The 72,089-nt window shown below is 36.7% G+C and overlaps 2 protein-coding genes and 1 long non-coding RNA gene across 5 annotated transcripts in view; all 3 read right to left on the reverse strand.

The window, feature by feature from the left end:
- LOC113353671 overlaps positions 1 to 564 on the reverse strand; it is a 1,206-nt gene extending 642 nt beyond the window's left edge. Inside the window, exons 1-2 of the long non-coding RNA XR_003361455.1 lie at positions 455 to 564; positions 311 to 351 (exon numbers count right to left, since the gene is read on the reverse strand). This is a non-coding gene — a long non-coding RNA (uncharacterized LOC113353671). The remainder of the gene's footprint in view (positions 1 to 310; positions 352 to 454) is intronic.
- Positions 565 to 31,167: 30,603 nt separating this feature from the next.
- On the reverse strand, positions 31,168 to 36,436 carry LOC113348298 (ATP-dependent DNA helicase DDX11-like). 3 transcript variants are annotated; one of them, XM_026592013.1, is made up of 9 exons: positions 36,147 to 36,436; positions 35,457 to 36,062; positions 35,298 to 35,380; positions 34,152 to 34,505; positions 33,578 to 33,868; positions 33,205 to 33,453; positions 32,901 to 33,122; positions 31,742 to 32,318; positions 31,168 to 31,501 (listed from the first exon to the last, which is right to left on the reverse strand). In XM_026592013.1, the coding sequence occupies exons 1-9, from the start codon at positions 36,271 to 36,273 to the stop codon at positions 31,287 to 31,289; spliced, it is 2,724 nt and encodes a 907-aa protein (XP_026447798.1). In that variant the 5' UTR covers positions 36,274 to 36,436; the 3' UTR covers positions 31,168 to 31,286. The 3 variants fall into 3 exon arrangements, with proteins under 3 accessions (XP_026447798.1, XP_026447797.1, XP_026447796.1); XM_026592012.1 differs by having other exon boundaries at positions 34,152 to 34,499; positions 35,292 to 35,380; XM_026592011.1 differs by having other exon boundaries at positions 35,292 to 35,380.
- A 29,651-nt stretch (positions 36,437 to 66,087) lies between these two features.
- On the reverse strand, positions 66,088 to 70,027 carry LOC113348299 (peptidyl-prolyl cis-trans isomerase FKBP65-like). The gene is made up of 12 exons (XM_026592014.1): positions 69,714 to 70,027; positions 69,178 to 69,261; positions 68,559 to 68,819; positions 68,376 to 68,456; positions 68,212 to 68,292; positions 67,921 to 68,115; positions 67,731 to 67,820; positions 67,484 to 67,659; positions 67,196 to 67,318; positions 66,678 to 66,824; positions 66,465 to 66,592; positions 66,088 to 66,373 (listed from the first exon to the last, which is right to left on the reverse strand). Exons 1-12 carry the CDS (start codon positions 69,901 to 69,903, stop codon positions 66,277 to 66,279), a joined length of 1,653 nt encoding a protein of 550 aa, XP_026447799.1. The 5' UTR covers positions 69,904 to 70,027; the 3' UTR covers positions 66,088 to 66,276.
- Positions 70,028 to 72,089: the final 2,062 nt, after the last annotated feature.

The following is a 72,089-nucleotide window of genomic DNA, read 5'->3' on the forward strand; positions in this document are numbered from 1 at the left end:
CTACTTCTATTACAATGTAGAAGAATGCCAATCAGATTGACTAAAACATTAAGAGGTTAATTATCAGCATTAAAACTTGCGAAATTACAGCTCTAAGCATCAACTAGTATAAATTTCATTGTAAGCAACATTATGATTCCTCAACACAAATTCCTAACTGAATCACTGCTAAGGCGAGAACTGATATGCGAACTGAATTACCGAAGTTCGACAAAAATAAAAACTTAAGTACTCAAATGTTTTCATATCTTGAGATCAGAAGACAACTACATGTAGGTATAGAATAATATAGAATAAGTCGATAGAATACCTTCACTTGCTTTCTTGTTCTTAGTTTGTTGAACAACTAACCTGCACATGGATAGAAAGCAGCTTCTAACCATTAGATTGAGTCTAAACTACATCTTAAGGAAAAAAAGGTTGAAATTCAGATTGAAAGAAGAGAGTGACAAACCTGCAGGGAGATCATTACAAGCTGTTCGTCTTCTAGTTGCGACATCCCATTTAATTAAGTATTTGTCCAACAGCTTCACACGATCGGTTAGCATGGAGTTGAACTGCCACCTGAAAAAGGAAAGAAAATAACAGGAATATATACACCAACCTTAGAATTAGCACATATCATTCAATGTGTATAAAACTTATTTACTGATACAAGGCAAGTAAGATGAGAACACTTACAGTTTGAATTGTGTTCATTTTTTACTCATTCTGGGATTGTCTTGTTTGAAGAGCAGAATACGCAACCGCTGCCACCTGAGCCTGCTTCTTCGACACACTGGATGAGTAGCCACGAACACCATCTTTTCGGTTTGCTCCAAACACATCTTCTAGTTCTTCTGAAACCACAGTGCTTTTGCTACCACTTGTTCCTGCTTCTTGACGCTTTGCTTTAGCTTCTAATACTTTCTTCTGTAATTTCATAATTGAAACTTGGTGGTTAGCATCAACAACTAAGAGATACTAGCAGTCAAATAAGTGTTTTTATGCACCTTACTTAAGAGTGAGAAACAGATAATACGTACATGTGGCTCAGTCGCACTAGGATGCACACTCCCATCACGCCGCTGGTGTCCCAGCAACCACTTGTCTGTAGTGTCTTTTGGTATTTGCAGAATGCCCGAATCATCCTACAAAAATGGTTTATCATGTTAGCACAGAACCTTTATCATTGTACTAACCATTAGTTATAGATCGAATAAACTTACCAGTTTATATTTCTTGATGGTGTATGAGCATCGCCCAAGTGTATGGCAGACAGTGGCTTGTTTTCTGCGTTTTGAATTGGCAGCATTCTTTGCAATTGTCTCAGGTTTCTTCTCATGATCAACAAACTCATGCCAAACATTTCGATTAATCCCAGGTGGAACTTTGTCTCTCCAAGATTCCCAAAGTTCAGGAGTGAGTTCTGGTGGTTCCGGTACTTCAGCGCCTTCCTCCGGTATAACAGACCCATCCTCAGATAATGCAGGCCTCTTCTTTGATCTTTTCTTACGTACTCCTCTGACCATATCCCTCAAGTCATTCTTAAGTCTCTGGTTCAATGATGGAAATCCTGGTACTATAATAGGGCAGCAAAGAACTGGGTCGACAGGAAATTCAAACTCCCCCTGAAATACAATTTATGTTGATAAACACCAACTACAATAACATCAATGATAGTTGAAATAAAAATGTCAGCAATTCCAGGAACAGAAGAGATACCAATAAAGCTTCCCAAACATCATCTATGAAATTATGAGGCACGAGCCTCCAGTCAGTGAAGTTAACAGGAATATGACATCTTATGATCTCTCCTGCTCTAGTAGATAATTTGGTAGCACTATCTCCCACAGGCTTCAAACCTTCGCCAAATTCGATGCAATACTTCGGTTTAACTGAAGAAGAGCTGGACTTGTTTTGCTGTGATGCTGTATTTCTAGAAGAGCTGGACATGTTGTACTGCAAATAGAAATATGAAGGATTAGTAATCTGCAAATAGAAATAAGAAGTATTAGTAACTGAAGAAGAGCAATATTCAGACCTAATAAAAATCAAACTACAAAGAGCAGAAAGCATATCATGATATCATTGTACGCCGAAAATCACAGTAAACACAAAATTGTTGGGATTGAAAGCAAAGATACATTCTGACCCAATAACAAAAATACGATTAAGACAGAATCAGCATTTAACTACTGCGTGTTACTAGCAAAGATCTCAAATGGGGTTCATCTTGTAATATCGACTGGAATTCTCCGAATTCGGGCTTCAATAAGTCATCTGCTAGTCTAGTTATCTTCCTTGGAGATTGAATTACAACAGACCATTCAGGGTCCTCCAAATCTGTCGAATAAAACACTTGAGAAGCCTCAAAGTCGAGTACCTTATAAGTAAAAAGCCAACAAATAAGAAAAGTAAGAAGTTGAACAATTCGATACAAAATAAACAAAAATCATACAACAGTTTGAGTGTGACTATGACAAGTAGAAACAATATATTCAAATTTATGTAGTCAAAAAACTCTATCTATGATGAACAGCCAACAAACTCAATACGTCAACAACCCTGCATCAATACACAAACACCATACTTTAGAAATAAAGCTTAATCATAATTTAGAAATAACTCTTAAGCTTAATCATTTCTCACTCATCCAAAGTCATTTGGAGCCTGATTAAGTAAAAATTTAACACAACTAGTCTAAAGCAAGCAGTAAGCAAACTAGTCTAAAGCAAGCATAAGCAAGCTAGTCTAAAGCAAGCAATAAACCATGACAATTAAGGCAAGTCAGAAGATATTGTTTTACCGTCCGTATTCGGTAACCCGGCAATATATCAAAATAGCATACTTTCCAGTTATAAAAATGACCATTAAGATTCTTTGATCATAAATAGCAAACTCAACCGTATAGCTATCGTCCACAAGTCGTGATTCGATTTAGATGTTTGTCTAGCACAGATAATTGTTCTCTTGATTGTTCACTATCTACATATCTAACTTAAATGGAAATCCTTGGCCAAAATCATTGCTTCTCATGCCTATGATGTCAACAACCGTTCTACTAATGAAACTAATTTTCCGAATATTTTCATTTAAAAATAAGGAAAACAATTACTCTCCACAAGAACACATAGTTAGCAACCAGTACCTATTTTAGATAGCTAGCACAGGATACGTTAACATATTCTATTTTAACATTCACCACAATTCAACCAAATTTAGAGTTTTATAAAAATATAATTAATGGTGTAAGCAGTGACTTTCATTTGCTAGAAGACAATACCCATGTATTAGTTTCTTCAAATCACAAGGTATTTAGTTGAGACAATTCGTCAAACACACTATGTACGTCCCATTATTTCTCAATTTCAACAAATGATAGCATTTCGAGTTGATACTGCATTCAACAGAAATACTGCAGGCAATGATAGGATCAAAAACTATTAATCTAACTTTATAATGTTCTCATCCTTATCAAGTGGCAAGCAATTTAAATCAACAAGTATAGCTACCAGTAGATAAATCATCAATAAATTAAGTCATTTGTTGTAAGCATGATAAGTACCATAAACTGCATGTGTAAAATCTCAAGAAATCTACACACAAAATAAGTCATGAAATCATCATCGTATATACTGGATTGCAATTTAATTTCCATGAATTTCAAACCCATTATTAGAACATTATTGTATACGCTAGCTAGTTAATATTAACATAAGATTCCAAAGAACTTTAGTATCAGAATTTCACCTTCGAGTATGATTACAAAACAAATTCTACTTCCTTTCTCTATTTACATTTATTTTTCAAACTTCACCAAATCAGCCTTATCATTTTCCTCATTAAAGGACAGAAGAATTTTTCCAGATCGTCTTACAAAACAGCAAAGCATCAGTGACTCAATGCAATCCATATATCACAGATCTCTCTTTCGAGCACAATTTCAGTTCAATTTTACCATGACAGAGTACAACTGGTCTAAAGCAAGCAATAAGCGAACCATGGCAGAGTTGGTACCAATTAAACAAGGATAAGTAACATGAATATGCACAATCAGGATGGCATACTTCTCACCTAGACACAATACAATAATGCAGGCAGGCAGGCAGGACATGTTACAGCAATGCCTGAAAACAAATTGATAAGTGAACGCAATTATGTAACACCGTAGTAGACAATTCATGATAAGTTACAGCATAGAAGTACATATTTACAAAACCTCTACCAAGTGAAGTAAAATCAGCAATAATCACACACACCCAATATTAATTGCTAAGAATCTTAAGCTTAATCATTTTGCTTAGGTCAACTTCATCTTCAACTGAATCAAATAATACTCAAATAATAAATACCAATACTTCAAATCTACATACTACAAAAAAACGAACACCAAAATCAAAAACCGTAACTATTTCAGATACTAGTTAGGTCAAAATCAAAAACCGTAACTATTTCAGATACTAGTTAGGTCAAAATCAAAAACCCTAACTATTTCTGATGCTGGTTAGGTCAAAGCCCTAACTGTATCAAAAGATTTCTGAGTGAAAAAAAATCAACCACAAACTATTTTATACCTGATGATTTACAGATTTCAGGGAAACAATTTGCAAATCGAGATATCTTGGTGATGGGTTTTGATAAGATATGTTGAAACCTAAGATCTATTGAAGATGGGGTTTAATTTGCATATGATTAAACCTAAAATCTATCGAAGAAAGAAGAAGAAAAGAGAAGAGAACTTTTCTCTTCGCTCTCTGGTGCTGTCGATGAAAATAAGAGAAAGAGTGAGAGGAAGGTGAAATAAATGTGGTGAGTTTCTAAAAGATATTTAGTATTTCTGGAAAAAAATGCAAAAAAATTATTAAATGTGTCGGAAATTTTTTTCCACTCCCACCAAATGTGCTTACATGATGAAATTAGAGGGAAAAATGGTGGGAGATTTTTTTTTAATTTTAAGTTTGGGAAGGGAGATTAAATTGGGTGAAAATTTGAGAGGGAAAAAATGGAGGAACTAATTTTAACCATTTTAAAAAAACTTTAAGAAAAAAAAAACAAAAAATTAATAAATAAAAAATGTATATTACAAAAAAACCAAAGAATGTACAACGGATGTATGTGTTTACAACGTTGCACCACTATTTTGTTACAATAAATAAAATTAAAAAAACTTGTGCAACGAATAAACTGGTGCGCAACGTATATTAAAGTTGTTTAATGTGCAACGTTAATATCCGTTGCACACCTTCGAAAATGAAACATTGCTAAAACCAGGATTTGGTGTAATGTTTTTCTTTGTATTCACTTCTGGGAATAAATAAATTAAATTTGTTTTTCTTTAGTTTCAATTTCTTAGGATTTACTGGAAAATTTATTTTTCTTTAATTTTTGAGGGTTTGTGTTCTATTTTTTTTTTTTTTAATTTCTTAGGGTTTGCGTTATGGATTTGTGGTCTAGAAACGAAATCTGGATATGGGTTTCTGTTTATGGAACTTGATATTGTGCTTTGAGCTTTGAATTTCTTAGACTTGAGCATAGAATTTCTGATTGGGGTTTGAGTTTTATCTGTTTTGTACAAATATTGGGGTTTTGTGACATTTCTTAATTTCTGATTGTGTTTGTGTTGTTGTCTCTAATTTTTGTTGAATGAGAAAGCATGAGAAAAGGCTGAGCCTTGAAATGAAGAACCCCTTACCGTTTTTTTGCTCATTCTTAGCTATGACTGATTGGGTCTCCCTTATATCAACTTATTGGATTATACAGATATTATGATGTTGGAAATGAAATTTCAGTTCTTAGAGAGGTATGATAGGAAACTATAAGATGTTCTGGCTATTTATGGTGTATGCTATCTAGTCCATTGGAATTGTTCTGTAGGAGAGGTTGTTAATAGGCGAGATGGTTTACTGTGTCTGGACATGCAATATATATACTTATGAGATGCTCAGTTCACTACCAGGCTTACTTTGTTAACTTGTTGTGTGAATTTTGTGACGAAAAAATCCCGTTTGAATCGCCTTATGAAATTTATGTTTTTACCCCAAAATTTTGTTTTGAATTTGGTATTATTGGTCTATAGATTTAAAGAGTCAGCAAGGGTTATGGTTTTGGTCATTTGCTGCTTATCTCAAAATTGGTGTCTTCTAGTTTGTGGGGGGCATATGATGAATAGATTCTCCGAACGCGATTTGTTTCCTAGAAAATCCAATGCTAAATTAACTGGGTTATTTCTTTGGTACTCAAATAAAGTGTTGATTAATCAATTACACTTTATTAAATTGCATTATGAGGTCTTGGTTTCAATCAGTTCCATGCTAGTGGAAAGATTGATGAACCTTCCTTTTTACAAAGTCTGTAGAATCAGTTGGAATTTCTAGCACTGGTCATGTGAACTTTGTATGCAATTCTTGGACCAAATTCTATGGAATATACAAGAGATCAGTTATAGCCTTAAATGCTTTGTTTGCAAAAAAAATTGTGTTAATAAGGAATGGTAAGAGGGGCTTCCATTGTTCTATCTGTATCAATCGATTAAGTTAGATCTTATTGGGTGCAAATACTGTATTTGTCGAATGTTTCCTACTGTTCTTTTCTGTTAAAATTATTGAAATCATTGTGTTTGTTGAATTTCATTAGGTTTTGGCCATTTATAATTGTTATCTTTCTTTATTGTATGGTATCAATCGTTTAGGCTTACAAAATTTCGATACAATTGTGGTGTTTTAATGCTTATGTTGATTCAATTGCTTCCGGTTGAGGTGAATAATTATGCAAGTACATTTACTTTTGTTTGTATGAATTATTTATGGCTTAACGAAAGAAAAGGTTTACGGGATGAGTTGTTTAGTCCAATTCGATTCCGTATAGGAGAAACTAAGTTTATCTTAGTTAGACTTATCAAAGTGGAGGTTTCGGTTATTCAAGTCTAAACGAATGCCTTAACAAGAAATGCTATTTAACTAACCTAGTACTTGTCTTGTTTAAAATTGAAAGGTCTAAGTTATATGGATAATTAGAACCTGATGAGAAAAATAGAGTTATCTTTATTTTGGTCTTATCGAATGAAGCGATTGTTTTTGTACAATCGGTTCAGCAAAGGGACTAAGTTGCTTAGTTGATTTTTGGTTTGCTAAACTAAATTGGGAAAATTTCTTTGAGCAATTGTTTCCTTGATAACATATCAAAACAAATTACTTTTTAGTTTCGGTTTTGATATTGGTTATCAAGAATGGTGTGTGGAATCCTCGTGCTTAACTTTATAGGTTTGCAAGTCTATTTTGAGATTTGTAAGATTCTATTCGTGTTGTCCTTTATTTTTTCGTTTCTTTATCATTTTGTGAAAAAAGGGGGAGAAATATATGGAGTAAACAAGTGATACTGGTATTGGTTTTATATTGATTGGTATCACTAAGGAAAAGACTATTGGTGCTTAAACGTTTATCTAATGAAAGAGTGAAAGCATAGACTAAGGGAGAGTATCATATCATATTGATTGGTATAAAAAAGATGTGCGGATTGATGAAATCTACCTATCTCACCTTTAGGGGGAGTATTAGCTTTGTTATTATAATGTCAACAGCGACATTTAAGGATTGAATGAATGTAGGTTATTGTGATGTTGAATTCGGGAATCAATCGTATGTGTAATGAATTCTTGTAATTTGTCTATCCATATGATTGTAAGAGTTTTTCACTAAAATTGACAAAGGGGGGGATTGTTAGACCATAGCTCGGTTGAACCCACCAAGCGTTGGTATGTCAAGTTTGGTTGTCATATTTTAGTGAATCAAAACTTATTTTAAGAGTCGCTTGATTATGTACTAGAGTCAACTTCGTATAGGTTAGCTTGAAAGTATTAGGATATGAGACATTACAAGTATTACGAAGACTTGAAGAAGTGAAGAAGTAAGAATCTACAACGACAACATCATCCTTCCACTTGAGGTTTGTGATATTTGACTTGAACTGTTTCATTCCCCAACGTATCTTTCAAGTCGTGCATATTGAAAACAAAACTGCGAAGCATGTTTGAACTCTAGATAGACATAGTATTAAGGAACACAATATGAAGTTTATTTCTTAACATCGACATAATCGTTTAAATTCTATTGTGATTATGTATGGGTATGAGGTGAGGATTTCATCCTAGGAAACAATGTTCTACATGTTTTTTAAGGAAGTAAGTTCATAATCTTGTTTATGAATCGAAAACGAAATTACCAGGCGTTATTAGGATTGTTATTCATTGCATAGCTTGTGAATATCCAATATTTGTGATTTAGTATAATCGCTCACGACTTGTTTGTGTTCTTGGTAAAACTATTCACAAAGGCCTGACTTATGTATTGGTATGACTTTTATTAGTGAAACCGATCTTAAGTAATCACCTGTGAGGTATGATCGACTTTGTGTTTTATTGAACCGAATCTGGGTAAAGGGGAACCGATTCTATGAAGAGGTGCAACACATCACAAAGGGGAATTGATCCTTGTATGAGGTGCATCAAGGTTTATAGCAGAAAGGGGAACTGATCCTATGACAATGTGCAACACGTTTTTAGGAAAAGGGGAACCGATCCTATGAACATGTGCAACACATATAAGTTAGATACCGTATATATGTGGGGAACCGATCCTAGTACCTAGTCAACCGAATTTTGGAAAGCTAGTGTGACTATGCACAGTACTCACACGGAGGTAGAACCGAAACTTGTTTTGGTAGAACCGTGAAACCCATGATTTGTGATTGAGTGTTTCTTAATCAATTGCATAGTTCTTGAAAGTGAGATGAACCAATTCTAAACTTGTTTGGAAGTGTGGCAAATCGGTTTCAAGGGTGTAAGTATAAAAGAGGACTTACAAAGTAAGGATGTCGACATACTTTGAACACGTACAGTAATGTTTATATTTTATTGTTCAAAGTTATTCTTTAATATCTACAGGAAGAAAATCCCAGGATCGAAATATAAATAAGTTAAGAATCTTTTAATTAAGGTTGTTAATTTTATTTTAGGAAAATGAGAATTAGTAATGTGCATTTACTAGTTGAGATATTCCAGAGAAATTTCGATCATTATTTTGGACAAAGCATTTCCAGGAATTATGGAAACTGAATTAGGAATGTATTGAATATCTTTGAGAATATTTTCGGTTTTGGAAATTCCTTGGTTTCCAAACTTCCTTGTCTATTAATACTTGAAGTTTCCATTTCTAGCAAACTAATCCTTCGTGACAGTAAACTTCCTCGGTTGTGTTGTTACTGGTGTAGCCGCCTATTTGGAGAGGAGAGTAACCTAATTAGGCGAAATCTCTTACGACTTCTCAGTTTAAAGTCTTCTTTTGGATTGAGAATCTCTACGAGTACCGTTGGTGGGAAACTAGATAATTGCGGTTTATCTTGTGTTTTCGATTGATTTGATTGACTAACGGTGGTTGAACTTTGATTGCACCAAGTTTGTTTATTCTTGAGAATCTTCTCTTCTGATATAAGATTCACTCAAACTAGGTCGAAGTTTCTACATGGATCTTTAGACCGTTGTTAGTGCTAAAGACGATCTTGTGATAATCCATTGTTAACAGACTCCGTTCTGTGCATGATTGATCACAAGAGATTCAAGTTGTTGTGTGCAGGTGTTTATTGAAGATCTAAGAAGCTTTGAAGACAAAGAAGATATTGAAGATTTATAATCTGGAGTTCATAATCTTTGGTGTGCACAATACTTATTTCGGTATAAGAGGACCCAACTATAACCGGTGTATCCTTGTGGTAGATTGGATTGATTAGTCGTGTAGATCGGCATCAATACAATTCTTGTGATTAAAAGTATTGATTGCAAAATATTAACGATTACCTTTGGTAATTGAACATAAGATAGGTCTAAGAACCTGACGAATGAGTTTATGTTAAGATAAACATAAGAGCCTTTGTCCGACTCATATCACTTGGTTGAATAGAGTTGGTACCAAACTGATTTGTTGTTCCTTTACTGTTTGGAATACGAACCAAAGGAATTGTTCCAAGTATGTGACTTATTTATAAGTTGGAGGCGTGGGAATACAGAAGGAACTAGGTGAACTATATGGTTAGTTGCTTGGTCTCAACTATATGAAGTTAGGTTTAATTTTGTGTAGCGGCTTAATCCTGAGAGTATTCAATTCTGGACAAGGTCCCTGGGTTTTTCTACATTTGCGGTTTCCTCGTTAACAAAGTCTTGCTGTGTCATTTACTTTATATTTCCGCATAATAATTGTTTTACTATAATTAAAGTAAATTACAGAAACGTTAATTCATATTTACTTGATAAGCAATCCTATTGTGTTTGGTTAAGTCCGAACCTTTATATCAAGTAAACATACTTCATTGTTGTATTGTCTCGGTCACGTATCCATAGACGATCACATGAAGTGTGAACCGATTAGTTGTATTGTCTCGACTCAATCCATGGACAATCACTTTCGGAGAAAGGACTTATAGGTAGGAAAAGTTTTAGCTTGAGGTATATTTGGGTACCCTCGCTTTTTCAATTGGTATCAGAGCAGGCAAACTCCAAAAGATATAACAATCTGTGTCTGGTGCGATCCAAATTATAAGAATTTGAATCCAATGGATGATTCAGTTAACATAGAGCAAGAAAGTGATATACTTCAGAAAGGATGTTTGTTTTCAAAACCTGATAAACATATCAACACTGTTAGTTCTCTGATGAAACACATCTCAGGAAATATTAATCATGATGAGTTAATACGAAAACAAATAGTTGTGACAAACAAGTCAGATTCAGAAGACAGTAATAAGATTAATTTTTCATAAAGCTTGCTGAAAAATATAATGTAAAGGATAATGTATTTTATCCATCTGCCGAGAAGCTCGTCAGAGAATCATTGATTCATGAAGATGCTGAATCTAAAGGACTTGATGTAGTTCAATCCAAAAAGAGTATATTAGTTAAAACAAGGATATGTGATTATAATCTCCAGAATCTCTTAACTAATACACTCCATCGTGATTCTAATAGCCTAACCACCTATAAGAATCAAGATAGATGTGTCTTAAGGGATAATTTTTTGACTAGTATCCGGTCAACATCATCCAATGATGATTATCTCTTAAACAGAGAAAAAGATCAACTCATGAATACAAAAATAGATGATTTCATATCATGCTGCTTTGTCGTTGATCAAGTGTCCAAAATAGAATCCAGGAAACAATCTCATCACATGATTATGTCATATTCCACGGAATTCCTGGGTCGATATAAGAGTTCTGGTTTCGCAACTCAAAAAACTTCAAGTCACGCTTATGATTTTGATCATCGATCCGATCATTCTAATAAATCAGATCACTCCAGCTGTGACATAGTGAAAGAAGTTTACTCTTGGAAGAATCCCACATAGACAGATATTCAAAAATATGATGATGGATCATGTTCCATAAATTCTGAGCTATCACTAGCTCACACCAACAACTGATGTTGGTCTTTGGAATTTCCCAAGATATGATCAATTCAAATAAAAGGGAAGTTCTTTAAAAAAGCACAAGAACATGAAGATCGTATAACTCTATGATGTTTCCGAAAGTTTATATTTTCACAAATAAAAATTACCGTGAATAGGTATTTCAAACTTGGTAACCAAGTATGGGTTATTATATAAATCCTCTATAGGACCGATGCTTCTTTCGTCCGCTGTAAAAGATGGATGAAAATACTATTGACATTGAATCTCAACTTCGAAAACATGAGACCTTTCCAGTTGAGTTCAAATGCTACTTCTCAAACGAACATAAAAAGAATCATATTTCTTTTGAGCTTATGCTTATGCTAATATGAGATTTTGAAGTAGCTCGTGATCTTTTGGAAACTGCAATGGTAAATGAAAAACTGCTTGAGTCAAACCTCTTGAAGTCGATTGTGGAATTGAATCTTCTGAAACAAAGACGCAATCATCTGAAAGAGAGAAGAAGGCTCAAGATTTAAAACATCGAGGAATCGTCAGTAAACAATGAGAGCACCACCAGAGATTAAGTTATTTGTTGTAATACTTAATCTAGGAAAATAGACATCAATTTTTGATTTCTTTCAATGATTGTATTAAGTCTATTATGAATAAAACTATTATGAATAAAATTATTTGATTTATAATTTTTCTTGTGATGGTTTTTGATTTACATAGCCTGTGCTTGAATGCTTTATTATTGCTATGGATGTTTATGAGATGTTTTATTTCGATTTTATTACCTTGATATTCGATCTCATAATGTTGTGAACCCTTATGGTTTGGGTGACTTTTTGATTTAGCAGGATTAAGTTCTGGCCCATGTTGGTAGGCTTTATCAAAGAATCATGAGGGGTTCTGGTAGAAACAATATGTGAAAAAGTCACAATATGTTGAATGGGTTTTGGTTTAGCATAAAAGCATATGTGTTTCGACGGTTTTCAACTTTTTCTTGCAATTGTTAAAACCGGTTTTCAACCTTTCTCTGGTAAAGGTTGGTTGTTTTTATTCTTTTGTTTTGCATAAGGATGACAACATGATGATATTTCGATATCAATTCTCCCTGGAAGAAGATGCAAACATATTGAAGAAGTGGATGCGAAATTTTTGAGGTAACAATGTTGTTAGTTAATTGTTTTCCTGTTTAAGAAAAGCCTGATTTTGTTTCATATATATTTTGCTTTTGCTTAACAAACTTTCGGTACAATTGATGTTTTATTCCATGATGTGTGTATGGATGTGCGTGTGACTCAATTGGTTCCGGTTAAGAAAAACTATTGTTATCTTGCTTTATTTTATGGTATCAATCGTATAGGCTTACAAATTTTCGGTGCAATTGTGGTGTTTTAACGCTTATGTTGATTCAATTGCTTCCGGTTGAGGTGAATACTTATACAAGTTGATTTACTTTGGTTTGTATGAATTATTTATGGCTTAACGAAAGAAAAGGTTTATGGGATGAGTTGTTTAGTCCAATTCGATTCCAGATAAGAGAAAATAAGTTTATCTTTGTTAGACTTATCAAAGTGGAGGTTTTTGTTATTCAAGTCTAATCGAATGCCTTAACAAGAAATGCTAGTTGACTAACCTAGTACTTATCTTGTTTAAAATTAAAAGGTCTAAGTTATATGGATAATTAGAACCTTATGAGAAAAATAGAGTTATCTTTATTTTGGTCTTATCGAATGAAGCGATTGTTTTTGTACAATCGGTTTAGCAAAGGGACTAAGTTGCTTAGTTTATTTTTGGTTTGCTAAACTAAATTGGGAAAATTGCTCCGGGAAATTGTTTCCTTGATAACATATTGTTGGTGGTGTTTTTTAGTTCAGGTCTAAATTTGTAATAGTCTATCTACCTGACCCGGCATCAGATGTAGTAGACATTGATATGTCTATATTCCGCAGGGAATTTGGAGAATATATCAAAATCTGATGAGTTCCTATGTCTCTCTTCATATTATATTGAAACTCAAGTTCCTAGATGAATTGTCCACTAGTATAGAGCCTAATGAGTGTATAAGCTCCTAGCTGCATTACTCACAGATGCCAGAGCCTTCTGAGTACTTTTATTGTGCTTATGTTCCCCGGCAGAATCCTTAATATTGGTATGGCATGACGGATTGGTGTTCACTCGCAGCAGAGTAGCACGGACCTCCAAGTACCAAGGTTAAGACCCTTGCACAAAATACTCAGTCAGAAAGCAAAGAATAAACAGAGCCGCGGAGTAGGAGCAACAACGAGGGAAGCGTGGCCATGCCACAGGCTAGCCGGCGCCACTTGGACACGCCCCATGCTACCCAACCGTCCCTTATTACTTTGTCGACAAATCAGGTCGCTTTAAACATGCCACACTCCCACTGAGTTGTGGCTGTCCCATACTTGCCGGCCCTATTCCTCATCAACCAATCAGGTCGTATTAAATCTTCCACGCGCACCAAAAGGGTAGCCACGCCCATGCTTGGCCGGATCCCTACTTTCATTGACCAATCAGGTTGCTCTAAACCTGCCACATCCTTAAAAGAGGTGGAAATTGTGTCAAGAGGTCGCCATACGAAGTTGGCTTCCCAAAACCATGCCAACATGCAAACGGCATGCCAAACATGACAGGCACACATGCCAAACGGCATGCCAAAAGCATGCCAATCGCACACGCCAAACAAGCATGCCAAGTGCGCATGCCAAACGTGCCACTTACCGCGATAGCATGCCAAAACTTGCCAACCCACTCTCCGTGCGTGACCAGCTTCACAAAGGACTTCAATTTGGCTAGCCTGAACCCTAGGGGCGGCCATGCTCTAATGGCGGTGGATGAAACCCTAATTTCTAATTATGGCCCAAAACTATGTCACCTTGAGCCCGCAACATGCCGCAAGACTTAGGAAACCCTAAAAAAGGCGCCACACCATGGCCACTCGTGGAAATATTTGTTCCTGTGGCCGTTTCAACATGGTGTCCTGCCTGTGGCTCCTCCGGCATGACTCTGGCATCGTTTGTATAAAATGCCATGCCTCGGCCACCAACCGCATGCTACATGCCATATATGCTAATTAGGGTTTCGACATGCCAAACCCTAATTTAGGCAAAATTATCGCGCCAACCGAGCCAAACAATGTTCCACAGAACATGGGGATCAATGTGGCCATTAAAACTGATGTTGCAACACCATGTTTGAGTCTAACACCAACGTGCCAAAATTTCAGTGGCCATGGATACGCCAGGTGCCACTTACTCCATCGTGTAGCTGGCATGCACAAACTATGCCAGCCACTCCACCATGCCACTGGCATGCACAAACTATGCCATCCATGCCGCAATACCACTGGCGTGAGCTAAAGGAGACACTGTACCATTAATCAGGCGCCAACAGAAGGTAGCCATAATCAATGGCTACCCTTACCCATGAGATGCAATCTCAGCCATCCAAGTCCGCCACCGAGCTGGCAGGCTTGTGGAAAGTTTTAGGCGACCAGCCGCCTAAATCTAGTGGCTATAGCTACGCCAGGCACCACTTGCACAACCGTGCCACTGGCATGCACGAGACATGCCACATGCCACTGGCGTACAACGCCACTGCGCCATTATCATGCGCCAACACAAGGTATCCATAATCAATGGCTACCCTTCCTCATGAGATGCGATCTCAGCCATCGAAGTTCGCCACCGAACTGACAGACTTGTGGCAAGTTTTAGGCGACCATCCAAGACGATCCTAATAGCATCACATGCTATTTTTCTATGACAAACCTCTTGATTTTAACTTTCCACACGTAGAAAAGTGCTACATGTTTTCCACGAAAACACTCGAGACATCAAACATGTCACAAACTGGGGGATGCTCATCAGGATATTGGTCTGGAGGTTTACAACGTGCGGCGTGCAATACGCCCATTACAAGAAAGTTTCATAAAGCGGGGCAGTTAGTCATGGTAAGAAGTAATGGTGTAAACGGATCCACCTCCTTCATTGTGGAAGCATAATTCCTGACGTTACACGTTACTCTTCCACCAGTCAATCGTTTCCACTTTCTACGAGACCGGGTACATTTTATTACTTGTATAAATAAGTTTCACCTATTTCCACCAAAAAAAAAGTTTTGGTCAGAGAACAACACAGTATCCAGAAATCACCTGCTAGCTTTCCATTCTGCTAGCCAGTTATACTTTCTGATACAAGTCGTAAACAACCACACCTTCAGAATCAACTATTCTGGTCTCAACACTTTCTTCGCTTCCCTCTCTAAGACCAACCCTTCTCATTCACTTTGTGACCGAAGCAAGCCTGGAACGGCCATTTCTTAGTTTAGGCTAGGATTGCATAGATTGATCTCTCGAATCAAAAGTACTCCCGTGCAGTGCATTGTTTAGGGTCTAGACTCGTTTCTCATTCACACACACGAATTTACCAAAATCGGCAGAAACATTTTTCAACCACAAACAATTGGCGACCACAGTGGGAGATTAAATCTCTCGGTTGCATATTCAATTCGCAATTTCATTTCATCCCAATTGGTCTTAGGCCAAATTCAAACCCATTTTCAATTTCCTAAATTTCTCAAGATGGTTGATCTTAGGAATGCTTCAGAAACCCTCAATCCCAATTTTAATTCTCCTAGCACCGAAGATACTCCATATGTTATCCCTGAATCCGTTCTTTCATTCAAAACCATTGTCGAGGCTATGAAGTCTCGATATTTAATAACTATTCATGATTTAAAGAAAATCCTGAATGATATTGTCGAGAATCAAGCTACTATTGCCAAGACACAGGACGGAGTATTTACGCTTTTGAAAGCGCTCACGGATCAACTGTCAAAGGAACCAACGCGTATTCATTCTGTAGGAAACGCTATCAACCATTCATTTTGTATCAATGCTGATAATGGTAGTCCTTTTTCCAAGATTCATATTCTTACTCCTATGAGCAGGATGAAGCCTATGGCCACGCTGAATAGAAAGGTATCCACCACGCTAACTTGTCTACTCATGAAGATCAAAAGATGTTTCCTCAAGATCAGAAATAAGACTCGTGGGATTTATCACGTTATCATCAGAGTCCTCGCAATGAAAAGGTGATTTCATTATGTGCATCCTTCTTGGAAAATATCAATTCCCACATTGCATCAGAAGCTGCTAAGGGATCCGCTGATTATTTACTCAGTCGATCCGAACCGTTCCAGAATGAAGAAGCTCGTAAAGACGTTCGGGAAAGCAGGCGTCTTTCTAATAAAATACCCAGCCTCCAGTCAATCGCTAATGAAGGAAGAAAGAGAAAAACTCCAGCAGCGGAACAGCAACACAAACGTGTGGCACCAGCGCATCAGATGGCTTCACCCCAGAAGGTCACGGCTAAGGTTCTTATACAACAACAAGAAACTGGATATGTCGCTCCAAACTTCCTGTTCCCGATCGAGAAAGTAATAGAACTCATGGAAGTAGGGATTCAAGACGATGCCATCAAACTACCTCCTGTTAGGCGCCTACCAACTGAAGAACAAATGGTAAATCCCAAGTATTGCCATTACCACAAGTTCGTCAATCATCCTACCAGTGAATGCAATGCTCTGAAACGCATCGTCCAAGAAAAGATAGATTCGGGGGAATTGCGGATCGGCATAAAGATATTACACAGACAATAAAGGACGACTGGGGACTTCTCGCGTCCAGGATTGCGTCACACAATAAACTTGGATTTGTAACCTGAAAATTCAGTTTTGTGGAGAGACCCCTAAGAGAATAGAGTATATGGCCGTAACGGACGAGATCAAAAAGGGAATGACCAACACTATGGCGTTACATCCTCTACCACCAACACCAGCGGCACCTGAAGCATCCCCTCTGACGTGACGCCTCTTATTACCAGAGCCAGAGCCGCTGCTACTCCTAATATTTATTCGAGCATGACCGCCTGCAATCATCACCAGAGCTGCCACCACTTCTTCGTCAGGATGAGAGACTGGAGGAGCCAGAAGAAACCAACCTTCCCATTACCATTATCAATTTAATGGAGAGACAGGAAGTTCTTTCCAAACCTCATACGGACATGGCCACAACTCAGAAGGAGCCTCTTCAACGTTTTTCTCCAGAAGCCTGCTTCAATGTATTTCTCCAGAAGCCGCTCCGCTTCAATGTTCGCTCCCGAAGTCGCAACATTCTCCCCTATAGCCGCCACTCCTCCTTTCCAAGGATTTTGCCGTAGCCGCTACTCCTTCCTGCCAAGGATCGTGTCCTAGCATCCACTCCTTCCTGCCAAGTATCGTGTCGTAGCCGCCACACTCCCCCTGTCAAGGATCATGATCGCAGCCAGCCAGGGTTTGTAGTCGTGGCCACCTTTTGATCCATACCGCCAAAAGCTCGTGGTCGTGGACAGTTTACTCGCTCGTTTGTTGATACCATCCAGAGCTTCACCATGGCAACAATTACTACAAAATCACCAGTACGGATCCAAGATGACGATATATTTATCATGGTCAACCCACTGACCATACAAGATAGAAACATGTAAACCACACTTGGGGACTGAGGCTCTACACGGAATCCCTTCACTGTCAAAGCTCAAAAGACACGGTCAACCAAAAGGTCATAACCACGACAAAGTCATCCACTCTTCAAGGGTGTAGCGTAATAATATCATCACCTCTCTGTATAGAAGGCGCCCGCAACACTTTACGAGGTCGCGGCGGATCCCAAGCCCGCTCGGAGAAAACAACTTCAGAAACTTAAGAGAAGTGCGACTGGGGACTGCTCATTGCAGTCCATCTTAACAACTATCAGAGACTCCAAAAGAAAGCCACAGGGATACGCTCACATATCCGGCCACGCCATCGGATCTAACAAAAGTAAAACTAGGGACTGCTCACCGCATCCCATTCCATGCAATAGTCCAAGATTCAGAAGATGGTTCAAAGGATGTCGCTTGGAACGAAGTCCTTAAAGACTTGATAGCAGCATATCGGCAACGGAACGTCTCTCAACTCATCTATTTCACCCAGTGGCTCTGAAAGATTTCGACCATACAAGCATCCACATCCTATAATCATCACAATCAGAAACTCTAGGTACCAAATAACCTAAAGTCAATGATGAACCAACAACGCAACCACAATCTCCAAGATTATCCCTGACATTACTTCATCCATCCATCCTCAGAGCGCAATGGAGTTTGGTAAATTTTGAAACCCACTGGAGAGGTTAGATACTCATTCTTATGGAGTCAGAACCTTATTACACATTCTAGAGAAGATCGATGGTACTGTTGGGTGGAGACATGCGAGAGCACCTACCTTGAGTTCTCCTTGCTTGCCTTGTTGATTATAACTATTGGATATTTCTTTGTTACTATTAATGCTCGCTCTACCACTGTTAACAAATGATGAAGAGGAGCTAGATGCTACAGATGAAAGCACGGAGCCAGACGAACAACAAAAACAGAAGAGGGTCGATACCCCTTTTCATACGAATGCGGTTTCTAAAGTTTGAACAGAATAAAAATTCCTTATTACTCCATGAACAGGAATATATGACTAGGCACACCACACTCATGCTCCATAACCGCCGAAGTAGTGTGCCAATATCTCCGCTCTGTGACCGAACCAGCAGCGCGCCAGCACAAGGAACACCAGTCGCTTAACCTACAATGCTCCATGGCACCAACACTCCATGGTCAAGCCAAATATCCATGGCTCCAGCACTCCGTGGTCGAGCCAACTCTCCATAGTTCCAGCACTCTATGGTTAAGTTAGCACCAATGCTCCAACATTCTATGATCCAGCCAGCAAGCCTTCCAAGTGCCATTTCCACCATTCCACGGATTGAAGCCATTAGCACCATCATCACTGTTTGGTAGACAAAGTTCCAGCACCATCATCACCGTTTGATAGCCAAAGTTCCAGCGCCATATTTCCACCATTCCATGGACTGAAGCCAGTTTCCACCATTCCATGGACTGAAGCCAGTTTCCACCATTCCACGGACTGAAACCAGTTTCCACCATTCCACGGACTGAAGCCAGTTTCCACCATTCCACGGTCTGAAGCCAGTTTCCACCATTCCACGGTCTGAAGCCAGTTTCCACCATTCCATGGAATGAAGCCAGTTTCCACCATTCCATGGAATGAAGCCAGTTTCCACCATTCCTTGGGCTGAAGCCAGTTTCCACCATTCCCTGGACTGAAGTCAAGCGCCATCTCCATACGTTCCGTGACCTAGCCAGCTAGCAGCCATCCACCAATCCGCGGACCAAGTTGCAGCGCCATCTCTGCCGATCGGTATCCAGAATTCCAGCGCCAATGCCAGCACCCTATGGCAAAGCCGGAAGTACGCCAAGCCTCCAATGCAAGGATGACGGATTTCTCATGCCTCCTGCCAAAGGTTAGCCAAATTATTCCTGGCAATCTCTTCAGGACTTGCCCTTTTGATTTTTGTCCTTGTCTGTCACCATCTTATGCTTATCCCGCAAAAATGCCACTGTTACGAGCTAAGCAAGGGACTTAATATTGATGGTGGTTTTTAGTTCAGGGATAAATTTGTAAAATTCTATCTACCTGACCCGTCATCAGATGTAGTAGACATTGATATGTCTATATTCCGCATGGAATTTGGAGAATATATCAAAATCTGATGAGTGCTTATGTCTCTCTTCATATTATATTGAAACTCAAGTTCCTAGATAAATTGTCCACTAATATAGAGCCTAATGAGTGTATAAGCTCCTAGCTGCATTACTCACAGATGTCGGAGACTGCTGAGTACTTTTCTTGTTCTTATGTTCCCCGGCAGAGCCCTTAATATTGGTATGGCATGACGGATTTGTGTTCACTCGAAGCAGAATAGCACGGACCTCCAAGTACCAACGTTAAGAGCCTTGCACAAAATACTCAGTCATAAAGCAAAGAATAAACAGAGCCGCGGAGTAGGAGCAACAACGAGGGAAGCATGGCCATTCCATAGGCTAGCCGGCGCCACTTGGACACGCCCCATGCTACCCAACCGGCCCATATTCCTTTGTCGACCAATCAGGTCGCTTTGAACCTGCCACACTCCCAATGAGTTGTGGATGGGCCCATACTTGTCGGACCTATTCCCCTCAACCAATCAGGTCGCATTAAACCTGCCGCACGCACCAAAATGGTAGCCACTCCCATGCTTGGCCGGCTCCCTACTTTCATTGACCAATCAGATTGCTCTAAACTTCCACAGCCATAAAAGAGGTAGAAATTGTGTCAAGAGGTCGGCATACTAAGTTGGCTTCCCAAAACCATGCCAACATGAAAACGGCACGCCAAACTCGCGTGCCAGGCGCACATGCCAAACGGCATGCAAACATGCCAAAATCATTCCAGTCGCACACGCCAAATAGGCATGCCAAGTGCGTATGCCAAACTTGCCACTTACCGCGATAGCTGCCAAAACTTTCCAACCCACTCTCCGTGATTTACCAGCTTCACAACGGACTTCAATTTGGCTAGCCTGAACCCTAGGCACGACCATGCTCTAATGGCGGTGGATGAAACCCTAATTTCTAATCGTGGCTCAAAACTATGTCACATCGGACCCGCAACATGCTGCAAGACTTAGGAAACCCTAAAAAAGGCGCCACACCATGGCCACTCGTGGAAATATTTGTTCCTGTGGCCGTTTCTACATGGTGTCCTGGCTATGGCTCCACCGGCATGACTCTGGCATCGTTTGTATAAAATTCCATGCCGCGGCCACCTACCGCATGCTACATGCCATATATGCTAATTAGGGTTTCGACATGCCAAACCCTAATTGAGTCAAAGTTGTCGCGCCAACCGAGCCAAACAATGTTCCACAGAACATGGGGATCAATGTAGCCATTAAAACTGATGTTGCCACACCACATTTGAGTCTAACACCAACGTGCCAAAATTTCAATGTCCATGGCTACGCCAGGCGCCACTTACTCCATCGTGCCGCTGGCATGCACAAACTATGCCAGCCACTCCACCACGCCACTGGCATGCACGAACTGTGCCATCCATGCCGCAATACCACTGGTGTGCGCTAAAGGCGCCACTGTACCATTAATTAGGCGTCAACATAAGGTATCCATAATCAACGGCTACCCTTCCTTATGAGATGCAATCTCAGCCATCCAAGTCCGCCACCGAGCTGGCAGGCTTATGGAAAGTTTTAGGCGACCAGTCGCCTAAATCTAATGGCCATAGATACGCCAGGCGCCACTTGCACCACCGTGCCACTCGCATGCACGAGTCATGCCACATTGCCACTGGCGTACACCAAAACGCCACTGCACCATTATCAGGCGCCAACACAAGGTAGTCATAATCAACGACTACCCTTCCTCATGATATGCCATATCAGCCATCGAAGTTTGCTACCGAACTGAAAGACTTGTGGTAAGTTTTAGGCGACCAGCCAAGATGAGCTTAATAGCATCACATGTTATTTTTCTGCGACAAGGCTCTTGATTTTAACTTGACACACGTAGCAAAGTGCTACATGTTTTCCACGAAAACACCTGAGACTTCAAATATGTCACAAACTGGGGGATGCTCATCAGGGTATTGGTCTGGCAGTTTACAGCGTGCGGCGTGCAATACGCCCGTTAAAAGACAGTTTCATAAAGCTGGGCGGTTAGTAATGGCAAGAAGTAATGGTGTAAACGGATCCACCTCCTTCATTATGGAAGCATAATTCCTGACGTTACACGTACTCTTCCACTAGTCAATCGTTTCCACTTCCTACGAGACCAGGGTACGTTTTATTACGACTTATATAAATAGGTTTCACCTATTTCCACCAAACAACAAGTTTTGGTCAGAGAACAAAACAGTATCCGGAATCACCTGCTAGCTTCCCATTCTGCTAGCCAGTTCTACTTTCTGATACAAGTCGTAAACAACCACACCTCCAGAATCAACTATTCTGGTCTCAACACTTTCTTCGCTTCCCTCCCTAAGAACAACCCTTCTCCTTCACTTTGTGACCGAAGCAAGCCTGGAACGGCCATTTCTTGGTTTAGGCCAGGATTGTACAGATTGATCTCTCGAATAAAAAGTACTCATGTGCAGTGCATTGTTTAGGTTCTAGACTCGTTTCTCATCTACACACACGAATTTACCAAAATCGGCAGAAACAGTTTTCACCCAAAAATACATATCAAAACAAATTAATTTGTAGTTTCAGTTTTGATATTGGTTATCAAAAATGGTGTATGGAATCCTCGTGCTTAACTTTATAGGTTTGCAAGTCTATTTCGAGATTTGTAAAATTCTTTTCGTGTTGTCCTTTATTTTTTCGTTTCTTTGTCATTTTGTGACGAAAATTGGGAGAAATATATGGAGTAAAAAAATGATACTGGTATTGATTTTATATTGATTGGTATCACTAGGGAAAAGAACATTGGTTCTTATACGTTTATCTAATGAAAGAGTGAAAGCATAGACTAAGGGGGAGTAGCATATCATATTGATTGGTATAACAAAGACGTGCGGATTGATGAAATCTATCTATCTCACCTTTAGGGGGAGTATTAGCTTTGTTATTATAATGTCAACAACGGCATTTAAGGATTGAATGAATGCAGGTTATTGTGTTATTGAATTCGGGAATCAAGCGTATGTGTAATGAATTCTTGTAATTTGTTTATCCATATGATTGTAAGAGTTTTGCCACTAAAATTGACAAAAGGGGATATTGTTAGAGCATAGATTGGTTGAACCCACAAAGCGTTGGTATGTCAAGTTTGGTTGTCATATTTTAGTGAATCAAAACTCATTTTAAGAGTCGCTTGATTATGTACTAGAGTCAACTTCGTATAGGTTAGCATGAAAGTATTAGGATATGATACATTACCAGTACTTCAAAGACTTGAATAAGTAAGAAGTAAGAAGCTACAACGACAACATCATCCTTCCACTAGAGGTTTGTGATATTTGACTTGAACTGTTTCATTCCCTGACGTATCTTTCAAGTCGTGCATATTGAAAACAAAAATGCGAAGCATGTTTGAACTCTAGATAGACATAGTATTAAGGAATACAATATGAAGTTTATTTCTTAACCATTAAACTTTGTAGATAAGACATCGACATAATCGTTTAAATGCTATTGTGATTATGTATGGGTATGAGGTGAGGATTGCATCCTAGGAAAGAATGTTGTACATGTGTTTTAAGGAAATAAGTTCATAAACTTGTTTATGAATCGAAAAAGAAATCGCCAGGCGTTATTGGGATTGTTATTCATTACATATCTTGTGAACATCCAATATGTGTGATTTAGTGTGACCGCTCACGACTTGTTTGTGTTCTTGGTAAAACTATTCACAAAGGCCTGACTTATGTATTGGTAAGACTTTTATTAGTGAACCGATCTTAAGTAATCACCTGTGAGGTATGATCGAGTTTGTGTTTGGTTGAACCGAATATGGGTAAAGGGGAACCGATCCTATGAAGAAGTGCAACACATCACAAAGGGGAATCGATCCTTGTATGAGGTGCAGCAAGGTTTATAACAGAAAGGGAACCGATCCTATGAACATGTGCAACACGTTTTTAGCCTAAGGGGAACCGATCCTATGACCATGTGCAACACATATAAGTTAGATACCATATATATGTGGGGAACCGATCCTAGTACCTAGTCAACCGAATTTTGGAAAGCTAGTGTGACTATGCACAGTACTCACGTGGAGGTAGAACCGAAACTTGTTTTGGTAGAACCGTGAAACTCATGATTTGTGATTGAGTGTTTCTTAATCAATCGCATAGTTCTTGAAAGTCAGATGAACCAATTCTAAACTTGTTTGGAAGTGTGGAAAATCGGTTTCAAGGGTGTAAGTATGAAAGAGGACTTACAAAGTAAGGATGTCGACATACTTTGAACATGTACAGTAATGTTTATATTTTATTTTTCAAAGTTATTCCTTAATAGCTACAGGAAGAAAATCTCAGGATCGAAATATAAATAAGTTAAAAATCTTTTAATTAAGGTTGTTAATTTTATTTTAGGAAAATGAGAATTAGTAATGTGCATTTACTAGTTGAGCTTTTCCAGAGAGATTTTCGATCATTATTTTGGACAGGGCATTTCCAGGAATTATGGAAACCGAATTTGGAGTGTACTGAATATCTTTGAGAATATTTTCGGTTTTGAAAATTCCTTGGTATCCAAACTTCCTTGTCTATAAATACTTGAAGTTTGCATTTCTAGCAAACTAATCCTTCATGACAGCAAACTTCCTCGGTTGTGTTGTTACTGGTGTAGCCGCCTATTCGGAGAGGAGAGTAACCTAATTAGGAGAAATCTCTTACGACCGCTCATTTTAAAGTCTTCTTTGGGATTGAGAAGCTCTACGAGCACCGTTGGTGGGAAACTAGATAATTGCGTTTTATCTTGTGTTTTCGATTGATTTGATTGACTAACGGTGGTTGAACTTTAATTGCGCCTAGTTTGTTTATTCTTGAGAATCTTCTCTTATGATATATGATTCACTCAAACTAGATCGAAGTTTCGACTGGGATCTTTAGACTGTTATTAGTGCTAAATACGATCTTGTAATAATCCATTGTTAACAGACTCCATTATGTGCGTGATCGATCACAAGAGATTCAAGTTGTTATGTGCAGGTGTTTATTGAAGATCTAAGAATATTTGAAGACAAAGAAGATATTGAAGATTTATTTGGAGTTCATAATCTTTGGTGTGCACAATACTTGTTTCGGTATAAGAGGATCCAACTATAATCGGTTTATCCTTGTGGTAGATTGGATTGATTAGTTTTGTAGATCGGCATCAATACAATTCTTTGTGATTAAAACTATTGATTGCAAAATCTTAACGATTACCTTTGGTAATTGAACATACGACAGATCTAAGAACCTGACGAAGGAGTTTATGTTAAGATAAACAGAAGAGCCTTTGTCCGACTCATATCACTTGGTTGAATAGAGTCGATACCAAACAGATTTGTTGTTCCTTTACTGTTTGGAATACAAACCAGAGGAATTTTTCCAAGTACGTGACTTATTCATAAGTTTGAGGCGTGGGAATACAGACGGAACTAGGTGAACTATAGGTTTAGTTGCTTGGTCTCAACTATATGAAGTTAGGTTTAATTTTGTGTAGCGTTTTAATCCTGAGAGTACTCAATTCTGGACAAGGTACCGGGGTTTTTCTGCATGTGCAGTTTCATCGTTAACAAAATCTTGTTGTGTCATTTACTTTATATTCCCGCATTATAATTGTTTTATTATAATTAAAGTAAATTACACAAATGTTAATTCCTATTTACTTGATAAGCAATCCTATTGTGTTTGGTTAAGTCCGAACCTTTGTATCAAGTAAACATACTTCGTTGTTCTATTGTCTCGATCTCGTATCCATAGACGATCACACGATGTGTGAACCGATTAGTTGTATTGTTTAGACTCAGTCCATAGACAACCACTTTCGGAGAAAGGACTTATAGGTAGGAAACGTTTTAGCTTGAGGTATATTTGGGTACCCTCACCTTTTCAACCACTGCCGAATATCGGGGTATTACAATACCACCACCTTAAATTGGAGCCGTCCTCGGCTCCGGAATACGTACAAGCTCAGATCTCCGACGTTTCCTTCCCCTCATGAGAAGCACCTGGACCAACCCGTCCAGCGTACCTTCCCACCCTCGGCAGGTGAACCATCGTCGGCTCTGATACCATTTGTAATGACACACCATCCGAGAAGTTTCTGCTGGATTACCGCAGCAATGCCCGTTGAAAACCCCACACTGTCGGATAACCGCAGTGACTAAGTGGGTACAATATTGGTGGAGGGACGGGTCATTACAGCTACTCAGTTGCCGTGTTGATCAAGTGAACGAGTTAAATGATACGGCTACTCAGTTTCTATTTGGTAACTATTCATACTCGTGTAGGGAAGGGAAAACCGGGCACCATAATGAGGTTGCCTTCCTTGTGCTATCCCTTCCCTTTATTTGAGGTACAGGGAAGGAACGCACTCTCCCATAGTGCTTGGTCTAACAAATTAAGCTTGTGGGTTTCACCAAGTTCACTCAAATAGATTTTACAAATTCCTTATTTTTTCCCAGCTTTTTTTTCTCGTCAATGTAAATCAACTAACAATTTTCTATTTTATAATATTTTTACATAATAAAATTAAAAAGATTTAACATAGCTAAGGTCTACTAATTCAATTGGGTTGATTCTATAGTCAATTAGCTAAGTCTTACGAATATCTAAAATTTTATTAAAAAATCCAAAGATTAATTCAGATCATAAGTGATCCAATTCATTATGATATGAAAACTAACTTTAAACTCATTTATCAACCAAATTCGACAGGCGCTGAAGGATGTTGGGAGTGATGATAAATGTTGCCACAAAATAGATTTGAATAAAGCAAATGTTATGTTCTTTTCTTAATCATAAAAAATAAAAATAAAACAAAAGAGATTCGATTCTTAATTTGTTCATTATCAAAACACTAGAACTTTTGGCATTGGAAATTTTGCCGCCACCACCGCCTACATCAAAATCGATCATCAATTCTTACTCTATAGTATTCCGTCGATGACCATCAATTCAATTGCATAGCCGTAGATCCATATTTTTTTTCCAAAAGATCTTATAAATTAAGAAACTTTAAATAACCCAAAATCTGATTATATTAGTTAACAAACTATGCCACGTGTCAACCAGTGATTCATGGGAACAGAGATATAAGGGATTTCTCGGTGCAAAGGACCTGAAGTCACCGCTGTGGTGGAAAATCAACGGTTATACAACTTGTACCATTAATGTAGAGCAGCTTAATTTTTTTGGATTGAACGCTCAAACCCAAACCCCACTGTAAAAACTTTGTAGGTTGAGGTTTCATGACTATTATAAATATAGGCATGAAATTTGGGGGAAAGGAATGATATTTTTCATGAGCATCTATTTTAGTGTGTGATATGTCCATACAGATTGGATTGAATTATTATTTTTGAGTTAATGTGACAGTAATACCAATTTGATAGTAATTGTTTGATATCCCATTTTATTTATGTTAGGGATAGACGGATAGTCATCATGTGTGATGAAACCCTTAATGAGCATGTTTTTGTTATTAGCAAAAGTAAGGAGCATATTTTTCCGATATTCACCTAAGCTAATAGTATGACTAGTGAGGCTTAATGGATGGTTAGAAACTACCTGCCTATAATATTCAATGAATTAAAATCTTGTTTCTAAGTTGGAAAAAAAAAACTTTTAGTTAGGCACTTATCTTTGCTAATGGTACCGTTGATGATATTAATAATCAGTGCACCACAGATTGTGGGGTGGTTACCATATAACAAGATCGGAAAAAATCATCAAAATATGGGGGTGCCCAAAATGGTGTTACGATATGTAATGTGTGTTCAAATAAATACGAGGTCAAAGCTATATATATATATACATAAAGCAATTGCTCTCAGATGCGGCATCTAAAACAAATAGTATTTGAGAATTGTACCGAGTCAACGAAGAATAAGATTTTAGAAAGAAAGAGATTATAATTGCATTACTAGCTAGTAATTTGCAGCGGTTGGAGTTCCCATGGTCTGGATTCAAAAGGGGCCACTAAGTCGTGAAATGCTCTCCAAATAAAACTGAAAGAGATTTTCTCTTTTACATTTCTATGATAAGAGTCAGTGATTCTTATCAAGTGAGAGGTTGAAATTTCTCTTAATGATTTATATAGTTCAGTCTAGCTAAGAAAAATATGACAAGATACTTTCAAATAAGAAATCCACCTATATGAGTGACAAATGTGGTCACTTCTATGATAATTATAAGACTAAGCTAATCTAGAGCACTCGAGAATACTAAGAACATATAGTGACGAAATGAAGACAAGCTAGAATTTTCTTAAAATGAAAAATTTTATATATAAAAAATAGTGTGAGAATTATTTTATCGATTTACTTTAACAACTAAACAGTTTGAGTTCACTGATTAGCTAGTAAATCCAGTAAATTATCAATAGGTTTGGTTTAAGGCCAAAAGATATTATTTATCAATGCATTATATTTTCTGTTGTGTTTTTCAAAGTTTGTAATTTTTGTCTAGTCGCTTTTTCACTCATATGGAGGATTGTTGAAATTTGGAATCAATCTATGTACGAGTGAAATATGATTTTCGAATTTTAAATTTCAAGAGATGTGGGTGGGGTATGCCTTTTTATCCATAAAACACTTAGTCATAAATAGATGTTATGGAGAGTCACCATTAAACATGGTGAGTCAAGACACTTTGTACCGTCACCATTGAACTATGAATACTCATCTATTATTTTAGTTTGTATGATTTGTTTAACAAGTTTAAGAAGTTAAAAATAAGTTTTGAAATAAAAAGTCACGGCCATATTTAAAAGCGCAATAATTATTAATATTCTTGGATTGAGTGGAGTTGCAGTGTCGCTTTCTACAAGACGTGATGTGATTGTTGTATTTTGGGAGGCAACGTCCTTACCCTAACCACCATACGTAGGGATTAATCGTCTTTTAAAGAAAGAGGATTATTTCGTCTTGATCAATAATAAGTATTCTAACTTTCTTTTTTGTTACTGTTTTGTTTGTCACATGAATAAGAATTTCGAGAAACCGAAACGCATATTCTTCCAACACAAAGAAACAAAAAAGAATGGAAAGGAAAGGAAAGGAAAGAAATGAAACGAACGACAAAAAAAAAAGAAAAAAAAAACATAAGAAAATAGAAAAGATAGGGCGTATATAAAATTCCGAGTTCGGATAACATTTAGAACTTGACGAAATTCACAACGGTTGATCTCTATTGAGATTTATGCAAATGGAAGAATTCAGGGTACGTCTGCATGAAAAACTTGTGGAATATTTCAAGGTACACAGGACATGTTAGGCGTGAATAGTAGTGAATAACTTCTTCAATATCTAACTCATGTTCAATATCACTCATGTCCATCAGTTCCAACTCTTTTAGTTTCTTTGCTACCAAGTAGTAACCAGAATGTTCTGATCTCATTGTCTCACTCTTTCTACCATCATCACTTGTTTCTTGCCTTTTGATCTTGGAATATCCAGTCTGGTTTACAGAATTCACGAAGCTCCCCTGGTAAACCTTTTCTTCTTTCAACTTGTCCTTGCCCTTCACAATTTCCACCTCATTGCCATCATAACCTCCACAATTTTGATTGATATTATGAGGGGTCTTGGGAAGTTTATGGTATCCTCCTAAAACTAAGAATTTGAAGTTATGGAGAGTCTTCCGAAAGAACTTCTTGGTTTTGAGGAAAGAACTTTGAAGCAACATTTTTTTGCTTGTAGGATCCTTGCTCGTTGGAGCAATATATACTTAGTCAAGCAGAAATGTCGACAAGGCTGAGGGCTTCTCCTTTTTCATTTTCCTTTGTATGTGCCCTATCTCTCTCTCTCTAAACTTATTGGTCATTCTCAACCCACATGGTTCATACTATGTGTACATGGGGATGGGATGGATGGTGGGGCTCTATTGATTGAAATGATAGCCAGTATGCTTTTAGAACAGTTATTACCTACTCAGATTCGATTGGAAAGAAGGTAACTTGGTCTCATGATCGATCGACTGCCCGGTAAGCATACATGTAAAAACGAACGCAGTTAGGCTTGAATATGAATCATCGTCTTCAGGTGAGTCAAATTGGTGTCTGCACCTAGAATCTACAGCTTGTATTGATATTTTTCAGCCAATTCTTTCACCGGAGTCGAAGGAGCACAGGCCATAACGTTCCAAAATTATCGGATTCTCTAGGAATCCAAAGTACGAAGTCTCATGGGAGCCTATGAAAATCATTTTGTCTGCCATACTTCCCAGAAAGGAAATCCAAATTTAATGCATTACTAGATCTTTTTTTGCTGTGATGGCCCATAATTCATATAAGATAAAATCATAGTGGGCCATGGTTATTTAAAGTTATGAAAAAATGGGTTCGACACAAGAACTTTAGACTGGTGAAATTCGGCATAGGCAAAAAGAAGGAAAAAAATTTTACTTCTAATTATGGACGTTTCCCTTCCCATCAATGAAGTGATGGCCTATGCTGGTGAAAATGAAGTTACCTACTGTAGCGTATGTTGTTCTTTTGATCAATCAAAACAATTTTAAGTGATTGGCTTAATAACTATAAGTAGGCCAAATGAACAGAAAAGACACCCACAGGGCACACACACTAAAAGTAAGACCCCAAAAACATCACCAGCAGGACATCCCCACTGAAGGGGCACTCAACTAAAGCAAAATACCAAAACTTGACAAAAAAGAAGGCTTGTAACTATACACTTCACACTTGTCTGCTTTGTTGTTAGTGGATTACTCAACCCAACCCAGTAAACGATGATACTCCAAAGGCTGCTTAAGTTACTCCCTGTGTAATTCAAAGAGAGGACAAGCTTATCATTGGAAAAATATAACAACATATAGTATGAAACGACCAGTTAATGAATACCATCTTCCAAAGATAGCTGAAGGATAAAAAGGCCTATCAGACCCAATCACATCATAGTTCACAAGAAATAAAGTGAAATCTACAGACAGAATCCAAAGTGTCGTACCTTGTTCAGGTAAATAAGGGCATAACTCATGTAGAACTGCAGCCTCACTTGCATTCACCCCTTCACACTAATTTGTATATAGCTTGACCAAACCCCTTGTATACTTCCGTACATGAATGGGATCTTTAACACCTAATTTATTTCTGTAAAATGCTACAAGCCTGTCCAGGTTATGACTCATTAAGAACAGTGTTTTTATATTTTGTATCTCTGTTCTGATACATCTTTCTCATTAGAATCTTCATTGATTACATCTTCCCTTGTTGAATTTGAAGAACTGGTGCAACTGTCTATGAACTTCCCCGTAATTCTGAGTGCTGGAAACAAGACGATCTTTAATCCACTTGGGGAGCTTGTTAGCTGAGTGAGAGAAGCTCATTTGTGATGGATTAGATGCATAACGTGAGTCAACCAACAAAATTGCAGCATAATCCTTAGCGTGACGAATTACTCTACCTGCATTTCCAGCAATTGAAGGAAAAGATTAGTTATCAAATAAAAATTTTGCATTGGGTAGAGTAATAGTGTAAACTCATCAGGTAGAAAAATTTGTTCACGCAAGTAAGAGCTCAACTGAGAGTTCCACTTCACTGTATGAGGCACATTACCATCTTCAGTTAAAACACCATATTTGCTGATCTACCACATGAGTACGGTGTTTAATTTAAATTATTTGTAGTTGCTACTAGGACATACCGATTGATTGATTTACTGCCTTCATGCAGAGATTTTCATAGTATTCTCTCCCTCTTCTGTTGCAACTTTTTAGAACCGAAAAGCCAGCTTGAGCAGCATCCCCATTGGCCAATTTATTACTGACCCCAAATTTGGGTGTATCGCTAGTATTTGAGTACCCCAGTCCTTCAATATGTTTTACCCTCTCCAACAACTCAACGTCAGACGGGCTAGGATAGGGAAGTCCAACCATAACTACACATCGGCCCATTCCATCGCTAAAGTTTATACCTTCAGATATCTTTCCACCAACTACAGCTAGAAGTAATGCACCATTCTGGGATACTGGACCCTCTTTAGGATGGTTGCCTGATAAGTTTATCACAGTTTCCTTGTATTCCCTTAGAAAGGCATCCACGTCAACGTTACTCCTTGGCTCCCTGAATAAACGCTTTTTCTTCATAATCCTTGTAAGAGTGCCTGAATTCTTCCATGCATCATGTACCTGTGCTTCGTACTCATATGATGAGAAGAACACCACCATTCCCTCAGGTACCACTGTCACTAAATTGCAAAGTAAACGCCCTAGCTCTTCTATCTGTAAGTAAGATCTTCCATAGATTAATGAGCATGTCCATACCTTATAGTGAACGTTTATAATAAGATTTTGTTTACAACAGCGTGACAAAAGAGAATAGAAAAATTTACTGAATAAAATTAGAAGGTGCAAAAAAGTTTCAAAATAAAGGTATGACGTAATTTTAATTTGTTTTTCAAAATTCTGTTTATGTTGTAGGGCTTTACCCTATGTTGTAAAAGGCGCCCTGGGCGCTCTCCTAGGCGCTCTAGGCGCACGAGTTGTCCAAGGTGCCAAAGTGTGAGCAATTTTTTTTTCTAATTTTTCTCTGGGCGCCTAGGAGCTAGGCGAAGGGCCTGGCGCCTCGCCTAGCGCCTAATACAACATAGGTTTTACCCATCTTGATTAGCATATCCTCTAAATCTCCATGCAGGTAGCGATATCAACTAGTTTAGCCGACTATATATCCATTTAACATAGGGATCCTACATGCTACATCACTAGGCACCACTTGTTATCAATTCAGCGAACTAAGTAATAGAGAAGACTACGGTCGTGAATCGCAGTAAACTGAAGGATAAAATAAAGGTTACACATACACACCATGTTTGGAGAGGTTCGAGAACTGTAACTAAAATCAAAAGACATGCTCGATGGTCCATGCGAAACAGCAATTGGCAAAATACTCTCAGGGGGGACAATATGACCGCATGAAAAAAAGTGCAACTTGTCTGGAAGTAGCCATGGGAAGAGACGTTTCCTTGTCTCTTCAATAGGCTGAAGAGTCCCTCCAGCCAGCACAACAGCATGCGCTTGTTCTACTACCTGAGCAAAACAAAATTATGCATGAATACTAAACCCTGACACAATTTAAGAGAAAGCTTAGATCTAATATATGGTACAAAACCTCGGAAAAGATCTTCTCTCCAGCGAGCATGACATATTTTATGAATCCATCTTCTTTTTGAACAGAGTTCAGATGTCTTCTCCTAGAGATTATTATTCTCCCATCACCATCATTATTTGTCAACGACAGCAAGATACTGACAAATGCCTGAAACCCAGATAATGTGCTGCCCTCCACAACACTTACACTGTCATTAAGAATATCACCACCTCTTTCCAAACCGACACGTTTAGCTCCATATCCACTGACCTGCAGTACATACATTGTTTAATGACAAATAACTCCTAATTTGAATGAACAAGGAATTTACAACCCAGAGGAGGCAAAAAGAAATAGGTTTTAGCAAATTGAGGTTGCACAAGTTATTATTTACCTTGTGGATGATATTACTCTCCTTAATATAGTGATGCAACTTTACTAAGTTGATGTTGTCGATGTCAAGCAAAAACAAGAAATCATTGATGGCCATGGAAGAATCACTAACATTTTGTTCAGATGATTTTTCACCAAGACTGTGTAAGTTGGAATCCTTATCGCCAAGTAACACTTTGAGAAAAGCACGAGTAAGAACCATCAGCGTCTGGATATATCTTCTATTGCCGGCTCCAAGTAAATTTCTAAACCTTTCGAAATACAGCTCAAGGTGTCTATGTACCTTCTCCAACTGCAATTTAGAGAGACCACTTAGTTACTTGGTGACTCAAATCACTAGTAATGATCAGACAACTAGACTCGAATGTATAAAGACCGCCTCATGCTCGCCTCGGTCCCAACTACTAGGCATCTTTTTAAGAGCGTCAATTTCATAGAGAACCTTTGGATAATGCTCATAACTCATAAGCAAAATGTGTCATGAAGAATGGAGCTAGTCTTGATCCCCATAGGAGAGCAAATCACGAAAGCTCAAAACAATCTTATTTACAACGAAGGAAAATAAGAAGTATTACCTGTGAAAAAAAGATTCTTGAGTCATACATGCTGGTTAGGGAGTCAGCAAGATTGTGGGCCTCATCTATAATAATAATACTGTTCTTCAGTTTTAGACCAAGAGATTCACGAGCAGACTTGAAGAGAAGAGATTGATAGGGAAGAACCACAAGATCAGCTGCAGGGGTCATTTTCCGGGAGCCATAATATGGACAAGTGCCAATCTTGTTTCCAAGGAGGACAAGATCCTCGATATCCAAGGCATCTTGTTCAGAGGCCTCAGTTTTGAACTGTTTCTGTAACTTATGCTTCCTAAGCATTGGACATCCAGCAGAAGCCTTGGTCCTCCGTATTCTTCCTCCATCAGCCTGGACCTGCACACCATTTGCCAAATCAGTCCTAGATGTTCTTGCTAAATCATCCCAAAATACAATCAGTTAAAACAAAACTCTCTGCAACAGATTATTGGAAGCATCAAAAGTCAGTGCAAATCGGGGTGATCATGAAAACTTCTTCAGGTCCCAGGTCTTTTCTTTGCATCAAGGCTTGGGAGACATGAGATAGTAATATCTGGATCACTGAACTAAACAACATGAGGTCTTTCTGACATCAACAGAGTCTGCAATTCGGCATGCATGTAACTAATTAAAAGGAAGACCATGACGTGGTTGTGTCATAATCTGTACAGTAGTCGTAAGTTAGAAATCCTTATTAGTTTCATACAGCGGAGAGATTTCTTCCATTCCGAGTGGAACAAAACAGAATTAATCTATTTTTTTAATTAATCATATGCATATAGTTTACTTAAGTTCATGCACACTTTTGCCTCCCTCTCCAGGTAGATAAATTGAGAGGTGCAACTCTAGAGAGGCCTTCAATTTTATCCACTCTCTAGGCTTTGTTCCTTAGTAATATGACAATACATACAGCTCACTGATTTGAGCTCCACATCTATAGGCAGTATGGAACAATTCAGCGCTACTTCTTTTATTTTCTTTTAATCGATAATTTAGAAGTGTCACTAATGGTTCCGATAACTAATTCAGATAAATTTCCTTGAGTATACAGCTTATCATGTCATAAAAGTATCTGAACATTGGTATGTTAAATTCACGAAGTAATGTTAGAACTAAATAAGCAAGCAGCAAGGAAGTCTTGACCTTAACTTTAGACACATTTGAATTCTTATTCTTTTGGAGTTCCAGACATCGCTCATTGATTCGAGCTGAATTATTAAGCTTCAAAACCTCTGAAACATAAAACATAAATATGATAGGAAACGATACATATAACAATGTTAATAAACACAATGGTGAATGTTATACCTTCATTGATACACATATTCTTTCTGGACCCTAACGAAACAACATTTAGCTGAGTAGAAAAGACTGTCCTCCGTAACTCCTTAACAAATTGTGAAAGCTGGGAATGTGTTCGACTACAAAAATAGACCTTCAAATCCTCTTCCTCCTCCACATTCAACCCATCCTCCTCATCGTCATCATCACTTGAAGAATTACCACCAGCTTTTCTCTTTAATCTCACTCCATCTCCATTTTCATCATCACTCTCATACTCTTCCACTAAAAACTCCTCTTCTTCACTCAATTCAACTTTAATATCACTCTTCTTCTTCACCTTTTCCCCCAATTCAACATCCTCATTATCATTAAACAAATCTCTACATGATTTCTTCTCACCCAAAACCTTACCCCCAGACCCTAACTTTTTATCCTTCTTCTTATTCTTATCTGGATCCAAATTTGTCTTAGCTAATACAAAATCTTTCATCCAATCTGGCTCTTCATCATCAGAAACACATTGATCCTTTGGATTATCTAAAACCCTAGAAGTTTCAGATTTCATTTGTTCTTTCCTGTCTACTACCCATTGCAATGCACTTGATATAATACTTAGGGTTTTACCAGTTCCTGAATCCACAAAAATAAAAACAATTAGAGATAATAATAAAAGTAGGGTTTAACCAGAGGGAGAGAAGAAAGAGGGGTTTTTACCAGTAGGGCTTTCAAACATGCCAACGCCTCCTTTGTTGAGAAAACTGTACAGAGATTTCATGAAATCTTTTTGAATCGAGTAAGGTTTGAAAGGAAACGCAGAGAAGTCTGGTTCTAATTCTCCCATTTTTATTTTTATTTTGTTTGTGATTTCTCGTTTTACCTGTGGTAATAGACAGGAAGCTCTTCCCGCAATTGTTGAAAGGAAACACAGGAAGTTCTTCCCGCGCTTCTCAGAGAGTGCAGTGGAGACTTACATTTTTGATTGACTTTATTTTCCCGGTCTAATAGTTGTTGCCTCCCACATTTTCTAACTCTTAAGTTCTGGAGATCCGGAAGGTTTTGTCATGTACCTAGTATGCTTGTATGCACTGCTGGACTATGACAGTATTCTGAGATCAATTGCTTTGTAAGCCCATTACTGGGTAAATTCTAGTTTTTGTCTTAGGCCCTTTACTTTTTTGCTTTAGGTCTTCTAAGCCGGTTGTTTACACCCAACGGCTGAGTTAGTAATTGTTGTTTACTATTTTACCTGAGAATTGTATTGGGGAATTCATCAACCAATAATTGAAAGTTATTTGAGGCTCATCCTTGTCTGAGGAAGAGTAGGTACTGAAGAAGGTTAAATCTGTGGGTTTGTTCATGATAATTGGTATCAGACTCGTTCGATCCTGATTACCGGAGTTACGGCAGGCGGCATCGATAAACCAACTAAAGTAAAGGAGGTTGTTGTTATTCAACAAGCTCAAGCAGATCGATTACAATCTTTGGAAGACGCGGTTAAGAATCTTTCAACTGAAGTTCGTTCTCTTTCTGTCGATATGAGTTCTGCTAAAGAATCCTTAGCCGCGATCTCTTTGTTTTGTCAACAAAAAGGTGGTGAAATTCCTATCCCTGAAGCTCATATGCTGTTGTTTTTCCTGAGGATATGGTTCACAAGCCTGGTAAATTCTCTAAACATCCTAAAATTGACTTTCCTAGATTCAATGGTATTAATCCTCGAGGTTGGCTTCGTAAGTGTAATAGATATTTTCAGCTTAATTTCGTAGAAGATGTTCATAAAGTAGATCTGGCTTCCATTTATTTTGATGGCAAAGCTGATTCATGGTTTTTAGATTATCAAGAGGGTAAACTTTTCATCGATTGGCATCAATTCTCTTTAGATATTTGTTGTTGTTTTGAGGATGTTTCATATGATAATTATGTGGGTAGTTTTAATAAACTGTCTCAACTCATAACGGTAGAAGAATATTATGAACGTTATGAATCATTAAAAGCATTAATGAAGACTCAAAATCCAACTCCGTCTGAAGCATATTTCACAATAAGTTTTATTAGTGGCCTCAAGGAAGAAATTAGTAACCCTGTCCAAATGTGTAAACCCACTTCAGAAACTGATGCTTTCTATTTGGCAAGAATACAACAAGCTTCTGTGGATTTTCAGGACAAACGTTTTCTCCCTTTTACTAAGCCATTTCAAACCTCTACTACCACCTTCTCGAATATGCCTTCTACTTCCAAGCCTCCATTGCCTCAACTTACTAAAATTCCCAAACCCTCTTTTATTAATACTAAACCATTTGTTACTCATCCTACTACCCCAACCAAACCTAATCCCCCTCTACCACCCATTAAAAGGTTCACCCCAGCTCAATAGAAAACTAGAAGGGATCAAGGATTGTGTTACAACTGTGATGAGTTCTACAAACCTGGACATTTTTGCACGACTCAATAATTATTCATGTTAGTGACAGAGGATGCTTCTTCTCCTTCATCTGTTGAGGAACTTGAAGAGGATTCTACTTCCCCCTCTTCTCCTATAGAGTCTACAATGGAAATATCACTTCATGTTGTTACAGGTCTGGTGACTCAAAATACCATCAAAGTGCCCGACATTCTACAATCTTCAGATATTCTAGTCTTGATAGATACAGGAAGAACTCACAGCTTTGTGGATTCTCAATTGGCTGAGAAATCGCAACTGCCTATTCTTCCTACTGGTCACATGTTAGTGACTGTTGTAAATGGTGATACTACAATCATCAAAGGAGTCTGTCCTGACTTAGTTTGGAGTATGCAAGGCTACGAATTTTTTGGTGATTTACGGGCTCTTCCATTGGGGGGTTGTCACATGGTTTTAGGGGTGGATTGGCTCAAGAAGCTGGTTGATGTGCTATTCAACTTAGCAGATCTCAAGATTTCATTCTTGCATCAAGAACACCAAATTACTCTTCAGTGGAGTTCATCCTTACCTTCTTGCAATATGATAAGTGGTAATTCATTTTTGAAATTTCTTAAGGCCAACTCTCCTGCTATTATTGGTCAACTTTTCTCAATTATATCTAATCCCCTAGAACCCATACCACCCGTGGTTGCTACTATTTTAAACTCTTTTTCAGATGTATTTGCTAAGCCCACTTCATTACCTCCTCAAAGAGCCTTGGACCACAAAATTCCCTTAAAACCTAACTCCACACCCATTTCTCAGAGGCCATACATATGCCCTTACGTACACAAAGAAGTGGTGGAAAAGTTAGTTCAATACATGCTCAATATTGGCTTAATCCAAGATAGCCATAGTCCATTTGCATCACCTATTTTGCTCATCAAGAAAAAGGATGGCTCTTGGAGATTTTTTGTTGACTATAGAAAGTTAAATGATATCACAGTCAAGGACAAGTGTCCTATTCCTTTGATTGAAGAATTGCTAGATGAATTGAATGGAGCCATCATTTTTACAAAAATTAACCTTACTTCTGATTATCATCAAATTAGGATGCATTTGTCAGATATTTTTAAAACTGCATTTAGAACCCATCAAGGCCATTATGAGTTTAGAGTGTTGTCATTTGGTCTTACCAATGCTCCTGCTACTTTTCAATCACTCATGAACACCATCTTTAAACCATACTTGAGGAAGTTCATATTGGTATTCTTTGATGACATTTTGGTTTATAGCAAATCTCTAGAAGAGCATGTCTTACATTTATCACAGACCTTGTCCTTGCTGAGAGAACATTCCTTATTTGCAAACAAGAAGAACTGTTGTTTTTCTCAACCTCAGCTGGATTATTTGGGCCATTTGATTACTTCTCAGGGAGTAGCAGACTTGGCCACAACCATCTAATTTGAAGCAATTAAGGGGTTTTTTGGGTTTGACTGGCTACTATAGACGATTTTTGAAGGGTTATGATACCACTAGCAAGCCACTCACAGACATGTTTAATAAAGATTCCTTTATTTGGTATCCTATGGCTTTACATTCTTTTAATGCACTTAAACAGGCAATGATTACTGCTCCAGTGCTAGCCTTGCCTGATTTTTCTCAGCCATTTATCCTTGAGACGGATGCTTTCTCTGCAGGTGTAGGAGCAGTCTTGATGCAAAATGGGAGGCCAATTGCTTTTTACAGCAAATCCTTAGGCCCAAAGGCATTATCTCTCTCCACATATGAAAAGGAATTATTGGCCATAGTGATGGCAGTGCAGAAGTGGAAGCATCATCTCTCCCACAACCAGTTCATTATACACACTGATCATCAAAGTTTAAAGTACCTCATGGATCAGAGGATTACTACTGTTTTTCAGAAGAAATGGCTAATGAAATTAATGGGACTAAACTATGTCATTAAGTAAAAGAAGGGTTTGGACAATAAAGTGGAAGATGCTGTATCCAGGATTCCTCATGACATTTCTACTTGCCAAGCTATGGTTGTTACTCAACCCCAATGGTATCAGGATATTATTTCAAGCTACACTGGTGATTCATTGGCTCAACAACTCATCCTGAGTTTCTCATTAATACAACACACAAGCATTACTCCTTCATATATGGGATTCTCAAGTTCAAATATAGGCTATATGTAGGCTCTAATCTTAACATCAGACACTCTATTCTTTACTCTGTCCATGCTTCAGCTGTTGGTGGACATTCTGGCATGATGGGTACATACAACAGAGCAAAAGCTTATTTTTATTGGCCTCACATGAAGGAAGATGTTTTCCAATTTGTTGCTTTTTGTGATGTTTGTCAATGCAATAAGAATGATCAGTCTTCACATGCAGGGTTATACAGCCTCTTCCAATTCTAGACAGAGCATGGCAGCACATATCTATAGATTTCATATAAGGCTTGCCAATGTGTTACAAGAAAACTGTTATCTTGGTTGTAGTTGACAGGTTAACCAAGTATAGCCACTTTATTGCTTTGAGTCATCCCTTCACTGTCATTTCTGTAGCTAAGGAGTTTATGCACCATATTTTCAAGATTCATGGACTTCCTAGCTCCATTGTATCTGACAGAGACAAGGTATTTATCAGCTCTTTATGGCAACATCTTTTTAAATCCATGGACACCAAGCTTACTCTCAGTACTTCTTACCATCCACAAACTGATGGACAAACTGAGAGAAAAAAATGCATGTTTAGAGCAGTACTTGAGGTGTATGACTGGAGATACACCTAAGCAGTAGTTAAATTGGTTGTCATTAGCTGAATGGTGGTTCAACAACAATTACCATACCAGCCTCAAAATGACCCCATTTCAGGCCCTCTATGGTTATACACCACCACACATGGCATTTCCAGTGTAGGATACTACCTCTGTTGCAGCTGTACATGACTATTTGCAGGAGAGAGATCACATGCTGCAGTTGCTCAAGGAAGATCTCACTAAGGCTCAACACAGAATGAAGCACTTTGCTCATCACAACTAGCATGAAATGGTTTGGTGTGAGGAAAACACATGCCTTTCATAGTTTTAGTATAAATCGATTTGGGTTGGTGAAACAGCCTCCAAGAATTCTTAGCAATCAAAGATTCATTTTATCGAGATCTTTTAACACATATCCCCCTGTTTCTTTACTAACATTAATTTTAGTCCATTTCTTCATATAGACTCCCTTAGATTCACTAGGCTCACTCGATTTACCCCACCAGAAGTCTCTAATTATGCTCATAGCTTTCTTAAAATTTTCGTAGGAAGGATGAGAGTAGACATGTTATAAACACGTAAAGTTTTAAGAACAGATTTAGCTAAAACTTACCTACCAGGAGGAGTAACAGACTTACTTTTCCAAACTTTTAGACGACCACTCATATTATCTAACAAATAATCAAAACAAGAAATTTTTGATTTATTCATGAATAGGGAGCCTCCTAGATATTTTTCATCTAGTTTAATTTTCTTCACCTTAAGAATATCAATTATGGATTTGCCAAAACTGTTACTAATGTTGGGTGTGGAAAAATCCAGATTTAAAAAAAATTGATCATTTGGCCCGATGAGTTACCATAATCTCAAGAAATTTTAGGAGGTTTGATCTCTGAGAGGTAGTGGATTTTGTGAAGATTAGGCAATCATCCGCAAAGAACGGATGAGTTACAGCCGGACAATATTTGTTTTTCTTAAACCCCGAGATTATCCCCTGTCTTTCAGCACTGGTAAGAGTTCTAGAAAAGGACTTCATACACAAAATAAAGAGGTACAGAGATAAAGGATCTCCCTGCCTCAGATTTCTAGTATGTTTGAATGGTTTACTAGGGAGACCATTAATGAGGATGGTCGAAGAACTAGTGCTAATACATTGGTGTGTCAGGTTACACCAAGCATCGCAAAATATCTTATTTTTTTAGGATATCAATCAAAAAATCCCACTCCACATGGTCAAAAGCCTTTGACATATCAATTTTTAGGCCAAGATAGTCGGTTTTAGATTTCTTCTCTTTCCTCGTGGCATGAATTATCTCATGAGCAACAAGGATGTTGTCTGAGATTAGTCGATTCTTAACAAAAGCCGACTGGTAAGGGAGATCAGCCTGTCTAAGAAAGGTTTCAACCTTTTAGCTAAGACTCTAAATATAATTTTATAGGAAATGTCACAGAGACTTATAGGTATATAGTTTCCTAGAGTGGTAGGATGCAAGACCTTAGGAATCAAAGATATAAAGGTTTGGTTCAGTTAAGTGAGCATGTGCCCACTACTAAAAAAGGCCTGGACAGTTTTGCTTACATCACATTGACAAGATCCTAATTATTTTGGAAAAAAACTGGCCAGGAAACCGTTTGGTGCCGTACTAGCATTAAGTGGCATGTTAAAAAAAGCCTCATATATTTCAACAACAGTAGGTTTAGCCATCAGCAACACATTGTCAATTTCAGAAATTTGCGAGGGGACTAGATTAACTATAACATTAATAATAGCATGTGAAGATGTGGTTAGTAAATTCTCAAAATGAATATTCAAGCAATTAGCAACATTATCTCTAACTTCTATACACACATTAGTACAGTCATTAACCCACCAATATGGTTACGTCTTTGTCTAATAACAACATTGCGGTGAAAATAATGGTTGTTTCTATCTCCTAAATCGTGTTTTCTCTGCCCTTTATTTTCAACATTTCTTCTTCATAATCAAACATTTTATGAATTTCCAATTTGGTGTTCAAAATACCAGAGTCATACAATCTAATTTTATGTTCATGATATTATCAAGTTTGTGAGTAAGCTCGGTAAGATTATTTTGAATGTTACTAAAGTCAAGTTTGTTTCATTGATTAACACCATGCTTAATAGTGGAGAGTTTGTTAATAAGAACAAAAGCATGGGAACCATGGAAGTGACCGTTCCAAGAAGAATATATTAGATCAATGCATTTATGTTATTCCTGAAACATGCTAAAATACTTGAAAGGCTTATGGCCCGAAAAGGATGGGACCTCGGTATTCAATAAAATGGGAGAATGTTCCAGTCCTGTATGTCTAAGATGTCTGACGCTACAACTAGGGAAAAGAGTGATCCATTGTCCGGTAGCTAAGCCTCTATCTAACCTTTCTTCGATGAGAGTGTTGTCTGTGTGGTGGTTAAATCAAGTAAAGGGGAAACCTATGCATCCCACATCCTTTATCCCCATATTATTGAATATGTTATTAAATTTCATAATATCAGTGTGATTTGTCGGATTATGTCCTCTTTTTTCATCCTGATGAAGGATAACATTAAGGTCTCTCAAGACTAACCACGAAGAATTCATACTATTTCCCATATGGTTCACTACATCCCAAGATTTTTCCTTCATATGATCCTTATAAGGACTCCCATACATGCAAGTCAGAATCCAAACCGATTTAGTTTTTTGATTCCAAATTTCACAATTGATTTTGTCATCATCCTGATAGAGCACTTTGAGTCTCGCAGATTTATCTTAGGCAACTGCAAGACCCCTAGCAGTGCCCATTGGGTTTTGGTAAACAATATTATAGATTAAGGATTTATGCAGAGTTTCTTCGACAAACAAATCATGACTTTTAGTTTCTGACAGGAAAATGGTGTTGGAATTACTACTAGTTATGAGCTTGCCTAGTTGTTGTCTAGTGTCTCTATTTTTAAGACCTTGGCAGTTCCATGAAAGAATTTTAGCAAACTGCCAAAAATAAAAAACCTCTGGGTATTGGAAAACCTGGAAATTAATGCTCATGCTGAATGAGGTCTTTAATTGCAACAATATAGTAGATGTAAATTAAGGGCACATGAAATTGCAGAGAAAATTGGGAGTAGAAAAGAAAAACTTGATTTGGCGCAATCTTTCTAGTGATCTTATTCAGCATGATACTAGGATGGATAATATAAATACTGTGGTTAAGGCTTACCTCAACCGAGCTTTGATTTTCAATATAAGAAAGGGTATAAATAAATTTACCATACAAAATTGGATAAAGATTATCGTAATGGGACGATTGAGTGAAGACCCCCTCTTTGATTTTGGTTACCTGATTTATAATCTGAGCTTTTTTCATACTCTGGATAGGTATTTTAAAGGTATTTACTGAGTATAGTTTCCTTATAGTATCCTCCTCTTTTGATGTTGATTTATGGTTCCTCCTCTTTTGAATATTTCCTCCAAACTATGGATTGTCCGGTAGTTTCCTCTTTTTTCATTTGTCGAAAATGACACATGTTTCACCTCTATTATGCTTGATCTCGCCATTTCCTGCTGCCTCATCCTCTTGCATCAGTCCATTACTTTTAACTATTGGATAAGTTGATGGTTTGCAGTTTTTTATGACTCCTGGTGTGTCTCTAGTATTTGGTATATTGTTGATAAGATTGGTTTTTATGGTTGTGATTAACGCATTTTTGCATAACACGACACCATTTAATCTCCATTTTCTTCCACCTCTCCGTATAATGCTATCATATCTTGTACAGATCCCCATTCTATTTCTGTTCTCAGCAGCAGTTGCGTACATATTACCCTTGCAGGACCAGTTTGTCGCAGTATTGGCCTTCAACACCAATTTAGAGCATCTTGGCATTTAACAAACAAATAAACTTCAATTGAAAATATTGGAAAAAAACTGGAAGAGAAAAAAGAAGGAATTAAAAGAGAAAGCATTGGAGGAAAGTGAGATGTTCAGCAAACAAACAACCAAACAAACTGAAAACAATTGAAAGAAAAAAAAACAGGCGACGGAGCTGAAAACAAAAGACAAAAAGAATCGGAGCAAAGGAATCACTGAAACAGAATCACGGAGTAAAGGAATCAATGAAACAGAATCACTAAACGGGAATCATCGAACAAGAATCACTGTAACTAGAATCCATAAGAACAAGAATCCAACAAAAGAATCACAGAAAAGCGGGAGATAGTTAAATTTTCCGTTCACTTTCGGATTAGAACTAACTGGAAAAGTAGGCTAACGGTCTTAAAAAGATAGCATAACAGATAGATTATAGAGCTTTAGATACTCTCTGAAGGCTACTTCATGTATCTTATTATCTTCCACAACGCGGTGGGATCGCGATTCACGAGCCATATGTAGCACATGCATTTTGTTCAACTCCCAAAATGCGGAAAATCCACTTTTGAATGATTGAGAAAGAAATTTTCATTTTTGATTGATTGATATTGACTATATAGTTCACTTTTATTTTCCAGTTTGGTGGTGTTTGTTAGTGTTGGCATGCCAGTGCCAGCTACAGATTTCACTAGGGTATTTGAATACGCTTTCAAAATAAACCAAGTTTCAAAATGGCTTTCAAAAATGAATCATACTTCATGGGATAGTGGAAATTTTCACTAGTTTAATATATATATATATTCTTTGATCCATAAAAAGTAAGTTTTTCATTTCATCCAAATAATTGCGATTTAGAGTTGTTGATAATATGAAAATTCCAATCATAAGCCTCAACAATCATCAATGATGGCTGGTTATAAATGAGATGTTCAATAAGTTTATTTATTTAGTTTACCAAATTTCAATCAATGAATATGCTTGCCTAAGAAAATAAGATGATGCATGAATTAATCTTTTAAAGGAGGATCATGGAGGTCAGGTGATATCTTTTGACAAAATTATAAATTGGGGTCAGGACAAAAGATTTTTTCCTGTTTACTTGCACGCCTGCACCTACTCAAAATTTCATTTATTGATCTCTTGAGATTTCAAGTTCAACAAACACGGTCAGAATTCTCAAGATGAAGAATGGTTAGTTTTAATACGGGTATTTGAATGCCAATATTTCCACTCCTAACCAGCCATTCTTGAATATGTTGTTTTCTCTGCTATGGAGCATAACTATCAAGAGTTTCAAAATGCAGTTGATTGCGAAGTATATATCGAGATACAGATTCAGCCTACTAAAATCTTAGAATGCCACTGAGATTTGAGAACCACTGACTCTACTCCATTACTCAAATTCTGTACCGCGACTCAATATTTGACGCTTTGCCTCAAAATTATCCTTTGACCTTAATTCTTGATAAATTTCCTGAAGTCTATGACGAAAATGTGTATATATTACGATTAAAAAATTTATCATTTTAAAAAAAAAGTTGTCTCATGTTCCATAACTTGTACATGTAAAGAAAATATATATGTAAAGACATTTAACACATGTAAAGAAAACAAAAATATCACAGATAAAATATCAAAACTTATAAATAGTAAAATATTTCATTAATAAGTTAATCAGGTCATCATTAAAAATCTCTTTGAAAAACATAAATAAGTTCTTACACTAATTATAAACAAAACGTCACTAGCAGTGCTCTCCTCAGTCATTAATTACTAATCTGGTCGAGGATTTTTTATTAGAACTTGGAAATAACGTGTCCCGAATCTTTTCTATGGTGCTCATTCGTTCTTGAAATTATGAATGCCCCTTGATCTGCGCATTTGGGTTTCATCATGTCCAAGAGATCAAATTATATTGTTGATACTTTTGTATAACCTTTTCCAACCATCAACACTCCTTCGAACTTCAACAATAATTCAGTTCTCTTTTTAATACCGATATAGTAATCTATTTGACTTTAATTTTCTCCAATATCCTATAGATATTTTTTCTACCGATGAATTTTAGTTTTGAAATTCTAATATTTTTCATTTCTTCATAAATTCATGGCTTTTGGAATATTATTATAATTTTTAATTGTGTAAACTAAACATTTATTTAATGTTTCAAGTTAGTATAGAGAAAACTAAAGTTTTCCAAAGTTGTTTCATATAGTGTGAACAAGAAAAGTAGGGAGAAAACTAAAGTGTCTAGAAATTAGATTACTTAAGGAGATAGTTTGTGTATACTATAAGTCAAGTATACTTATAGTCTATGTACTATATGAAAAACCGGGGGTCTAACAACACCACCCAATATTTCTCTTAACAATCTTTATGGACAAACTCGAATATACTTTTAAGAGAATCAACAAGACTCAATCAATTAAAAGTACATCAACGAATTTATATCTCTCTCTTGATTTGATTTACTCAAGCAAGACTGCAAGTTCTAATCAAATACAAGGAATAACTTGGATGGTACCAAAGACCAATATCCAAGGATCAATCAATATCAATCAACAAACAAAGGTCGGAATTGATTGATTCAAACGCACAACCTGTATTATTTCAATTATATAAAAAAATATAATGCAGAAATAGAAATAACACAGACACCAGAATTTTGTTAACGAGGAAACCGAAAATGCAGAAAAACCCCGGGACCTAGTTCAGATTGAACACACACTATATTAAGCCGCTACAGACACTAGCCTACTCCAAGCTAACTTCGGACTGGACTGTAGTTGAACCCCAATCAATCTCCCACTGATCCAAGGTACAGTTATGCTCCTACGCCTCTGATCCCAGCAGGATACTGCACACTTGATTCCCTTAGCTGATCTCACCCACAACTAAGAGTTGCTACGATCCAAAATCGTAGGCTTTGACAATAAACAAACCTGTCTCACACAGACAAGTCTATCAAAGGATCAATCTGTCTCCCACAGATAAACCCTAAAGGTTTTGTTCCGTCTTTTGATAATAATCAAGGTGAACAGGAACCAATTGATAATCCGGTCTTATATTCCCGAAGAACATCCTAGATTAATCAATCACCTCACAACAATCTTAATCGTATGGTAGCGAAACAAGATGTTGCGGAATCACAAACGATGAGACGAAGTGTTTGTGATTACTTTTTATATCTTGCCTATCGTAGATATCAATCTCAAGCCAATCAACCTGATTGTACTCGTACGATAGAAGATGCAAGATCAGATCACACAACTACGATAAAAGTAGTATCGGTCTGGGTTCACAATCCCAATGAAGTCTTTAAGTCGTTTAACCCGGTTTGAGAAAATAAAACCAGAGGTTAAATGAGAATTGACTCTAGCACACAAACTAATATCACAAGTAAGGTGTGGGGATTAGTTTTTCACAATACTAGATGTCTCCTTTATATAGTCTTTCAAATCAGGGTTTGCAATCAATGTTAGCTTAGTAACAAAGCATTCAATATTCACCGTTAGATGAAAACCTGATTTAGATTCAAGCTAATATTTCTCAATCTTTAGATCGAAAACTTAGCTTGTTACACACACTTGACAATGCACGCTTCTAGGTTTGTTAACCGTACCCAAACGTATGCACTTGTTGGTTCAATAATAGTTAACCAAAAGGTTAGCCATATGAGCATCTCATATCAACCATGTTCTTCTTCACCATAACTAGTTCAAAATGACTCGAATTAACTAGTTAGAGAGTTGTTCAATTGCAAGTAAATCTTATGTACTACACAAGACACAGTTGAAGCAAAGATGATTTGATTCACTCGAATCAGTTCATGAACTTTATAGCCACGGTTTGCATACTGCATTCCTTAGTCTTTATAAGTTTAAGTTCATAAATCACCTTCAGATATATAACCTTTCTCAAGTTCGCAGACTAGGTTCGCGGACTTAAGCAACCGGGCAGAGTTTACAAACTCCAACAAAAATTCTCGGCAAGAGACCTTTCGTCGGTTCGCAGACTAGTCTAGTTTGTCAACTCCAGCAGAATTTCTCGGGATGAGAAGTTCGGGAGTTTGCGGACTGAGTTCGTGGACTTGGCTTACTCCATTCTCCGGTTTCTCTTGATCAAAAAAGTTCGCAAACTTTGGTTCAAGGAATAGGACTTATACATAAATGTGTTTCCACAACAATTTTTATGTCCACCATTGGTTATGTAATCTAAACTCTCATTTCAATCATTGAAACATTCTTAGAGGACGTTATATAGTTGTTACACCATTTCTCGTCAAAGCAATTTTCAAAGTGATTGAAACATATCATGACTTTCGTCACTAGGTAAAGATAAACTTGATCGAAGCAAAACGCTTACCAACACATATTTCGAGCTATAGATAGGCGAGGTATACTCGGCTCAAAATACCAAATGTGTATAATCCAAGTCTATATATATAGCATACGACTTCTTGTCTTAAAGAGTAGTAGATAGAGTAGATAGACTTTTGAGTGATAGATAAGTTCAAGTCTTCACATACCTTTTTGTCGAGAAGTTCCATCGGTTCCTTGAGTAGTTCTTCTTCTTGTATGATGAATCTCCATGAAGTCCTTAAGCTGAACTACACTTTCTACCCTAGTCCGAGACCTAGATATAATAGACTGGAAATCAAGACTTATAGTTTGATCACTAACATTGACAAACATGCTTGACATAGCAACGCACGCGAGGTTCACCGTGCAATGCTCTAACAATCTCCCCCTTTGTCAATTTTAATGACAAAACTATCAATACATATGGAATACAAAAAAGATAAAGAAACTTTAGTAACTCCTATTCCACATGTCTAATCTTCAACATTCCTCGAAATCTTCGTCACATCCAAGTACTCCAATGATACCAAAGGTTGTAAGTTTAGTATCACCATTGTTGAATATCCGTAGCTATAATAATGAAAAAGCATCGGTCTCGATCATTGTTATACAGTGTCATAGTATTATTACACATCGTCAAAGTTCAATTGTATCATAACTTCAACAATAATACTATGGTGATATATACCACTCCCCCTTAGTCAATACTCCATCTCACATGGAAACCACTCCCCCTTACATAATGATCCGAAAACCATATGTATTTGTGGTATGAACTACATATTAATTCTCCCTTTTTTGTCAATAAAATTGGCAAAGGTACAAGAACGGGATCATAATGAAATTTCCGAAAGAGACGTTTTATAGACTAAAAGAAGAATACATACCAACTAATTTAGATGCAATCATAAAGCCGAATCTAAATGCATTCATCAAGGAGTTTAAAGATGCAAGATAACCCCTCTAATATTCCACAACCGCACTCCCCTCAAGATATTACCATTAAGCACAAGTTCAAAAGAACTCTCCCCCATTTGATGTCATTCCCGAAAGAACAACAAGAGCGACCTTAATTTCAAAAGAAAAGAAGGATTTTATTGGACACCAAAAACCATGAGAATGATTTTCTATATCCAAGAAACTCAATCAAATTAATCACAACTAAACCCATGATTAATTTAATCAGAATACGCAATCAAATTAAAACACACGAGGTCACCAATTCAATTGATTGTGCTCAACATAAGATAACTTATGGAGACACAAAAATACTCAACTAGACTAATTATAAGAGAACCCATAATTAATCTAATCGGAATACATAACCAAACTAATCACAAAAGTAATCAATTTAATTGTCATTTGTTTTGCTCTACATAAGAAAACTTACGGAGCAATAACTAAATAACCAAACAAGATGATTAATTAGTTCAATATGCTCGACATAACATATCTCACGGAACACCAACTAAGCCAATAAATCAACTTTGTTGTATAGTGCTGAACATAAGATGCGTTACGGAGCCTCACAGTAATACATAAAAATATGGATCAGGGATGATCAATACTGCGGAATGCACAAGGATTCATTCTATCTTCAATTACTATTTGCATAGCGATACTGATAGAATTAATCCTTGAAAACAAAAGATTTTAACCTATCTTCCATCAAATATTTGACAATATAGGCTTAAATTTTGTATTTGTCAAAAGTCTATTCATTCCTTTAGCAGTACGTGAATACCGATCCCAACGACTTTACTTTTAACAATATATGGGACCTTCAAGTTCACAGACGCAAACATACATATCTCATAACAAATTGCAATATATCAAATCACAAGGATTAATACTGCAAAAACATCATCCTCCAAATATTTTTTAGAATTTAATACCAATAAACCTAAAAAAGAACAAGAAGATGAAAAATAATAGCTATGTGTACTCACAATCATTGCTATTCCGGTACTAGTTAGTCTTCCAACTAAACCAAAAAGAAGACATACTAGGCAACAATATCTTTGAGAAATTCCTTATCATTCCCGAACTCCTTGTCGTCAACAACCATTGGAATATAAGGTTCATGGAGGAAGGAGTCAATACCAACGAACCGTCTTGGTTGATGATGTCGAACCAGGGCCTTCTGAATTTCCAAAGATCTTAAAACGCAAGCCTTTTATTTCACTAATCTCCTTTCTTACTTCCTTCAACTCATCAAGAACATCGGAAAACTTCTGAGAGTTAGAAGGGACAGCCCTTGGCTTTCTTGTATTCCTCCTCTTTCTTTTCAAGGAAGGATTTATTGGAGATTTTTCTTTTTCCTTGATTGATGGCTTAACAATCATATTGACATCTTTTCCATACAAAGACATGATGCTCAAAGAACAATTATAAACAATTGGTTTTTGTGAGTGGAATTCACAATCTCATCAAGTAGTCTTAAGATATAAAAGATATCAGAGAGGAAAAAGGAATGTAGGGTTCGCAACCTTTAAACAGGTTTGTGGACGCCCAACTCTAAACCCTATGAAAAGTAGAATTGTCGACAATAACCCTTTACTTTATTTGATAGACAAACTAAAAGAAAAACTTTTTCCTAAATCCTGAGCGCTATACAATCTTATCTCTTTTGATCAGGCACATGAGACAAGATTTACCAAACAACACAATTAATTTGCGTTGTGGTGAACAACAATTTGTCCACCATTTTCCTCTAGAGAGGAATTCTCATACTTCTGCCTATCAAAGCGATTTGACCATACCTTCTTCTCTAATGTTCTTATTTTGTCTTTGGAAACCAACTTCTTAGACGAAGATAAAATCCTACATACCTCAGCAGTCTTCTGAGCAAGTTTAAGCTTTCTTTCCAATCGATTTTCTCTTCGTTGAATTTTGTTGTCGTGCCTCACTTGATGTTTGTACTTGTAACATCTTTATAGTTCATGACCTTTCTGAGAAAAAAACGAGCACGTCAAACTTGGATAGTATTCAGGCATCTGTGGTGTGAACGTAGCTAAACACATAGTAGATCATGAAATGTTACAACCAGAGTTTCCAAAGGATGGGTCAATTGATTCTTCCAGCTTGATTGGATTCTCTTCTTCAGCGAAACCATCAAGGTTGATATATGTATTGCTACAATTATCAAAATCAATGTTTTCACATAGAAGATCGACACTTGATTTCCTGTCTTCCTCAGAGTCATAGATCTCAGACATCCCATCAAGTGTTATAGCAAGACCTTTGTTCCCAGTGTATTTTCTACGATTTGGGAACTCGTTTTCAAAATGACCAAAGCCTTTACACTTAAAGCACTATGGCATATCCTCGTCATCAGCCTCGTCAGCATCCCTGTTTTTAGGAGGAATGCGATTGTGGGGTTTATCTGATGACCTAGGTTTGTCTCTTGAAAACCGTTTACTTCTCTTCAATAGAATATCCCTAAACTGTCTTGTGATCAAGGAGACTAATTTGTCAAGATCTTCATCCGAAAAATCATCCTCAGACCGATCATCCTCAGAGACATAAATACTTTTACCTTTATCAAGTAATTTAGTGTTCTTCTGTGCTTTAAAGTCAACATCCTTTCTAATTTTGGATGTTTGCTCATGATCAAAGATCTATAGATTTCCAGCTAATATATTTCTGGAAAGATTATCAAGGTTATTTACATCAACGATGGCATGCTTCTTAGACTCGTATCTAGATGGCAGCGATCTGAGAATTTTCATCACAATGTCCTTTTCAGGAATAGTCTTACCCAATGCAAAAGATGCATTAACAATTTCAGACACTCTGTGATAAAACTCATCAAACGTATCTTCATCTGCCATATGAAGGTTCTCCCAATCGGAATTAAGATTTTGAAATATAGCTTCCTTTTCACTTGAGTTACCTTCAAATTCGGTTTCTAAGATATCCCAAGCATCTTTGAACCTAGTGCAATCTGACACATGGTGCTGAAGATTTGGAGTAATGGCATGTATGATTTCATTCAAACCGTCGGAATTTTGCTTTGCAGCAAGTATCTCGGCAGGACTGTATCCACCAATATTCTTGGGAATGTTTACATCTCCATCTGCCACAACGGGAGCATCATAGCCATTAACAACATATACCCATGATTGAAAATCATGTGCTTGTAAAAAAGCTTGCATAGAAATTTTCCACCATAAGTAATTAGAGCCATCGAAGACTGGTGGTACGTTAATAGAGATAGCACATCTGTCCATAAAGTCGGATCACTACAAACACAGACTTGTAAGGTCTTGAACGTGTTTGCCTGCTCGGATATCAATTGAAAAAGCGGGGTTCTAACAAAACCACCCAATATTTCTCTTAGCAATCTGTATGGACAAACTCGAATATACTTTTAAGAGAATCAACAAGACTCAATCAATTAAAAGTACATCAACGAGTTTATATCTCTCTCTTGATTTGATTTACTCAAGCAAGATTGCGAGTTCTAATCAAATACAAGGAATAACTTGGATGGTACTAAAGACCAATATCCAAGGATCAATCAATATCAATCAACAACCAAAGGTCGGATTTCCAATTGATTGATTCAAATGCACAACCTGTATTATTTCAATTATATAAACAAATATAATGCGGAATAGAAATAACACAGACACCAGAGTTTTGTAAACGAGGAACCACAAATGCAGAAAAACCCCGGGACCTAGTCCAGATTGAACACACACTGTATTAAGACACTACAGACACTAGCCTACTCCAAGATAACTTCGTACTGGACTGTAGTTGAACCCCATTCAATCTCCCACTGATCCAAGGTACAGTTATGCTCCTATGCCTCTGATCCCAGTAGGATACTGCGCACTTGATTCCCTTAGCTGATCTCACCCACAACTAAGAGTTTCTACGATCCAAAATCGCAGGCTTTGACAATAAACAAATTTGTCTCACACAGACAAGTCTATCAAAGGATCAATCTGTCTCCCACAGATAAACCCTAAAGGTTTTGTTCTGTATTTTGATAATAATAAAGGTGAACAGGAACCAATTGATAATCCGGTCTTATATTCCCGAAGAACAGCCTAGATTAATCAAACACCTCACAACAATCTTAATCGTATGGTAGAGAAACATGATGTTGTGGAATCACAAACGATGAGACTAAGTGTTTGTGATTACTTTTTATATCTTGCCTGTCGGAGATATCAATCTCAAGCCAATTAATCTGATTGTACTCATACGATAGAAGATGCAAGATCAGATCAACAACTACGATAAAAGTAGTATCGGTCTGGGTTCACAATCCCAATGAAGTGTTTAAGTCGTTTAACCCGGTTTGAGAAAAGAAAACCAGAGGTTAAAGGAGAATCGAATCTAGCACGCAGACTAGTATCACACGTAAGGTGTGGGGATTAGTTTTGCACAATATTAGATGTCTCCTTTATATAGTCTTTCAAATCAGGGTTTGCAATCATGTTAGCTTAGTAACAAAGCATTTAATATTCACCGTTAGATGAAAACCTGATTTAGATTCAAATTAATATTTCTCAATCGTTAGTTCGAAAACTTAGCTTGTTACACACACTTGACAATGCACGCTTCTAGGTTTGTTAACCGTACCCAAACGTATGCACTTGTTGGTTCAATAATAGTTAACCAAAAGGTTAGCCATATGAGTATCTCATATCAACCATGTTTTTCTTCACCATAACTAGTTCAAATGACTCAAATGAACTAGTTATAGAGTTGTTCAATTGCAAGAAAATCTTACGTACTACACAAGACACAATTGAAACAAAGATGATTTGATTCACTCGAATTGGTTCATGAACTTTATAGACACGGTTTGCATACTGCATTCCTTAGTCTTTATAAGTTTTAGTTCAGAAATCATCTTCATATATATAACCTTTCTCAATTTCGCAGACTAGATTCGCAGACTTAAGCAACCGGTCAAAGTTTACAAACTCCAGCGGAAAATCTCGGCAAGAGACCTTCCGCCTGTTCGCGGACTAGTCTAGTTTGTCAACTCCAGCATAATTTCTCGGGATGAGAAATTCGGAAGTTCCCGGACTGAGTTTGGATTACGCCATTCTCCGGTTTCTCTTGATCAACAAAGTTCGCAAGATTTGGTTCAAGGAATAGGACTTATACATAAATGTGTTTCCACAATAATGTTTATTTCCACCATTGGTTTTGTAATATAAACTCTCATTTCAATCATTGAAACATTCTTAGAGGACGTTATATAGTTGTTAAACCATTTCTCGTCAAAGCAATTTTCAAAGTGATTGAAACATATCATGACTTTCGTCACTAGGTAAAGATAAACTTGATCGAAGCGAAACGCTTACCAACACATATCTCGAGATATAGATAGGCTAGGTATACTCGGCTCGAAATACCAAATGTGTATACTCCAAGTCTATATATATATAGCATACAACTTCTTGTCTCAAAGAGTAGGAGATAGAGTACATAGACTTTTGAGTGATAGATAAGTTCAAGTCTTCACATACCTTTTTGTCGAGAAGTTCCACCGGTTCCTTGAGTAGTTCTTCTTCTTGTATGATGAATCTTCATGAAGTCCTTGAGCTCAACTACACTTTCTATCCTAGTCCGAGACTTAGCTATAATAGACTAGAAATCAAGACTTATAGTTTTGATCACTAACATTGACAAACATGCTTGAGATAGCAACGCATGCGAGGTTGAACGAGCAATGCTCTAACATTATACTTGCAGTTCAAGTTGTTGTAGCCTTCCATCAAAGAAGCAGAAGCAAAGCAGTAGCTATTGTTGTGCAGATAGTCACCCTTACAGACATTAGGGTCGTTTGATTTTGCATTATTTGCTGATGTGTCTAGATGCCTCCACAACTAACTTGATTTTCTTTTAGTATATGATTTTCAATTTAGTCATGATCCTCTTATCTATATATCCCCATCAAGATCTAAGAACCTGGTATATACAAGTGTTTCACACTTTCAATGAACAACAATAGGATAATGTACCAACAAGGAATAATTTTGTTTTTGCTTTCAAGTCATGTAATATAAAAATAAAATGGTAAATATGTGAAGCATTTTGTGTCATAGAATTTAAAATAATATATGATTGGAGTCTTTAATTTAGCTTTAGCATAACAACTTCCCAGAAATGGAATGCAATGTAATATTGTGACCCTTTCTGAAACATTTTATAAATTTTGACTTAATTATGGATAACAAACAGTATTCTGCTCGACAATCAAAAGTAAAAGTGTTTATGCAAAAGTGAAAGTGGTTTTCAAAAAGCATAAACAAAAAAATACTTCATCCGTTTCAAAAAGACTGTCCGCTTTAACTTTGTCAAAATTTTAAGGAGATCATAATATTTTACACGACTATCCTTGGTTACTTACCTATTTTATTTTAATAAAAATGCTACCAATAAAAACTTCCTAATATTGTTAGGGGGATTGTAAATAGGAAACAAACAAGAAAAACTAAAGGATATCGAATTCATGAAAACAATATCAATAAAATAAAACAAAGAAATTTAGAAAAAAAAATTGTAAACTTATAGAGTGTACACTGTTTAAGGAATTTAATTTTTGGAGCCAAATATATATTCTCTTAAAAGGAATGAAGTATAAATTTATTTCCTTGATTATATAATATAAATTTCTTCATTAAATTGGGGTCCCCTTGAAAATAAATTATGAATGTACAAAATTTAAGGGTATATCAGAGAGTTTATTGGGAACATATGACTATAAACAGAAGCTGGACACAATTTTGAAACTGGCGAAAATGGAATAGAGGAAAATCTTTATGAAATAGATGGAGTAATTTTTCAGATATCATTGATAATTGTAGAGGCTTATGATTGGAATTTTCATATTGTCAATAATTCTGAATCGCAACTATTTGGAGGAAATGAATGACTCACTTTTCGTGGAACAAAGATAGTATATATTAAACTAGTAAAAGTTTTCACTAGTCATTCAGTAAAGAGATGTTTTCGGTTTTCGAATTAAAAACTTAGGTGATGTAAAGGAGATGTAACATATAGTACTAAAGAAAAACGAAAAATGTCTCTTCTTCCAAATACCAAAAAATTTCCATCAAAAAAAAAGAAAAGAAAAAAAAAAAGCCACAAAATAAGTACAAATGCAATTGTACAATTTATCCAGAGCCATTTACAATTTTATCCAGAGTCATTTATTATCTACAGTATCCTGAATAAGTAAACATGCTTATGACCTGATGACAATAAAATTTCGAACTAGAAAGTAGCTCGACATTTCTCTCATAATGTTTTGATTGGATCGACTGCTCATGCATGCAACACCAATAATAAAGAATCAAGTTCGCAACGTGAAGCTCCACTGAGTTCTAATAATGAGTAAATAAATATAACTTGAATCTAAGAAATACACTCAAGATATACCTTTACAAGTTCCTAAAAGCCGGGCTATTTTATCCAACATTGCTTGACTTCTATTTCAGTTCAGTCGAATGAGGAGGAGTTTACTACGGTCGGTTCTTGAAAATTTTATCTGACAATGGTTAGAACAACTTGTGAAATTGAATCCAATAGGGTTTGAAAGGGAACGCATAGAAATCAGGTTCCATTTCTTCCATTTTATGTTTGTAATATCTCGATTGTCGGATGGTGGTAATGTAACACATGATGTTCTATTCCTTGCTTCACAGAAGAAAAAAAAATCTCTTCCCGGGATTTTCAGAGAGGGGAGTAGAAATATACTTGAGTTTTTGATTGACTGATGTTGACTACATAGTCCAACAAAACTTTCATAGTGTTTCACGGTGAAACAAGTTCCAAAGGCAACGGGTAAGAAAGAGATGGAGACCACTTTTTATCTTCTCGTTTTGTGGTAGTTGTGGTGTTAGCATGTTGGTGCCAGCTACAGATTTATTAGGATTTGGGATATTTTTTAAAAGTAACGGGAGCTTACTCGATAAGTATTTTTATGGATTTTCAAAAATCTTACATATTTTACAAGATTTTCATCAAGGTAGGAATGCAAAGTCTTTGAATTTACAAGTTTACAGCGAGTAACACAAACTTTAGAAGACATTTTTACAATCTATAACCAGTAACATAAACTTTAAAAAATATTTTAAAAATAGACAACGAAATAACAAAGATACCCTGGAAACTTATTAAACTCTTTAGAAATCAATAAAAGTATTTATTGAGAAAATCCACATAAGTCGAAAAGTTAGAGAAGTTAAATTTATCTATTTGGATACCACTTCAGAAATTGTTTTTTGACTTCTAGAAGTAAAAAAGTCGGAAGTTAAAATATACAATTTCATAATGACTTCTAAAGAAAAAAGAATTATTAACTTTCTGCGAAGAAAATATATTTTATGTCTGACTTCTACTTCTAGTACCCAAACAGGTCAGAATGTCTGAGGTAAAAAAAAACTATTTTTATCATTTTTTTTTTTTTTGATTTCTAAAAACTATAGTCGCTTTTGCAGAACTCCTAATCATCGAATAGAACATTGTTTGTATTCTATGATCAAGTGGAAATATAAAGAATGTTCTAAAAAAGTGAAAGTATCATATAGAAATGAAAAATAGGCACATTATTGCATTGCATTTCTGGGAAGATGTTATGCTAAAACTAAATTAAATATTCCAATCATATGTTATGTATTTTAATCCTATAACACGAAATACTTCGCACATGTATCATTTTTCTTATTTCAATGAAATCAAAATAAAAACAAAATTATTCCTTGTTGGTACATTATTTTGTTTCTGTTCGTTGCATTGCGAAACACCAGTCTTTATATTATTAACATGGATACATAGATAAGAGAACCATGAGTAAATTGAAAATCATATGCTGAAAAAAATCAAGTTAGTTGTTCAGCAGCTATAGACATAAGCAGATAATGTAAAATCAAACGACAGAAATGTCTCGATGGGTGACTATCTTCACAACACTAGTTGTTGCTTTGCTTCTACTTCTCCGATGGAAGGCCACTACATCATCCAGGCATAGCGGATTACCTCATGGACCTAAAGGTTGCCTGTTGGTGGGTAACATCTTCGAACTTGGAACCTTACCACATGTAAATCTGGTGAAAATGTCCTGCAAGTATGGACCATTGGTTTGGATTAGATTGGGTGCAGTCAACACTCTAATTATATCTTCGGCTGAAGAAGCCGCATAATTGTCAAAAACCATGTTTACACTTTTTGCAATCATCATTTAATCCAAGTATTTATTTCGAATGAAGCTATCAGTTCCATTGTCGCAGTCTCTGACTATGGCCCATTCTGGAGGGTCGTGAGGTTCTTTTATGCGACTGAAATCTTCTCCTAAAAACGTATCCAAGATATTGTCGATGTACGTAGGAGATGTATTGATAAAATGATTAACTGGATAACAAACAAAGCCAATAGTAATAGCATTGAGTTGGTACCATTTGTATTGGCTATATCGTTTAACTTAATCGGAAACCTCGTTCTCACTAGAGATCTTGTGGATCCTAAATCCACAAAAGGAAATGAGTTCATTCTGGAGAAATCCTAATATCTACATTGTGAAGAGATGATAAAAGGATTTGTTGTATTGATTGAAAGATTCATCTCACAACCGAGTTCTTACAGAGTTTATATACCCAGACTCGGACAACTCTCACGTGTGACGCACACGCTTTACATAACAGGACACCTATCACACACTCACACACTCTATTACTCCACCTCAGTCTCAAGGTGTCTTGAAAATAAGCCTTGAGAGTATACATAACAGGACTTGTCACACACTCACTCACTCTACAAGTAAAAACAGTTAATGCGGAGCTTGAATGAAAGTAGAAGCAGCAGAAGAGTATTAGAAGATGCAAATCAAACTGCAACTATCTAAATCTCCAATTCTATCTTCATATGAATAACATAAGAATAAGTAATATCGGACCTGTTATCAGGATTGATTTCAAGAGATTTTTTCAAATCCAACTCAGTCAGATCCAAATCTATTGTTTCCATGTAAGCTTGAGCTCTCCGAAAAAGTGCTTATATTATTAGGTTCTAGCTTCAGTACTTGTATTCAATTAATAACCATCCGAGAATACTGATTCTGTTGCATATGACTAAAACACAGTTTTGTTTTGAAAATATATAACTAAAAACTTCATATCTACTTCATGTCAAGTGTTTTCAGTTGTATAATATGTGATCCTAGAGCATGCATATAACTATATATCAGCATAAGGTATTAAGCATGTTCACATAAAAATTGATTACAGCTAATAAGCAATTGCAAAGCATGATTATAGGCTGATATTCTAACACTTTGATCTTATGATAGCTTTCTAGTTCATTGGTTCTATGGATTTATTCCATGTTCTTTCCTTTTAAGTAAATAAGACTTTGTTCTTGCTTTAAAGTTTTGCATATACGTAATTCTCCCCATGTTTTTTCTCATGAATCTATTCTCTTTCTTTTTAATGGATCACTAAATTCCTTTTGCAGGGTCTCTCGTTTTCATCATGAATAACATCCAGTATTGGACCTCTAGGTCTTTCTTCTGCTAACTATATTTTTACAGTCAGTTAAAGTATTATCGGCTTCGCCAACAATGTTGCAATTCATCAGTCTCAATATGGTCTTCAACAGTATGTAGTCTTAGTCAGTTCAACTCGGCTTGGCCGATTCATCCTAGTCAAAACAAAATTTTGAATTTTCTAAACTTCCTACAATCATGGAGCGGAAAAAATTCACTCAAACTAGATGTCCTCCGGTTTTATCTCAGTTGACCATGCAGTCATTTAAGGGGAGATATTCTTCTGCGAGCATTTCTGTTATTTCCTTCAAAGTCATTGATTATCGCAGGATATGCAATTATGATTAATTATATTCAATCATTTATCTATATAGGAGACATGCCAGTAGAGTTGAAACCATATTCTCATTTTTCAAAGTTTATTTTTCTATTTTATAGAGTAATGACGTCTTTTTCCGACAACCAAATTACATCCATCACTAGTAAGATGCAGAACACTACTATTCGTGATCTCTGTGCAATACAAATGAGAAGAGCTTTAGGGTCCAAGAAAATTATAATTTCTGAAGTATCAAATGAATGGAAAAATACCTTGATTAGGAAACTTTTCTCAAAAGATCCTAAAGATACTGAGGATGTGAGTAAAGCAACCACCTATTTATGGAAAAGATATAAAATAAAAGAAGTTCGTGCTCTTGATAAAAATATCTTCTTATTCAAGTTTTATTCAGATGAAACTATGGGAGTTGTTCTCAAGAAAGGACCCTAGAATGTTCATAAATGTCACCTTAATCTTTAAATTTATGATCCTTCTATCCAAGATCAGAAGTTTACTCATCAGGAATGGTATGTTCAATTCTTGTTAGAACATCATTCTCCTTCTGTTGTTAATGATACAGTTAATGAACTTGGTGAAAATATCTGGATTGACCCAGAAAATTGTATACCAGGAGCTGGAAGCATGATTACTGCCAGAGTGAAGACTGACTTATCAAAACCTCTTTATAGAGGAGGTTGGTGGAATACTACTGCAGGAGGAGTGGCATGGGTACGATATCACTGGGAAAGACAATCTCATAACTTATGTAAGGATTGTTTCACAATTGATCACAATGATGAAGAGTGTAAGAATGTAGCTGATGATTTAAAATTAAGGCGTTACACAAGTGAGGAATACATCTCTTATATTCATGAATTAGCCAAAGCCTATGGTGTGGAGATATATTGGTGAAAAAAATCTGTGAAAAAGCCAGGATCAGTTAATTAATGGTGCTTCTGAAGAGCAAGATGAAGGCAGAAAGCGTAAAAAATCCGGAAACAATGAGCCAAAGGATGTTTTGTCAGAAAATGGTGAACTAATTGAAAACATACAGAACCAAGATGTTAATATTTACATCAATGATGAGAATGCTGGAAAAAGATCATCTACTATTGGAACTGATGATATGGAGCATGATTTGATTGAGGAAGGAGAACTGGCTGAGAAGGAGTATTTTCATGTCATTGACGAGGCCTCTGCTGCTACGATATTTCTTTCTATCTACTCTAATATCATCTCATCTTCTGACACGCAGTTTTACTCTTTAAGTTATTTCAATTCATCTTTCTATCTTTATATTTTTGTTGTCACAATTTTATCAGCATGAAGGTTTTAAGTTGGAACTGTCATGGCTTTCTAGGTAAAGATACTAGAGATCATCTGCAGCATCTTAATAAATTATATTCTTCAGATATAGTTTTTCTATCAGAAACCAAAATCAATGATGATAGGATCCTTAAATTATCTAGTTTTTTAGGTTTTCCAAATAAAATTCATGTTCCTTCTATAGGCTTAGCTGGTGGCCTTCTGCTACTCTCGAAAGATGGCTTCTCTTTTGATATAGTTGGTTCAACAGATAAAATGATTCATGATATTGTCTCCAATGATCCGAGTAAAGAAGAATGGTTCCTCTCCTGTGTTTATGGTACTTCCTATAAAAATGAACAACCAGAGCAATGGTCTTATATTTTAGATCGTAGAAAATCTGTGAAGATCCCTTGGGTTATTATAAGAGACCTTAACATTACTATTGACCCTCAAGATAGGAATACTCAGTATACTAATTCGACACCACAAGAGGTCCTAGATGCCATCAAAAATGCAGGCTTAACTGATCTTAGATTTAGTGGAAATCTCTTCACTTGGTCTAGTAACAAACATGGAACTGGAAAATATAAATCTCGAATTGATAGAGCTTTAATTAATAATGAATGGACTTTATTTTTTCCTAATGCTTTACTCACCCATTTGGCTCAAAGAGGCTCAGACAAATTTTCCTATATTACTAGACTTGTATACACCAAATAGAGGATCAGGTAAAAATTGGAAATTTCGGGAGCATTAGCTGCAAAATAAACAATGTCATGAAGAAATTAAAATGCATGGTATTCTTGTTTTAAAGGTTCTAATGTTTTTGTTCTTTCTAATAAGTTATCTAACATTAGATATATTTTGTCTAAGTGGAGTAAAGCCACTTTTGGAGATATCATTAATATTCAGTCTAATGTTACTCAATTACAAGCAATAGATAAGGATGGTAGTAATACTAATGATGTCATCAGTCTTGAGAAAGATATCAGTTCCCTTGATCACATTCTTGCAAGTTTAAATAGACAAAAGGCCAGAGATCACTACTTCAATGATATGGATAAAAACTCCAAGTACTTCCACATCGGAGCCAATAAAAGAAGATCTCGCAATAAGATTGATGCTCTACTCTCTCCAGATGGTACATGGTGCTCAGATAAAGCTTCTCTAGAAGATCGTCTTAGCAGTCACTTCAAAAAGATTATGACTACATCATCTCTTGTCGACAGTTATCACTTATTGTAAAATGTTCCTCTTCTCATTAATGATGCAGATAAGCATGAGCTAGAAGCGATTCCTGCTGACCAAGAAATCCACAATGCTCTAATGACTATGGAGCCGTGGACAAGTCTATGCTGAATGAATTTCCACCCGGTTTTTATCAAACACAATGGCCAACAATAAAAGATGATGTTTGCAACATGATAAAGGCCTTCTTTCATTTAGGTTTTCTTCTAAAGCAGTTTAATAAAACCAGAATTGCTCTTATACCTAAGGTGCAATCTCCAAGTAGACCTGAAGACTTCAGGAAGATTGCATTATGTAACACAGTTTACAAGATTATATCAAAAATAATCTCTCTAAGGATGAAAAACATATTACTAAAATCATCTCTCTTATGCAAGCTGCCTGCGTTCCAGGGAGATTAATTTCAGAGAATGTTTTTTTAGTTCAAGAGATTGTACAAGCTATGAAGAGAAAAGAAAGTCGTTGTGGTCACTTAGCTCTCAGGATGGACATGTCGAAAGCCTTCGACAGACTCAAGTGGGGTTTTTTAATTGATGTTCTTAATAAGTTTGGTTTTGGAGATAAGTTTTGTCAGCTTATCCATCAATGTATTAGCACAATACAGATTGATGTTCTTCTTAATGGAAGTCCAACTAATTAAAGATTTTAATCCAACCAGAGGCATTCGTCAAGGAGATCCATTATCTCCATACTTATTTATCTTGGAAATGGAGTCTTTCTCAAGAGTTTTAGCACACTGTAAAAGATCAAAACAACTTACAGGTATGAAAATCTCGAGATCAACCCTTAAAATTAATAATCTCCTCTTTGCGGATGATTGTCTTTTATTCTGCAAGGCTAATCTTGATCAGACTAACAAACTTCTCCAAGTTATTGAGGAGTTTAGTGCTTTTTCAAGATAATTGATTAATTTAAACAAGTCTGCAGTTTACTTTAGCTCAAACATGGAGCCTTCTTCCTGTCAGATATTCAGTAGCATTCTTCAGGTACGTGATATGAATCTAAAAGAAGAACAATATTTGGGGCTTCCCTTTTTTGTTGGAAGAAACATGAAAGTGCCTTTTGCAGTTTTACAGGAAAAGATGAATAATCGGTTTTCTAATTGGAATGCAAGCAACATGTCAGAAGATGCTAGGTCTGTGATGATTAAAAATGTTTCCAACGCCATCCAAATCCACCGTATGCAAAACTTCAAACTGCCAGAGGTTACTATTAACAAGATAAGATCTGCTCAACAAGCATTCCGGAGGAACAAGAAAACATATAAAGGAAGGAAAATCGTTACTTGGAGAAGAACTTGTCATCATAAGCCAGAGGGTGGTCTTGGTTTTCGTGACATGCATACATTTAATAGAGCCTTGTTGGCTAAGTCAGCCTGGAAACTCTTTATGGATCAAACCTCAATCATATCCAAATCTTTACATGCGAAATATTATCCATATGGAAACCTCTTTGATCTAAAAAAGAAATCCAATACAACATGGTCATGGCGCAGTATCAACTCAGAACTTCAATTCATTAAGAGGCACAGTTGTTGGATTTAGGGAATGGAGAAACAGTTCTCAATTGGAAACATCGTTGGATTTCAGAGCTACAAGAACCTCCTCATCCAAAACAAGGATGTACATCTTACACCTATGTCCACCAATTATTCACTGCAGATTTCACAGACTGGAATATCTCCCTCCTTGGTGAATTATTTGCTCCACAGATTGTGAATCTTATCTCGCTTATTTCTATTCACCCATCTCAGTCAGATAGGTTAATTTGGTTATTAGAGAAAAATGGAAGATTCTCAGTCAAGTCGTGTTATCAGAAGATGTATGACGAGACTACTCTTATTCAGTCAGTTGATGATAGGATGAGGTAATTCTATAATAGAATGTGGAAGCTACCTAATTTACCAAGGATCAGACAATTCCTGTGGAAGGCCATTTCAAATCTTCTTTCCACTAAAGAAGCTCTTGGCTCTGCAATTGTTGGTGATGATGACTCTCGCCCTTTATGAAATATTCATACAGAATCTGCCTCTCATCTTATTATGAACTGCAACTTTTCGAGACCAGTTTGGTTCTCCATCACTGGTTGGACAACCAACAATAGTGGCTCATTGTCTGAGTGGATATGCAGTTGGTTTGGTAGTCTATTTAATGGAATAATAACTGAGAATGAAGTAGTTAAGAGAGCTATCATTTCCTGGAGCTTATGGACTGAAAGATGCAATAAGGTGTTTCAACAAAGTAACTCAAGACCTGAAACAATCATCCAGAAATGCAAGTTGTTGATTGAAGAACATTCAAGCAGGAGTATTAATATACCCCATACCTCTCATAGAGTGAACCGTCGTAATGTTCACTGGATTCCTCCCCCTTTAAATTGTATGACTATAAATTGTGATGGTTCTTTTGATTCAACTAATCTTACAGGAGGCATTGGTCTAATCATTAGGAATTTTGCAGGTACACAACAAGCAGCAAGGTGCATCCACCCGAGTGAAATCAGAAGTGCGGAACAGTCTGAGTGTATGGGGTTGTGGAAATTTGTGCAATGGGCTAAGGAATTAAAGCTTGAAAGAGTTCACTTCGAGATGGATGCCAAGGTTGTTGCGGATGCTGTAATCAATGACAATAGCGCAATTGATTGGAGATTACACCATACTGTTCTTGATATTAAAATTTTATTCTCAATTTTTAGCTCTTGAAATAGTTTTTTTCATATTATCAATTATTATTATTATCATGCAAAAAAAAAAAAAAAAAAAAAAAAAAAAAAAAACAACGCATCTTCTTCATCGGGTACTGTAACGGGAGTGACATTAGATGTTTTCTCGCAACTGCCGTTTTGGCTTTCATAAAAAATCTGCATTTAGACAAAATAAAATCACAGGACAACATATTCCAGAAGAATGACACCAGATTTATTTATTTTTATTATTAGAACTCATATAGTTCCTTATAGACATATCATCACATCAAAGATTGCAGGAAGAAAATGCCATACAGACATGAAGTATGAATTTTAGCTAGAGACTCCATTTGTGACTGAACAAGAAACTAAGTGGACGGGACAGCTGGTAGTTTTCTCAAAGTTTTTTCATCATGTTGGCATAAAGTGCTGCATCTTTCTTGTCATGAAATGTCCTCAAATTCTTAAGTCTTAGCAGTTGGGTAGTTACCTCTCTGAAATTGGAAAACAGAAGCCTCATCAGTAAAAATACAGTGAACCAAGCATCATGTCATAAGAATAACATAAGAATAAATAATATAGGACCTGTTGTCGGGATCGATTTCAAGAGCTTTTTTCAAGTCCAACTCAGCCAGATCCAAATCTATTGTTTCCATGTAAGCTTGAGCTCTCCGAAAAAGTGCTTTAATATTACTAGGTTCTAGCTTCAGTACCTGTATTCAATTTATAACTAGCTTAGGATACTGATTCTGCCGCATAAGACTAAAAGACAGTTTCCACCTTGGTAGCCCAATTTACCTTTGTGCATAACGCTGCAGCTTCTCTGAATTCCTTCAGCTTAATTTTGCACGAAGCATTGTTTAGTTGACAGGTAACTTTGAAGAAATGACCTGCCTTCTTTTGCTCCTCGTCAAAAGTACTCTCAAACTCCACATACTTAGCTGCCTGGTAGATTTTAAAATAGCTATTAGCCTATTACTTACTTTATAATTCAACTATCTGTCGAACAATAACTAGATGAAATTTGGTCCAAGAAAATTCTATGTAACTAGTAAACACGTATGACAATGGATTACTAGCAAGCAGATGTTCGATCATGAAATATCAAAAATTGTCCTAGGGAAGGCTGAGTTTGGTCCTTAAGTCTGGCATGCACCCTACATGGTGCCAAGGATATGGGAGGACGATTAGGCCTTCAATCTCACCAAGAACAAAAGTTCAAAAAAAAACCATAGTAAGTAGTGACTGGTGGTTTAAGTTGGACAACATTGGTGTGGGTCGGGTCAGGTAGTGACAGATTATGAAAGAACAATTACCATATCATATCTTAATGAAGCTCTCTTATACTTTCCAGCCTTGAAATAAACATTGCCTTCCTCTTTCCGTTTTGCCGCATATTCAAGCTTCTGTGCTGCCTCCATATCCCATGATTCTGTAACCTACATCCATACAAAATCAAAGACAAAAATGTTGTTTTAAATATTAGTTCAGCCAACTTTAACATCCACGGAAGATTTAGCATTATCCTGATGTCACTGCGATCTAGTTATAAAGAAATATTACTTAAAATCGAAAAAAGAAAGTTGAAATTGAAAGAGACCCACCTTTGTAAATCCTACCATCTCAACTTCATAATGTAGAATTGAATTTGGGGGAACAACAGCAAACTTCGTTTTAGTTTCACTACTACCATATCCATACTCAGGGTTGATGATAACTAAAGCAAATTCTCCTCGTTTCATGGTAGCAACCGCCTTATCAAGGCCTTCAATAATCTCCTCTGCAAAACCATTACTCTCTTCAGTATAATCCTCAAATTTTAACTGACAATGTATTTTTCTTTCTTATTACCTTCATCCACTTTAAACTCCAATAAATCCTCCTCGTCGTGACCCTTCTTGTCAAAAATGACACCATCCGCGAGCTTAGCGATATATCTGACTAGATTTCATAAGATCAAACTTAGTATTAAGTGTGAAACTGTAGTTTAGAGAAGATTTCAGGGATGTTAAACTTATAATATAGTGACTGGGCAACTTACTCTGAGCCGTGGTTCCACTGTTTGGCTTCTCAAATCCTACTCCAGGAACTGTGATTTTCTTGATAACTAACATATCCTCCGTTATATACTCCAGTAGTTTGAACGACACCAGCTCTAAGGCAATATTTACCACTGCATTTGGAGGAATGGCTGAAAGACCATCCTGTGCAGGTTTCCCGGTACTACCAAATGCATCTACACAACAAATCAGAACACAAATGCCACATTGAGCTATATACAAGTTTACATATTGAGTTAGAAAAAAGATCTGTTTTACTGACAGTTACTCACATTCAGGCTCCACTCGTAAGATAGCTTTCTCTTCCTTCCGCATAGTAACCACGACTTTCGCAATGGCAGGACAAAGATGGCCTAATAAAGCATCAAACAGATTATAAGTTAGTTTTGACTTCTTTCGCTTAATCAATCACAGCCATATAAGTCACTATAACTACCATCATTCACAAGAAATTCAACTCCTTCTTCAGGTGATTTTGCCACAACAGTACCATCCTCAAGTTTCACTTCGTATTTAACTGCAACATAGCAAAGGAGGCAGTTTGAGTTTGTTCTCTTACGATTTAACTGAGGAAAATGAGATCAATTTTAAGGCGTATATGCTTCTATTCAATGTTTACCTGTCACTTCGTCTTTCTTCTCCACTCGTTCAAACACCTCACTTCTAGATAAAATTTTCTTAAAGACTCCTCCATCTTCACAGACATCGATAACTTTGTACCAAGACAAGAGTTCTACCTCGAACTGTAAAGTTGCATTTTGAGGAATGTCTGGGTATTGAAGTTGGATTCCTGCAGTCAATTCAGGTGGTACCGTAAAAATGGAGAGTTCTCCCTTCCTCATTGTAATTATACCCTCCTTGCATCCTTTTAAAATGATATCTGCAAAAGAAAAAGTATGTACTATATCAAGAGGAGAACTAAGAACTGAATCATCACACCCATCTAATTTTCAGCACATTTGCTCAACCAATCCGGCAGTAGCCCAAACAGTGCACATTGCCTAAGTAAGTAAATTAAATTGCAAATAACTCTGCATCTCCTCTGACTAATCTTATGTTCAATGAAAAATCTTAAACAACATAATCCTATCCACAGTTGATGCATCAAGAGCTCTTATCAAATTCAGATTTCCTGATCTCGAATTAGACATGGGTACTAGACGAAATGTATTATACACATTGGGCACACTGAATATGAAGAAATGACATAATCACATAGATAGAGATGTTGAACTTACCCTTCCCCACAATGACAACCAAGGGTTCCCCTTGTGCACTTGCAGCAAATTGTTCACCACCAACAACCTTAGCCTTAAAATTCACTGCATATTGACAACATTCAATCCACCTAAGAGTCAGTAAAGAAACTAAAAACATAAATTTCGAGATCAAATGAATACCAACCAAGAAAAAATTAACCAAAATTTAATAAAGCGAATTAAAAAATTTCGTTAACCAAGTAAATTAAGGGAATAGAAACAGGAACTAAGTACAGACCCAAAAATGGTCATCGACCAAAATCACTTAAAACCCATTAGGATATTAATCAAAGAGATTAAACCCAAATACAGTAATTAACCAAAATCACTTAGGATATTAATCAAGCAGATTAAACCCATATACAGTAATTAACCAAAATCACTTAGAACCAATTAAGCTACTAATCAAATAGACAAAACCCAAATACAAAGATTAACAAAATCTTAATTTAATCGATCAGAAAATTAACAAACTGATCATCATAAGAATAAGAGAAAAGGGGGTGGGTACTCACCTGTGATTTCATCTCCTTCTTCAGGAGCATCCCAGCCATCACCAATCTTAACAAGTTTCTTCTTCAAACCAGTCTTAGTAATAACACCTTCTTCATCGACTTTCTCAGGATAGTAAGGTCTAAATTCTTCTTCTTTGTCTGATTTTGGTGGTGCTATTTGTTCATCAATATCATCCATTTCCAAATCCATTATTTCTTCTCAGGTATTCTTGGAACCTCAAAAGAGAGTTTAGAATATGAAGAAGAGTGTTAATCTCAGCTGGCAAAGTGGACTTAAAACATACTCCAACTGCGAAAAGACAAAGACATGATTGTTTCGTTCAAATGACACCAAATCCACGAGATTCACGATGGGTTGATATTGTACACTAGGGGGTTAGTTATTTGTCAACTTCATATTTATGATCGTTGGATTCGATTTATTTTCTAATCGTGTGGGACCTAGTTGGATGATATCAATAGATTTAGCAGGTGTCGGAATGGTTGAATTCCGGTTGGTTGGGTGAGCGAGTAATAATTACATGGCCTCTGAAATAGATGCGGCTATTGTGGAATTGGCAGTTGGGGGATAAGTCAACCAATCAGAAGGGACTAGAGCCAACATGAGGCACGTGATTAACAGTGAACAGTTGGGATGTCAGTGGGGTGTTGGATGCTCATTTTTGAACTTAGGTCCATAGATTAGATTTATCATCAAGTTGCGATTGTTTTTCGAGCTTCACCTTTTTTCCAAGCAGCAGTTCTATACGAACCGCAAAAACAAACAAGATAAAAGCCGCCCCCTCACATAGGGGTAGGTCTCGCGTGTTAGGGAGATTAACAGGGGTCATCATTGAGTGAATGTGAGGGACACGGTTTTTGTTTAGTTTTTTTTTTTTGGAAATAGGTTATTTGTCCAAATATTTTTAAAACATGGTTCTAATGGACGGGCAAAAAATTAGTATGGGTGAAATGGACACCAAAAAATAGCAAGGATGAAACTAGATTCATCCTGACTTAAACTTAAAAAATAGCGAGGATGAAACTGGACGCATCTTGATGTAAATTAAAAATAAGAAAAAGTATTTGAAAATGGGTAGGATGAAATTGTTTACATCCTGACTATTTTTAAATTTTTGTCCATTTAAACAGTATCAAAATCTAGATGTCTTTTTCACCCAGAAATTGTTGAGTTTGGTCTTTTTTAACCAATTTTGTGGTTTTTTTGTCGGTTCGTTAAGTTTTTTTGTTTTCTAAGATGGGAAATGCTAGTTTTACCGTGATTTCATGGATTTGTGTCTTGCGATTGATAGTCAAAGCTCAAATTCATCTCAAGCAATAATATTTGACCGGCCATATGATAATGTGACCGTCCATTGATAGTCAGAGCTCAACCTCAGCTCCTCTCGCACTCTACACATGAAATCTGAAGCATTTCATGTCTCAGTTCACGTGACTTATCCTAATCATTCTCACAAATCAGAGAATATCTCTCTATCTTGGCCAACTCGGCTAAAGAGAATATTTCTCTCTCTCGACATATTATCACAAAAGGCTGAATCAATACAAATCTTATCTTTTATTGTCCAAAGATATTCCTTGATACTCAAGGTGATCCCAAACCGAAATATTGAGAATCTTTTAATTAAGATTTTCGATTCTATATATTTCAATTTACCAACAATCAAAACATAGCTATATAAAAAGGAATATTAGTAATGTGCTAAACTAATATTGGAAGTTTTCCTATGAGAGATTTCAGAAATATTGTTTGACATTAATTGAAATAGGAAAACCGAAATTAGGTACTTATAGCATATCTTGAGAATATTTTCGGTTTTGAAATTTCCTTGTTGTCTAAACAACCTTGATCTATAGATATTTGAGTTTGATTTCTTGCAAACTATCCTAAGAGCCAGGAAAAATGCATTTGTGTTATTTCTGGTGGAGCTGTCTATCCAGGGAGGAAAGTGTTAGGGCACTGCTTGGTCGAACTCGCAAGCGTCGTTATCTCAAGCTTGTTTGTCAAGTTTAGTTGATCAAAACTATATATTATTCAAGAAGAAGATCTACTGAAGAGCTTGGAAGAACTTCATCAACAAAAGGTATGTTGAGACTAAAACTTATCTATTACTCAGAAGTCTATTCTATTCTATCTTATAAAGAGACTAAGTCGTACAGCCGTATAGACTTTTATATTATACACAACTGAAATTCCGAGATGAGTTTATCTCGTTTATATATTTCTCGAAATACGTGTTGGAAGGTTTTTAGCTTAGCTAAGTTCATCATCTACTTGACGAGTAAAGTTGTAAATAATTTATTTGTTGGAAACTAAATATTAAGTCATGATGATCATGTGAAAAATTACCTTGAACATCTTACATGATTTGTGTG

The sequence above is a fragment of the Papaver somniferum genome, chromosome 2 (assembly GCF_003573695.1).
Source record: "Papaver somniferum cultivar HN1 chromosome 2, ASM357369v1, whole genome shotgun sequence".
NCBI lineage: Eukaryota > Viridiplantae > Streptophyta > Magnoliopsida > Ranunculales > Papaveraceae > Papaver > Papaver somniferum.

What these genes read in the sequence shown, in the direction of transcription:
- LOC113348298 (XM_026592011.1), bottom strand. Translation starts at nt 36,273, where the DNA reads ATGGGAGAATTAGAACCAGACTTCTCTGCGTTTCCTTTCAAACCTTAC. An exon ending in AGAGTAATATCATCCACAAG is followed by an intron (nt 33,454 to 33,577) that starts GTAAATAATAAC and finishes TATGTACTGCAG; the next exon opens with GTCAGTGGATATGGAGCTAA. An exon ending in GAGAGAAGATCTTTTCCGAG is followed by an intron (nt 33,123 to 33,204) that starts GTTTTGTACCAT and finishes TGTTTTGCTCAG; the next exon opens with GTAGTAGAACAAGCGCATGC.
- LOC113348299 (XM_026592014.1), bottom strand. Translation starts at nt 69,903, where the DNA reads ATGGATTTGGAAATGGATGATATTGATGAACAAATAGCACCACCAAAA. An exon ending in GAAGAAAGACGAAGTGACAG is followed by an intron (nt 68,457 to 68,558) that starts GTAAACATTGAA and finishes GCTATGTTGCAG; the next exon opens with TTAAATACGAAGTGAAACTT. An exon ending in GAAATCGATCCCGACAACAG is followed by an intron (nt 66,374 to 66,464) that starts GTCCTATATTAT and finishes TTCCAATTTCAG; the next exon opens with AGAGGTAACTACCCAACTGC.